Source organism: Excalfactoria chinensis, chromosome Z (assembly GCF_039878825.1).
Source record: "Excalfactoria chinensis isolate bCotChi1 chromosome Z, bCotChi1.hap2, whole genome shotgun sequence".
In the NCBI taxonomy this organism is placed as follows: domain Eukaryota; kingdom Metazoa; phylum Chordata; class Aves; order Galliformes; family Phasianidae; genus Excalfactoria; species Excalfactoria chinensis.
Window position 1 is genome coordinate 69925330 of NC_092857.1, and position 70562 is coordinate 69995891.

The 70562-nt window shown below is 49.5% G+C and overlaps 1 protein-coding gene and 1 pseudogene across 1 annotated transcript; one reads left to right on the forward strand and one right to left on the reverse strand.

Annotated features, from left to right (window-relative positions):
• Positions 1–36183: 36183 nt before the first annotated feature.
• Positions 36184–44542, reverse strand: LOC140264588 (DNA-directed RNA polymerase I subunit RPA49-like; annotated as a pseudogene).
• Positions 44543–46925: 2383 nt separating this feature from the next.
• Positions 46926–55718, forward strand: LOC140263800 (transcription factor TFIIIB component B'' homolog). The gene is made up of 7 exons (XM_072359000.1): positions 46926–47297; positions 49014–49050; positions 50924–50994; positions 51990–52179; positions 53063–53354; positions 54513–54711; positions 55294–55718. The coding sequence occupies exons 1-3, from the start codon at positions 47064–47066 to the stop codon at positions 50971–50973; spliced, it is 321 nt and encodes a 106-aa protein (XP_072215101.1). The 5' UTR covers positions 46926–47063; the 3' UTR covers positions 50974–50994; positions 51990–52179; positions 53063–53354; positions 54513–54711; positions 55294–55718.
• Positions 55719–70562: the final 14844 nt, after the last annotated feature.

Consider the following 70562-nt stretch of genomic DNA (forward strand, 5'->3'; position numbering starts at 1 on the left):
TGCACTTTGGGAGTGAAAGGAAGGGGTTGCGCGTGTGTCTGTGTGTGTGCGCACAGGGCTGCACTAAGGGATGTGGTTGCGTGAGTGTGTGTGAGCACATGGATAGTGCGTGGATGCGGTGGCACCAATGTGTGCTTGCACAGGGGTGTGCTGAGGAGTTGGGTTGCACACAGGTGCACACACAGGGATGTTTGTGGTAGCTGTAGGCAGCTCTGAGCAAGTTTTTCTGAGCAAGTTCCCATCTCTTTTCCATTCCTTTGCCCCTCAGAACGGTTTTCCAGTGGCTCTCGTCCAAGAATTCTTGGAACAGCCTGCGGCTGGCTCTCCTGAAGCTCAGGGTCCTGACTTTGCTTTTGGCCAGGCCCGCATTCCTCGAGATGAGGAACTCTAGGAGGGCATGGTCACTACAGGCCTGACCACCTCCAGACTTAAGCCCTGCTGTGCACCGTGTCCAGTAATGCTTCCCTTCTGCTTGGTGTGCTTAATGCTTGGGCCACACAGTTCATCTCTGTGCACTCCAGCAGTCTCTCAGACAGCTTGCAGCCAGCCATGCTGATTTCCCAGCCTGACTGGAATCCCCCATCAAGTTAAGAGTCAGTGAGCGCGGTGCTTCTGGTAGCTGCAGTAAGCAGGGCCCATCAACAGGCTCCCTTCACCGGGCGGCCTGGAGCAGACCCTCACCTCCAGAAGCCCACGATTGGTTCAGTCATTAATTTGACCTGCAAGTTCTCCATGTGATCATGGCTGTTCTTAGTCCTTAGCAGTCAGCTTCTTCATATAGAGGGCAAATCCCTTGCCCTCCTGAATTCCACAGTAACAATCACGTCTGCTTTGTGTCAGGCTTTTGTTTTCTTTTTTTTAGTTATTACTATTCTTTTCCCATTTACTAGGTAGGAAAGCTACTTTCTGAGCCAGGAGAAGAAGAAGTGCAACAGGCAACAATCTTCCTTGCACTACGCAGTTTGCATGAGTAGCCAAGTGCTCCTGAGGTCATGTGTGCTGCAGAGCTGACCTTGGTGGCAGGGGCCGTGTCTTCATTTTCTACCTGCCCCGTGGGAACATAAGAAGACTATTCAGAGCAGGAGCTGCAGAGCAGGATGAACGGCATGAGAAGGTAAGGCTGGGAACCAAGGAGGCAGCTTTTGTGTCGGGCAGCAGTGATGCAGGGGGCTCCACAGCAGGAAGCTGGCTCATCCAAACGCTTGCTGAGTGTTTGGAAGCCCAAACCCTTATGGTCTCTAAGCTGAAGGCAGCCCAGAGGCAGCATGTCCTTGATCTGATCGTGGTGTGCCTGAGTGAGGGAGTGATCCAAGCTGGATGCAGAAGAGTCATCTTAATTTCTCTGATATTTGACGTCAGATGACACCTCTTGGGTGTTGGTTTCTTAAAATTTGGATCTAGGAGGCGGCCTCTCCCTTTGCTTAAGGTTGCAGTCATTGCTGGTGTGGGATCATTTGTCCCACAGCTGGTGAGCAGAGCTGTTGCTCTCCTGAGCGTGCTGCACGTGGAGACAGAGCTTTGGACCCCCTTGCTAAAGACCACCCTGTGAGAGCCTGTCAGAAGCACTGCTGCGGTGTGCACGTGAGCTGGGCGCAGCTTAGGCTGAGCAGAACTAAGAGGTGAGCTGGGTTTGGTGCTGGGTGGTTGCTGGGAGGTGTCTCAGCAGAAAAGCCGGGCTGGGGTGGGCACGCTGTGTCAGTCCTCATCCCAGCTGGCAGTGAGAGTTGGAGGAGGGTGATGGGTGCTGCCTGCTCTCGCTGCTGCACCGAGTTTGTGGCACAGCAGCACAGTGGTGAGTGAGCTGGGAGGGGGACGGACTGCTGCTGTGCATGGCTAGGCCAGAGCTGGAGGTTTGTCCAACACGTGCGTCATGCTGGTGCAGCCATTGCAGCTGCAGCAGGAGTAGAAGACAAAGAGGTTTTCTTCGTGAGAGCAACACCAATGATTTGATTCAAATGTATAACTGCTATGAAGATGGTGAGGAACAGATCCACCTGAAAGACATGCTTGATCACATCAGGAATGAGCATGTGATCAAATAGAGCCAGCATGGCTTTCCCAGGGGAAGGCCATGCCTAACCAGTCTGGCGGCCTTCTGTGATGGAGTGGCGGCATTTGTGGACAAAAGGAAGGAAACAGATGTCATTGACCTGGACTTGAGCAAGATCTTTGACATGGCCCTCCACCACATCCTTCTCTCTAAATTGGAGGGACGTGGATTTGACAGGTGGACCACCTGGTGGAGAAGGTATTGGTTGAAAGGCCACAGACAGAGGGTGGTGATTCATGGTTCTGTGTCCAGGTGGAGGCCGATACCAAGTGGTGTCATCCAGGAGTCTGTCTTGGGACCAGTGCTTTTTTACATCGTTATCAGGGACACCAATGATGCAATCGAGTGCACCCTCTGCTGTTTGCTGAGGGTGCGTCTGACACAGCAGAAGGAAGGGATGCCATTCAGAGGGACCTCGCCCGAGAGGTTGGCCTAGGTGAATCTAATGAGGTTCAACACAGCAAAGTGCAAGGTTTTGCACTTGGGCTGGAGGAATCCCAGGCATTCCTACAGACTGGGAGGAGCGGTCCTTAAGAGAAGCCCCGCAGAGAAGGACCTGGGGGTCCTGGTGGATGAAGAAGAGAACGTGAGCCATCAGCGTGCTCTTGCAGCTCAGAGAGCAAATGGTACCCTGGGCTGCATCAGAAGAGGGGATGGCCAGCAGGGACAGGGAGGTGATTGATCTTCATGATCCTTGAGGTCCCCTCCAACCCGGGCCGTCCTATGGTTCTGTGATTACACTCACTGTCCGAAATAATGGCAGCTGTGCAGAAGCTGGATATATGTGGGGACAGCTCTTGTAAGCAGCTGATTTTAAGACCTTGCCCTAGTCGAGAGTCTAAATTGCGTGTCAGAAGAAAGCTGGGAAAGTGGTTCTTGCTCATTATTTTTCATTTGCTGATTCTTTCTTTAGGGTTCCTTTTCAAAAGGAGATTTTGGTGATGGAAGCAGCTGAAGAAGGAACAAAACCAGCTCTTGCCAGGAGTGCTTGAAGTCCCTGTGGAGAGAAGCAAAGAACCTGGGCTTCCTCTGGGATGCTCCCCACCATGTCTCAGGAAGGAGACAGCTGCTGTTCCAATTTCTGCTCTGTGTGTGGAAAGGTACGCCTGGGTTTCTTCTGCTTGTTTTCTCTTTCTTTTTCTCTCTTTTAAGGAGAAGGGGTGGAGCAAGGGGAGACCCACTGGTCATTTGTTACCTCAAGAACAGGATGGATTCTGCATTCACCGTGAAAAACCTGGGCTAGTAGCACGGGCGTGTTTCAGGCTGGACTCTTCTTTTCCTGCTCAGTTTCCTTTTGGCTACAGGGAGACAGCTGTCGAAAGGTGTGTTTTCAAAGCCACTCTAGAAAACCGTGTTTCACTGTTGCAGGTGGTTCAGTGTGCTCTTGCAGTGTAGATGCGTTTGCTGTAGAATCTTAGTGGTTTCTGTTCCTAGGGGAGGACTGGGAGGAGGTAGTGAGAAGAGAATTCAATGCCTTGGGTGTATCTTAGTGAGAAATGTTGGCATGAGGTGCTGAAAGTCTTCAGCTGTAAAAGGACAGTGAGGCTCAGACTCCTTAACCTGCTGGAGCAGGGCGGAAGCAAGGAGTGGGCACTGCCCTCCCAAGTGCAGGCTGCACTTGGTTATGGTCTGCCAGGTCTCTGCTGCCCTGTGTTTCTTCTGAGAAGTTTGTTGGAGCTGCTTGGAGTAGTGAAGGGTGGGGAAGAAGTGCTGTTCAAGAGCTAAGGCTCTGCATGATAATTCTGGATGGATTGAACCACGGTGTCTGAAGACATAGCTTCCATCAGAATGATCCCAGCATTGTGCAAGTGTCTCAGCTGAACCCCCTGAGCAGGTGTCTGAGAGCACCCGCCTCCTCCAGCTGAGCCATAGGCAAGCTAACTGTGCCCAGGAATTACAGCTTATGCAGACTGAATATGCTTCCAAGTGTTTTCCTTAGTGATAAACAATGTCCCAGCACTCTGATATTCCATCTCCGGCACAATCTGGAGCATCTCTGCAAACCATGGGTGCCCCTTCCCACCCCCGTTTCTTCCTTTCTCTCTTTAGAATCAGTGTGGTGCAGTTCCCTGCGTTTGTGAGCAGCAGCCAGCAGGCCGCAAGAGATCCAGTTGCACCTTTAGCAGACAGAGGGATGTGATGGGGACAGACTGTCCTTACCGCCATGCAGAAGTGAGTTTTTCCCGTCCTCTATTAAGAAGTAGGAAAGAATAGAGTTTGAATGTTACTTCTGAGCAGGTGCTGTGCTGTAGGGGATGTCAGGTAACCATTTACTTGGGGGTGCGGGAAGGAGCAGTGCAAAGTGATGTATTAGTTTGTGTTTTGGCTGTTGAAGTGCAGTTCCATTTTGGGGAGCAAAAAGATGGGCTAATGTGGAAAACAGAAGGGAGAAGGCTAGTACCTGGACAGTGGGCTGAGCTTTGGTGACTGCAGCCATTTGCAGGAGAAGTTTTGCTGTTTTGCACAGTGGAGTTCAGAATGGGAGCTGATGATGAATGGGAGCTGCTGGAGAAACAGACTTCCATGGACAAGTTCCAGTGCCTCAATGACTTTCTTGTAGCGAGGCAGCAGTGATGCTGGAGGGCACGTGGTGAGTGCGTGGACAGGGTGGCACAAACGAGTGCGTGTGCTGAGGAGTTGGGCTGCACACAGGTGCAGACAAAGGGATGTTTGTGGTAGGTGTAGGCACGTCCGTGTTCCCAGGGATGGTTTGCACACGTCTGTGAATGCAAAGGAGGGCAGAAGATGCGGTGCGTGCATGAGGGTGTGCAAAGCAGGCAGGGTGGCACACAGGTGTGCGTGTGCACGTGGATAGGGGAAGGCTGGGGTTACAGGTTGACCTGTGCTGAGGTGAGTGGGGGCTCACGGTGTTGCTCAGTGGTAGATTTGTTCACACTGAGTGCTACCAGGAAACTCGCGCACCCTTTTTGTTTCAGCTGTGCCAGTGCTGTGATCCCTTGCTGCTGGGCTGGGGTGTTGGAAGGATGGTGTGCGTGCCGAGCTCCCATCTCTCTTGCAGGAATCAAGTGTAGAGCCAAAGGGATGTTTGGGCCAGGTGGCTGCAAGAAGGCTGGCTGTTTGGGATGGTGGTAGCTGATGGAAAATGGGTATTCCGTTCAGCTTTTAACAGAAGTCAGGGGTCCTACAGCAAGAATGACTAGGATCTCGAATGGCTTCAAACATGCACACTGAGTACATCTGTCCTGCCATGCCATCTCTGCTTCTTTCTGATGAAAGCATTTTTACGACCACGTGTTGGGCCTGTTTGCTTGAAGAAGGAGAAATGTTAGGTACAGTTCTCACCGAGAACTTCTGCGTAATTTGAATCATGAGTGTTAGCACAGTTCTCCTACTACTAATGGCTTTCACTAAACCACGTCCCTCAACACAACATTCAGTCGTTCCTTGAACACCCCCAGCGTCGGTGACTCCACCAGCTCCCTGGGCAGTCCATTCCAGTGCTTGGCCACCCTTTCTGAGAAGTAATATTTCCTAATGTCCAGCCTGAATCTCCTCTGCTGCAGCTTGAAACCATTCCCTCTAGTTCTGTCAATAATGACACAAGAGGACAGGCCGTCCCCCAGCTCACTACAACCTCCCTTCAGGAAGTTATATTGAGCAAGAAGGTCTCCCCTGAGCCATCTCTTCTCCAGGCTGAGCATTCCCAGCTCCTGCAGCCTCTCCTCATATGGCCCCATTGTGCTCCAGAGCCCTCACCAGCTTTGTTGCCCTTCTTTGAACACGTTCCAAAGCCTCAGTGTCTTTCTTGCACTGAGGGGTCCAAAACTGGAAACAGAACTTGAGTTGCAGCATCACCAGTGCCGAGTACAGGGGGACAGTCACCTCTCCGCTCCTGCTGGCAGTGCTGTTTCTGGCGCAAAATGAATGTAAGTGTCACATGTGTAACATCCTTTTTGATGGAGTTCTCTGACGGGAGTCCAATGGATTTGAGACCTGACTTGAAGCCTGTGGGCATCACCCAGGAGTTGGAGTGCCAGGATTAGGCCAGGGAACAGGAACCTCTTTGGTGGTTATTAACTCCCACCTTTTTTGGTCAGGAATCTATGTATGTATTTTTGTTGTTTTTTTTTTCATGCAAAGAAGAGACCAGTGAAGCTGTGAGGTGTCTAGAGCACAAGTCTTATGGGGAGCTTCTTATGGAACTGGGATGATTTAGTCTGGAAGAGAGGAGGCTCAGGGAGGACCTTATCATTCTGTACGATTACCTGAAGAGAGGTTATGTGGAGGTGAGGGTTGTCCTGCTCTTCTCCCATGTAAGTAGTGACAGGAGTGGAAGGAACAACCTCAGGTTGTATGAGGGGAGATTCAGCTTGGATGTTAAGAAAACCATCTCCAAATGGGTGCTCAGACGCTGGAGGCATCTGCTGGCTGAGCGCTTTGTTGGGTGAGCATCACACTGCTGGAAAGCACGCAGCTGTTGTCTCTGCGAACAGCCCCATCCGTGGGGACTGGTGGCTTTTTCATGTTACCCTTGTGTTTCAAGTCCTACATCCAGTTACTCGTGCTGTTTGAAAGCACCATCTTAGAGGCAGCCTTGATTTCTGCAGCTGCGAGCTTTGTGCCACGGGAGCTCCCCTGCTTCTCCCTGGGATGGGCGACCGAATGGAAGGCCCAGCAGAAGTCTGGGTAGGTGATATCACTTGCTGTTCCTTTCCCCACCCGTGCCAGGAGAAGCAGGGAATGGGACTGGGGGACATCCCAGCGGTGGGATCCTGCCTCAGCAGAACTGAATGGCTGTTCTGATCCATGTATTTTAACCTGAGTGGATCTGACACTAACAAGAGAGGCGAGGGGCCTGTGGGAAAAAAAATGTATGTGCCACAATGTGTGCTATAATGTAAACCATGAGGTGGGTCAGAGTGGAGCACAGGCTTGGGTGCATCTGATTCAGGAGCAGGGACACGCAATGCTCATCTTGGGTGTCTGGCTGACAACAAGAGCAGAGAGGTAAGTTTCACAGGGTCGCGTGCCCATTTTATTTTCTTTTTCATTCATGATGCATAGAGGCGTTACCCAGACAAAGTGAGCATTTGTCAGCTGGACTTGCTAGAAATGACCTAGGCAGTGAAATGGGTTTGAAGCATCCCAAAGAGCCCTGCAAAAGAATGCTGAGAGTTAACCTGGCACCCTCCTTTGGAAACCTCCGGTGTCTGTCAGCTCTTCAGCTGTGCCCAAACACCTCCCATTGCGCTGCCACACCAGGACGTAATTCCAACCCCACCCTGAGTTCTGGAATGTTGTGGTGCCGTGTTGGAATCACATGTGACCAGGGGGTCTTGCCTCCCCCCCTTGTGGGGGGTCATGGTGGACCAGGCTGGTGGCTGTTGGTGATGTCATAAGCAGCTGGCATGTGGAGAGGAGTGGTGTGTTCTATGTTCCTTTGTGGGCGTGTAGGAGTTCGGAGTGGTTGTTTGGCTTGTTGTTCTTGTGCCTTTAGTGCCTTTGTTTGAGTACCATCGTGCGCAGCATCCTGTAGGTAAGCTGAGCCGGCGTGGGATGGACGGGTGGGCAGTGAGGTGTTGAGAAGTGCTGGCTGTCGGAGCTCCCAGCACCGTATTGCTTACTCTTGCGCATCAGACGTCATTTTCCCCCGGTAGACACGTCCCAAAGGGGGTATTCATAAAAGTACCACCCGTCCCATGCTTCTTCAGCCGTCTTCTTTGCTCAGTTGTGGAAGCAGAGTAAAGCTGCTGGGCGGACAGGCATCACATAGCCTGAGACTCAGCATGTCTTGCAGCAAGTGGATGGGACAGTTGTGCTGTGTGCTTTATTCCATGGCTGTCTTATTCCTGCTCACTGACCTGCTCTTTCTCTCTCCTCTGCCCACCCTCTGCCCACTGCCTTGGTGCAGCTTTTGCTCTCATAAGATCTGAGCAGAGTGACCAGGAACTGCTGCAGATAGCCTGAGGTGATCTCGTTGCCAGGTACGTGCCATCTTTTGTCCCACCACGTCGTTTTGCATGCCGTGGGTTTCTTCACTGCCCTCCAGCTCAGCCCTCAGAAGAGTGCTGTCTAATGCCCTGCTGTCGCACTGTCAGAGCGCTCTGGGCGAATGCATCTGCTGCTCTGTGCCAGAGTCCCCATCTGCTGGCAGAGGGATAGCAACTTGGTACAGCACTGCCTCAGAGGCTGTCACGTTTGAATTTACTGAAGCAAGGGGTAGTTTCTCGAACACTTGCCTATGCCGCAGGGTATGCAAGGGTAGCTCTGAAGAAGTCCCTCCATACTGTGCTGGGTGAATAGAGAAAACAGAAGTGTGTTTCTGCTCTGTTCCAGCTTGTCACACCTGCTGGGATGGGCAACGCATGCAGCGAGATCAGATGTGAGCCCGAGGTAGCGGGCACGGAGGTACAGTATGAAGCTCTGACTTGTCTTTGTTCCCTGTGTTGAGCTAGCAGAGGGAGCTGCAGATGTACTCTCCTACAGGAAAGAGTGGGCCAAAGGGGGCCAGGCCACCTGTCCACGCCAGTGCCATTGCTGATGAGTCTGTGTAGAGAGAGATGCATCTTTGCATGGCCTGGCGATCCTGCTGCATGCCAGGAAGAGAAACAACTGTGATGAGAAGTGCAGCTCCTTCTGAAGTGCTCCTGAGCAGGAGGGAGCGCATTTCCTGCAGCTTTCTCTGCAGATGTGCTCCTCACCTTGAAATCCTCCTGGTTTGTCCTCAGCTCCTGACCACGGCCTGTGCTCTGTTTTGCAGGCTGATAACATGTGGAAGCCGCAGCTGGTGCGTGCGGAGTCATCTTTCAACGTGCCAGCGATTGCGGCAGCCCATGTTATTAAGCGTTACGTCGCCCAGGGGCCGGATGAAGTCTCCCTGGAGGTAAGCAGTTACAGGCGTTCCTTGTTGTCATGCACGGGAGAGTAGTCTAGGGTGTGAACGGCTCAGGAATATTCACAGACACCTTCAGAATGTCTCGTGAGGTGAAGCTTCGAAGGTTCGGTTCCAGCTTAGACTTGCGCTGGGTCAGGAGGAGTTCAGCCATCTCTCCAGTATGGTTGGATTGGGCATTTGAACCTTGTAATCAAGCAGATCCTGCCCAGTATGGGAGCCTGGTCTCTGAGCAACAGCAGACGGGTGTGTGAAGTGTGCAGATGTGTTCAGGAAGCCCTGCTAACCGATGCCCGTGGTTAAAGTGGAGCTCTTCCATAGCCTTTGGCAGAGAGCCTGCTGATTTTGAGACCTGTTTCCTACTGCACAGCTGTACTGTGTATGTTGTGTGACCCTTGTACCTCCAAGTTCAGTTTTAGAAGGGAAAATGCCTTGGGGCTGCATTGGTGCAATTGCTGTCTAGCTTTAGGATATTCTGTGGCGCAGAAGAAGGCAGTTATTTGAGCTGTGCTTTCCTGCCAGCTGTGCTGAAGCTGGGATTGACGTTTCAATCTCTTGCAGGTGGGAGACTTGGTGTGCATTATTGATATGCCACCAAAGGAGCTGAGCCCCCGGTGGAGAGGCAAGCGTGGCTTTCAGGTAGGCACATGCTTTCGACTAGAGAGCCCAACTTCAGTAGAGTCAGGAATATCAGCTTGGAGCTGCTCTGCCTGCACAGGATGGCTTCCGGATGCAAACGGTTGCCCTGTGTCGCTGTCAGGGGACATTCCCTTGGGCTCTGGGCTCAGGCTAATGCCCTCCTCTCTTTTTGTTCTTGTTACAGGTTGGGTTTTTCCCTGGTGAGTGCGTGGAGCTCATCAGTGGAAAAGTTCCCGAGTCCCTCATCAATTCATTGCCAAAGCCAGGTACACATGTTACATTTGACAATGCGGGTTAGTAAAATGGGGTCAGAGCGTGGCTTTCAGGGGGTTCGTTAATGCTAGCGTTGAGCAAGATTAGCAACAGGACTGCATTAAGGTCCATGGGAACACGCAGAGATCTGTCCCAATCCCACTGTGTTTATTGTTGGGCTTGGGGAAGTCACAGAATCCTCCTGGAATGGCTTGGGATTGGCAGGGGCCTAAAGGATCATCCTCAGGCTCCATGGCCTCTGCCTCAGTCTGGGTCGGCAGCCGACGCATTTAGCAGGAGTCGAGAGCAGGCTGTCCGGGGCCCCTTCTGACCTGGCCTTGGGCACGTGCAGGGACGGGGAAAATCCGTTCTTGCGTGTCCTTGTTGGGAATGTTCTTCCCGATGTTCCGTGCTCGGTCGAAGGCGTTACGCTCAGCCTCGTCCAACCGAGCCAAGCCTGAAATGAACTGGTTTCTTTGTTTTGTTTCTTTGCAGTGCCGAGGAAACGGGGCAAGCTCAGCACCTTCCTTCGTTCGGTGGTGAAGGCTCGCCCCAGGAGATCGGAGCAGCCGGAGCCAGCGAAGGAAGGGGTGTTTGGGTGTGACCTGGGGGAGCACCTTCTCCGCTCTGGCCGTGATGGTAAGGAACAGCCCATTGCTGAGATCTCCCTCCGCTGGGCATCTAAAGATAAAAGGGAGATCATATCCAACAATTGTTTCAGTCTGAAAACATAGGAAGCCTTCTGGCCAAACAGAGCATCCTGCATCCTTTTCCTAGCTCTTCTGGACTTGAGATTGCATTCCTCCATTCCCCAGGGAGCTGTGATGGGACTTGCAGTGTCTGTGGTTTTGCCAGAATTACTTTCTCCAGGCTGTTGATTGGTGGTGGCATTTCTGGAAAGCCAAGAACACGTCTCTGTGCAGTTTCCTCACAGCTGTCTCTGCCAGCTTTCTCCTCTAAGGAGGAAGCAAGCGGTGGCCCGGCTGGGCTTACTGGGTGGGATGTGAGAAGAGCAGGGCCTGAAGCAGGACTTGAGTAAGAAGCTGAGCTAACCGCTGGCTCTTGTTCTGTAGTCCCCCAGGTCCTGCAGAGCTGCGCCGAGTTCATTGAGCAGCATGGCGTGGTGCAGGGGATCTACCGCCTGTCCGGCATGGCGTCCAGGATCCAGCGCCTACGGTAAGAGTGCTGCGACTGACACAGCTGTCAGCAGGGGCACGTGCCATGCTGCGGGCGTTCAGAGGAACCCCTTCCTTTTCTTGACTGTATTCTGTGTGGCTTTGGACTTGCTTTCCTCTTTCTCAAAGCCCTCTGCCCAATCCTGTGTCCTTCTCTGCAGCCATGAGTTTGAGTTGGAGCAGGTTCCCGAGCTCAGCGTCCGAGACATTCACAGCGTGAGCTCCCTCTGCAAGATGTACTTCAGGGAGCTCCCGAACCCTCTGCTGACCGAGCAGCTGTATGCCAAGTTCTCGGTAAGCTCAGGGCAATGTCTTGGAAATGACACTCACCTCTCCCCTGGGCGTCCTGGCTGATGGTTGCAGCAGTGCCCCAGCTCCGAGGTCTTATTTCTGTTAGCCCCATGAGGCATGTCTTTGCCACATCCTGCCTCAGGCTGATGCCACTTTTGGTGGTGCCAGGAGGTGCTTATTTAAGCTATTCACGACGCTTGGAAGAATTCCCTTTCCTTTGCTATTCCCGCCTGGTGTCTGAATCCCTTCCTGCCTTTTTCCAGGACGCTGTTTGCGCTGCGACGGAGGAGGAGCGGCTGCTCAGCATGCAGGATGCCATCCAGCAGCTGCCCGCTCCTCACTACAGGTCAGTGCTGCGCTCGGTCTGCTGAGTTCAGCCCTGCTGCCTTTCAGAGGGCCATGATGCGATTCCAGGTGTTGCCTCACGCTGGCAGCATCATGCCTGTGCACGCTGAAGCGGCTGAAGGCTGCGTCGGGTCGGTTGATTGGGTCAGTTCCTTGGTACGGGGGCACGGTTGGTGCAGCCGATGGCTGCGGCTGTGCTGTGCTGGGGCTTGGTGCTGCAGTGTGGTGGCATTGGGAATGTTTTACCTACTTCATATTCAGGGACGGTAGCAATGACAACAACCGGCATGAAGTGAGGTTTGTTTTGTGCGCTGCAGCACGGCTTGCTTTTTGGTGCTGAACATCTGCCCCTCTTGTTTTCCAGGACGCTGGAATACCTTATGAGACACTTGGCGTCTCTGGCCGGGAACTGCTCCATCACCAACATGCATGCTCAGAACTTGGCGATAGTGTGGGCTCCAAACCTCTTAAGGTAAACTTCCGTTTCAACACGATGCTTACTTCTGCTCTGGCCCAACCCCAGGGGCACAATTTCCAGGTGACAGTTTCTACTCACTTGTTTAGCTGGGACTGCTGTGTCCCTGATCATCCAGGAGAATTTTGTCAGTGGCATCGCTGATTGCCCACTGCGGAAGTCTCCAGAGCCCAACTTGTCAGGTTTTGGCTACAGAAATTCAGACTGGGGGAAATGATCCTGGGGAAATGACTTGTAAGATCTGCCTTTTCTTCAGATCCCAGCAGAGCCAGTCCGCCTGCGCCAGCGGAGAAGCTGCGTGCAAGGAGCTGCAGACGCAGTCAGATGTTGTGGAGTTCCTCATCAGCCACACAGACGTCCTCTTCCCCTCCAAATCCACGCCAGCCGTGGGAGAGAGGGCAGGTGAGCGTCTTCCTCCATTAGCTTGATCTTGATCTGACACCTTGATCCAAGCCAGGCCTTCTCCAAGACCTTTGAAAATGCTTTTTCTGTCGAGGAGACAGCAGGCTTCGGGGTTTAGATTAGAATATGGTGCCCCGTTCCTGGGTCCTGAGAGTGTCCAAACCCAAAGCTTCCATGGAGAAAACCGTCACTGCCGTTCAGATGTTTTGCAAGCAGGTGAAGCTTGATTGAAGTGTGGCAGCAAAGCTTTCCGAGGTCCCTGCCCCCTAGTTTTTCTAGGTTTTTTGTTTGCCTGTTTCAATACAGTGAGCTGCTCTTAATTGTGGCTGTGTCCTTTGCCACGAGCATAGCTCTGAGCACACGGTTCTTTTGAGCTCCTCTTCTTCCAGTGGCTCTGATAAGCAAGTCTGAGAGAAATGCAGAACTGGGATGGCTGTGCGGCTGCCTTCTGATCCTCCCTCTTACCTGTGGTTTCCCCTTGCAGGGCACAGCTCTCTGGACGGGCCCAAGTCTGTGTGGGTGTCTCCTCCATCCACAAAGCTGCTCACGCTGCAGGAGGCACAGGCTGAGAGGAGAGGCCAGAGCAGCTCTCCTGCTGCGACACAGAGCAGCAACACCGAGGTGGAGGAAGGCCCCACAGCTGTAATGAGGAACTTCCACACGGTCATTGATTCTCCATCGGAAAGGTAAAGAGGACTTCCCTTTCCAGCCGCTATCATCATTGGTCGGGTGGGTTTGCCAGGAACGGGCAACTGTCGGCAAGGGCTCGGAGCAGCTCTTCCCTCACCCTGCACCACGACTGACAGCACGCTCTGCTTTCTCTCTCCAGACCAAGTTCTCACAGCAAGAGGACGGAGTCACCAGCTGGCAGTTGGCGTTCCTGTTTCTGTCTGGGCAAACCATCCCCTGCAGCCAAACGCCAACTGCAGCTCAGTGCCAGGGATCCCTCAGAAGCACAAGTCGTGGTCCTGGCAGGTAAGGGTGCAAATCCAGCTTTCAAAGCACTGCTTGTCAGCAGCACAGGTAGGATTCATGCTTTCAGTGGGCTTGTACCTCCTTCTGGCGCTCGAGCCTGTGCCTGACATCTTTGGTTCACCCCTGTCTTTCCCAAATGAGTCTCTTGTCAACACAAGAGCTGGACCTGCACGAGGATCACTGTCAAGACAGTGACACTGTTGCTAGAAGCCTATTTGCTTCTGCCCACCACCACTACGTAGCCAGATGTCAAGAACCTCTTTCATGATTCATCTTGTGAACGTTTGACACTAACCGCTGTCCATCTACTCCTTCCTAGGTGACCCGAGCCCTCGTGTGTCCCGAAGACGCAGGGCATGCTACGACAGCGCATCCTGTGCTTCCATCAATGAAGAGCTGTTAGGAAGCACAGGGTGCTGCATTTCAGTGGAGAGCCTTCCATATGGCACCATCAATGCAGACAAGAACATCATCGTCGTTGAAGCCCTCGTTCATCCCATCCCTCCGGAAGCTGCTGACCTGAGCCTGCCAGACACCACAGGCACCAGCGTGGATTGGGACCCAGTGCAGGGGTCCCAGGACAGCCCAGCCCAAGCACAGCCCGAGTGCCCCGACAGCAGCACCACCATGCAGGCTCAGGTCAGCAACACCGAGGAGAAGCCGAGCCTCTTGGAGGGGGGTGTAGAATCAGGCCACCAGTGCCAGGCTCCAAGCAACAGCACGAGCTCTGAGTTACTCTCTCCTTAACAACAGAGGATTGGTCCCATCTTAAAGCCTGGACCTCTCACGCCCTCCTTTGTCCCATTGAATAAAGGCACGCTCGTGCTCAATCAACACTTTGGCTGCATTCCGATTCTTCATTCACAGGGACTGGGATGAATGCAAGAAACAGCAAGGCAGCTCAGCTTGCAGTGCTCTGGCTGTGGGGTGCGTGCAGCCGAGCTCTGGGTGTGTTCCCATTTTGCCTGACTTTGGGATGCCTGCAGCGAGAGCTCTGCTACCATTTTTTATCCTAGCATCCTGGAACTGCTCATGAAAACTCCAAGCCTCCTGGCTGCGGCTTTGTGATGCTTTTCAGTGCTTTTTCTTTATTGCTTTTTGGATGCTCTAACACCTCTGTCCTCTCGTCGTTTCCATTCCCGGCTCCCACCTCTGAGCCAGCCCTGCAGATCATCTCCAGCCCTGCCATCATGGCGCTGCGGCAGGAGGAGCTCACCCTGACCAACATCAGGCAGTGCTGCCTGCCTCTCTCACTCTCTAGACCAAGTGTAACTACGCTGTTGTGGAGACAAATGCTTTCTGTCACATCCTCCATCCCCGCAGCCATTTACTGGTAGGCGGCTCTTGCAGAAGAAGATTCAAGCAGCAGGACCTTTTGCCCAACTACAGCACACGAATGCTACAAAAGCAGAAACAACCCGCAAGCTCTGAGTCTGTGAGTCTGCACAGGCACGCACCGACTGCGTTTGATGGTACCCCCCATCCTTGATTTCCTTCCCTGCTTCTTGTCTGATGGCACTGCTGAGCCAGGAACAAGCTGCCCGGCGTGGCAGAGCGTGGTGCAGAGCTGTGCTGGGACCTCCTCCCCTTCCTCTGCTGCAGCTTGGCGTGCAACCTCACCCACTTCTCTGACAGACCTGCTGATCCCATCGGGAAGCTCTGGCACGGGATGTGCCTCCAACCCAAAGCTCCTTCCCACCTCCCAAGGGAAAGCAAAGCAACCCGAGCATCGCCAACAAACCTGCCCAGCAGACAGCAGGGAATGCAAACAGCTTCTGGCTGCTCCCCTGCACTCCCATCCTAAGTAAGAGACCCCACGAGGACTGGCTGGGAAATCAGTGCATGACACACGTGAGTGTGCACAGGATTGTGCAAAGCAGTGGGGTTCCACCAGTGTGTGTGTATTTGTGCACAGATGCTGTTGCACACGTTTGTGTTCATGAGTGTACAAACCAGTGGGGTTGCTCAGGTCTGTGCATGTCAGTGGGTATGTGAGCAAGGACAAGCACGCACATATATGTGCGTGCACAGGGGTGTGTAAAGGTTGGAGCTGTGCAAAGACATTGTGGTACCGGTGTGTGTGTGCACTTTGGGAGTGAAAGGAAGGGGTTGCGCGTGTGTCTGTGTGTGTGCGCACAGGGCTGCACTAAGGGATGTGGTTGCGTGAGTGTGTGTGAGCACATGGATAGTGCGTGGATGCGGTGGCACCAATGTGTGCTTGCACAGGGGTGTGCTGAGGAGTTGGGTTGCACACAGGTGCACACACAGGGATGTTTGTGGTAGCTGTAGGCAGCTCTGAGCAAGTTTTTCTGAGCAAGTTCCCATCTCTTTTCCATTCCTTTGCCCCTCAGAACGGTTTTCCAGTGGCTCTCGTCCAAGAATTCTTGGAACAGCCTGCGGCTGGCTCTCCTGAAGCTCAGGGTCCTGACTTTGCTTTTGGCCAGGCCCGCATTCCTCGAGATGAGGAACTCTAGGAGGGCATGGTCACTACAGGCCTGACCACCTCCAGACTTAAGCCCTGCTGTGCACCGTGTCCAGTAATGCTTCCCTTCTGCTTGGTGTGCTTAATGCTTGGGCCACACAGTTCATCTCTGTGCACTCCAGCAGTCTCTCAGACAGCTTGCAGCCAGCCATGCTGATTTCCCAGCCTGACTGGAATCCCCCATCAAGTTAAGAGTCAGTGAGCGCGGTGCTTCTGGTAGCTGCAGTAAGCAGGGCCCATCAACAGGCTCCCTTCACCGGGCGGCCTGGAGCAGACCCTCACCTCCAGAAGCCCACGATTGGTTCAGTCATTAATTTGACCTGCAAGTTCTCCATGTGATCATGGCTGTTCTTAGTCCTTAGCAGTCAGCTTCTTCATATAGAGGGCAAATCCCTTGCCCTCCTGAATTCCACAGTAACAATCACGTCTGCTTTGTGTCAGGCTTTTGTTTTCTTTTTTTTAGTTATTACTATTCTTTTCCCATTTACTAGGTAGGAAAGCTACTTTCTGAGCCAGGAGAAGAAGAAGTGCAACAGGCAACAATCTTCCTTGCACTACGCAGTTTGCATGAGTAGCCAAGTGCTCCTGAGGTCATGTGTGCTGCAGAGCTGACCTTGGTGGCAGGGGCCGTGTCTTCATTTTCTACCTGCCCCGTGGGAACATAAGAAGACTATTCAGAGCAGGAGCTGCAGAGCAGGATGAACGGCATGAGAAGGTAAGGCTGGGAACCAAGGAGGCAGCTTTTGTGTCGGGCAGCAGTGATGCAGGGGGCTCCACAGCAGGAAGCTGGCTCATCCAAACGCTTGCTGAGTGTTTGGAAGCCCAAACCCTTATGGTCTCTAAGCTGAAGGCAGCCCAGAGGCAGCATGTCCTTGATCTGATCGTGGTGTGCCTGAGTGAGGGAGTGATCCAAGCTGGATGCAGAAGAGTCATCTTAATTTCTCTGATATTTGACTTCAGGTGACACCTCTTGGGTGTTGGTTTCTTAAAATTTGGATCTAGGAGGCGGCCTCTCCCTTTGCTTAAGGTTGCAGTCATTGCTGGTGTGGGATCATTTGTCCCACAGCTGGTGAGCAGAGCTGTTGCTCTCCTGAGCGTGCTGCACGTGGAGACAGAGCTTTGGACCCCCTTGCTAAAGACCACCCTGTGAGAGCCTGTCAGAAGCACTGCTGCGGTGTGCACGTGAGCTGGGCGCAGCTTAGGCTGAGCAGAACTAAGAGGTGAGCTGGGTTTGGTGCTGGGTGGTTGCTGGGAGGTGTCTCAGCAGAAAAGCCTGGCTGGGGTGGGCACGCTGTGTCAGTCCTCATCCCAGCTGGCAGTGAGAGTTGGAGGAGGGTGATGGATGCTGCCTGCTCTCGCTGCTGCACCGAGTTTGTGGCACAGCAGCACAGTGGTGAGTGAGCTGGGAGGGGGACGGACTGCTGCTGTGCATGGCTAGGCCAGAGCTGGAGGTTTGTCCAACACGTGCGTCATGCTGGTGCAGCCATTGCAGCTGCAGCAGGAGTGGAAGACAAAGAAGTTTTCTTCGTGAGAGCAACACCAATGATTTGATTCAAATGTATAACTGCTATGAAGATGGTGAGGAACAGATCCACCTGAAAGACATGCTTGATCACATCAGGAATGAGCATGTGATCAAATAGAGCCAGCATGGCTTTCCCAGGGGAAGGCCATGCCTAACCAGTCTGGCGGCCTTCTGTGATGGAGTGGCGGCATTTGTGGACAAAAGGAAGGAAACAGATGTCATTGACCTGGACTTGAGCAAGATCTTTGACATGGCCCTCCACCACATCCTTCTCTCTAAATTGGAGGGACGTGGATTTGACAGGTGGACCACCTGGTGGAGAAGGTATTGGTTGAAAGGCCACAGACAGAGGGTGGTGATTCATGGTTCTGTGTCCAGGTGGAGGCCGATACCAAGTGGTGTCATCCAGGAGTCTGTCTTGGGACCAGTGCTTTTTTACATCGTTATCAGGGACACCAATGATGCAATCGAGTGCACCCTCTGCTGTTTGCTGAGGGTGCGTCTGACACAGCAGAAGGAAGGGATGCCATTCAGAGGGACCTCGCCCGAGAGGTTGGCCTAGGTGAATCTAATGAGGTTCAACACAGCAAAGTGCAAGGTTTTGCACTTGGGCTGGAGGAATCCCAGGCATTCCTACAGACTGGGAGGAGCGGTCCTTAAGAGAAGCCCCGCAGAGAAGGACCTGGGGGTCCTGGTGGATGAAGAAGAGAACGTGAGCCATCAGCGTGCTCTTGCAGCTCAGAGAGCAAATGGTACCCTGGGCTGCATCAGAAGAGGGGATGGCCAGCAGGGACAGGGAGGTGATTGATCTTCATGATCCTTGAGGTCCCCTCCAACCCGGGCCGTCCTATGGTTCTGTGATTACACTCACTGTCCGAAATAATGGCAGCTGTGCAGAAGCTGGATATATGTGGGGACAGCTCTTGTAAGCAGCTGATTTTAAGACCTTGCCCTAGTCGAGAGTCTAAATTGCGTGTCAGAAGAAAGCTGGGAAAGTGGTTCTTGCTCATTATTTTTCATTTGCTGATTCTTTCTTTAGGGTTCCTTTTCAAAAGGAGATTTTGGTGATGGAAGCAGCTGAAGAAGGAACAAAACCAGCTCTTGCCAGGAGTGCTTGAAGTCCCTGTGGAGAGAAGCAAAGAACCTGGGCTTCCTCTGGGATGCTCCCCACCATGTCTCAGGAAGGAGACAGCTGCTGTTCCAATTTCTGCTCTGTGTGTGGAAAGGTACGCCTGGGTTTCTTCTGCTTGTTTTCTCTTTCTTTTTCTCTCTTTTAAGGAGAAGGGGTGGAGCAAGGGGAGACCCACTGGTCATTTGTTACCTCAAGAACAGGATGGATTCTGCATTCACCGTGAAAAACCTGGGCTAGTAGCACGGGCGTGTTTCAGGCTGGACTCTTCTTTTCCTGCTCAGTTTCCTTTTGGCTACAGGGAGACAGCTGTCGAAAGGTGTGTTTTCAAAGCCACTCTAGAAAACCGTGTTTCACTGTTGCAGGTGGTTCAGTGTGCTCTTGCAGTGTAGATGCGTTTGCTGTAGAATCTTAGTGGTTTCTGTTCCTAGGGGAGGACTGGGAGGAGGTAGTGAGAAGAGAATTCAATGCCTTGGGTGTATCTTAGTGAGAAATGTTGGCATGAGGTGCTGAAAGTCTTCAGCTGTAAAAGGACAGTGAGGCTCAGACTCCTTAACCTGCTGGAGCAGGGCGTAAGCAAGGAGTGGGCACTGCCCTCCCAAGTGCAGGCTGCACTTGGTTATGGTCTGCCAGGTCTCTGCTGCCCTGTGTTTCTTCTGAGAAGTTTGTTGGAGCTGCTTGGAGTAGTGAAGGGTGGGGAAGAAGTGCTGTTCAAGAGCTAAGGCTCTGCATGATAATTCTGGATGGATTGAACCACGGTGTCTGAAGACATAGCTTCCATCAGAATGATCCCAGCATTGTGCAAGTGTCTCAGCTGAACCCCCTGAGCAGGTGTCTGAGAGCACCCGCCTCCTCCAGCTGAGCTATAGGCAAGCTAACTGTGCCCAGGAATTACAGCTTATGCAGACTGAATATGCTTCCAAGTGTTTTCCTTAGTGATAAACAATGTCCCAGCACTCTGATATTCCATCTCCGGCACAATCTGGAGCATCTCTGCAAACCATGGGTGCCCCTTCCCACCCCCGTTTCTTCCTTTCTCTCTTTAGAATCAGTGTGGTGCAGTTCCCTGCGTTTGTGAGCAGCAGCCAGCAGGCCGCAAGAGATCCAGTTGCACCTTTAGCAGACAGAGGGATGTGATGGGGACAGACTGTCCTTACCGCCATGCAGAAGTGAGTTTTTCCCGTCCTCTATTAAGAAGTAGGAAAGAATAGAGTTTGAATGTTACTTCTGAGCAGGTGCTGTGCTGTAGGGGATGTCAGGTAACCATTTACTTGGGGGTGCGGGAAGGAGCAGTGCAAAGTGATGTATTAGTTTGTGTTTTGGCTGTTGAAGTGCAGTTCCATTTTGGGGAGCAAAAAGATGGGCTAATGTGGAAAACAGAAGGGAGAAGGCTAGTACCTGGACAGTGGGCTGAGCTTTGGTGACTGCAGCCATTTGCAGGAGAAGTTTTGCTGTTTTGCACAGTGGAGTTCAGAATGGGAGCTGATGATGAATGGGAGCTGCTGGAGAAACAGACTTCCATGGACAAGTTCCAGTGCCTCAATGACTTTCTTGTAGCGAGGCAGCAGTGATGCTGGAGGGCACGTGGTGAGTGCGTGGACAGGGTGGCACAAACGAGTGCGTGTGCTGAGGAGTTGGGCTGCACACAGGTGCAGACAAAGGGATGTTTGTGGTAGGTGTAGGCACGTCCGTGTTCCCAGGGATGGTTTGCACACGTCTGTGAATGCAAAGGAGGGCAGAAGATGCGGTGCGTGCATGAGGGTGTGCAAAGCAGGCAGGGTGGCACACAGGTGTGCGTGTGCACGTGGATAGGGGAAGGCTGGGGTTACAGGTTGACCTGTGCTGAGGTGAGTGGGGGCTCACGGTGTTGCTCAGTGGTAGATTTGTTCACACTGAGTGCTACCAGGAAACTCGCGCACCCTTTTTGTTTCAGCTGTGCCAGTGCTGTGATCCCTTGCTGCTGGGCTGGGGTGTTGGAAGGATGGTGTGCGTGCCGAGCTCCCATCTCTCTTGCAGGAATCAAGTGTAGAGCCAAAGGGATGTTTGGGCCAGGTGGCTGCAAGAAGGCTGGCTGTTTGGGATGGTGGTAGCTGATGGAAAATGGGTATTCCGTTCAGCTTTTAACAGAAGTCAGGGGTCCTACAGCAAGAATGACTAGGATCTCGAATGGCTTCAAACATGCACACTGAGTACATCTGTCCTGCCATGCCATCTCTGCTTCTTTCTGATGAAAGCATTTTTACGACCACGTGTTGGGCCTGTTTGCTTGAAGAAGGAGAAATGTTAGGTACAGTTCTCACCGAGAACTTCTGCGTAATTTGAATCATGAGTGTTAGCACAGTTCTCCTACTACTAATGGCTTTCACTAAACCACGTCCCTCAACACAACATTCAGTCGTTCCTTGAACACCCCCAGCGTCGGTGACTCCACCAGCTCCCTGGGCAGTCCATTCCAGTGCTTGGCCACCCTTTCTGAGAAGTAATATTTCCTAATGTCCAGCCTGAATCTCCTCTGCTGCAGCTTGAAACCATTCCCTCTAGTTCTGTCAATAATGACACAAGAGGACAGGCCGTCCCCCAGCTCACTACAACCTCCCTTCAGGAAGTTATATTGAGCAAGAAGGTCTCCCCTGAGCCATCTCTTCTCCAGGCTGAGCATTCCCAGCTCCTGCAGCCTCTCCTCATATGGCCCCATTGTGCTCCAGAGCCCTCACCAGCTTTGTTGCCCTTCTTTGAACACGTTCCAAAGCCTCAGTGTCTTTCTTGCACTGAGGGGTCCAAAACTGGAAACAGAACTTGAGTTGCAGCATCACCAGTGCCGAGTACAGGGGGACAGTCACCTCTCCGCTCCTGCTGGCAGTGCTGTTTCTGGCGCAAAATGAATGTAAGTGTCACATGTGTAACATCCTTTTTGATGGAGTTCTCTGACGGGAGTCCAATGGATTTGAGACCTGACTTGAAGCCTGTGGGCATCACCCAGGAGTTGGAGTGCCAGGATTAGGCCAGGGAACAGGAACCTCTTTGGTGGTTATTAACTCCCACCTTTTTTGGTCAGGAATCTATGTATGTATTTTTGTTGTTTTTTTTTTCATGCAAAGAAGAGACCAGTGAAGCTGTGAGGTGTCTAGAGCACAAGTCTTATGGGGAGCTTCTTATGGAACTGGGATGATTTAGTCTGGAAGAGAGGAGGCTCAGGGAGGACCTTATCATTCTGTACGATTACCTGAAGAGAGGTTATGTGGAGGTGAGGGTTGTCCTGCTCTTCTCCCATGTAAGTAGTGACAGGAGTGGAAGGAACAACCTCAGGTTGTATGAGGGGAGATTCAGCTTGGATGTTAAGAAAACCATCTCCAAATGGGTGCTCAGACGCTGGAGGCATCTGCTGGCTGAGCGCTTTGTTGGGTGAGCATCACACTGCTGGAAAGCACGCAGCTGTTGTCTCTGCGAACAGCCCCATCCGTGGGGACTGGTGGCTTTTTCATGTTACCCTTGTGTTTCAAGTCCTACATCCAGTTACTCGTGCTGTTTGAAAGCACCATCTTAGAGGCAGCCTTGATTTCTGCAGCTGCGAGCTTTGTGCCACGGGAGCTCCCCTGCTTCTCCCTGGGATGGGCGACCGAATGGAAGGCCCAGCAGAAGTCTGGGTAGGTGATATCACTTGCTGTTCCTTTCCCCACCCGTGCCAGGAGAAGCAGGGAATGGGACTGGGGGACATCCCAGCGGTGGGATCCTGCCTCAGCAGAACTGAATGGCTGTTCTGATCCATGTATTTTAACCTGAGTGGATCTGACACTAACAAGAGAGGCGAGGGGCCTGTGGGAAAAAAAATGTATGTGCCACAATGTGTGCTATAATGTAAACCATGAGGTGGGTCAGAGTGGAGCACAGGCTTGGGTGCATCTGATTCAGGAGCAGGGACACGCAATGCTCATCTTGGGTGTCTGGCTGACAACAAGAGCAGAGAGGTAAGTTTCACAGGGTCGCGTGCCCATTTTATTTTCTTTTTCATTCATGATGCATAGAGGCGTTACCCAGACAAAGTGAGCATTTGTCAGCTGGACTTGCTAGAAATGACCTAGGCAGTGAAATGGGTTTGAAGCATCCCAAAGAGCCCTGCAAAAGAATGCTGAGAGTTAACCTGGCACCCTCCTTTGGAAACCTCCGGTGTCTGTCAGCTCTTCAGCTGTGCCCAAACACCTCCCATTGCGCTGCCACACCAGGACGTAATTCCAACCCCACCCTGAGTTCTGGAATGTTGTGGTGCCGTGTTGGAATCACATGTGACCAGGGGGTCTTGCCTCCCCCCCTTGTGGGGGGTCATGGTGGACCAGGCTGGTGGCTGTTGGTGATGTCATAAGCAGCTGGCATGTGGAGAGGAGTGGTGTGTTCTATGTTCCTTTGTGGGCGTGTAGGAGTTCGGAGTGGTTGTTTGGCTTGTTGTTCTTGTGCCTTTAGTGCCTTTGTTTGAGTACCATCGTGCGCAGCATCCTGTAGGTAAGCTGAGCCGGCGTGGGATGGACGGGTGGGCAGTGAGGTGTTGAGAAGTGCTGGCTGTCGGAGCTCCCAGCACCGTATTGCTTACTCTTGCGCATCAGACGTCATTTTCCCCCGGTAGACACGTCCCAAAGGGGGTATTCATAAAAGTACCACCCGTCCCATGCTTCTTCAGCCGTCTTCTTTGCTCAGTTGTGGAAGCAGAGTAAAGCTGCTGGGCGGACAGGCATCACATAGCCTGAGACTCAGCATGTCTTGCAGCAAGTGGATGGGACAGTTGTGCTGTGTGCTTTATTCCATGGCTGTCTTATTCCTGCTCACTGACCTGCTCTTTCTCTCTCCTCTGCCCACCCTCTGCCCACTGCCTTGGTGCAGCTTTTGCTCTCATAAGATCTGAGCAGAGTGACCAGGAACTGCTGCAGATAGCCTGAGGTGATCTCGTTGCCAGGTACGTGCCATCTTTTGTCCCACCACGTCGTTTTGCATGCCGTGGGTTTCTTCACTGCCCTCCAGCTCAGCCCTCAGAAGAGTGCTGTCTAATGCCCTGCTGTCGCACTGTCAGAGCGCTCTGGGCGAATGCATCTGCTGCTCTGTGCCAGAGTCCCCATCTGCTGGCAGAGGGATAGCAACTTGGTACAGCACTGCCTCAGAGGCTGTCACGTTTGAATTTACTGAAGCAAGGGGTAGTTTCTCGAACACTTGCCTATGCCGCAGGGTATGCAAGGGTAGCTCTGAAGAAGTCCCTCCATACTGTGCTGGGTGAATAGAGAAAACAGAAGTGTGTTTCTGCTCTGTTCCAGCTTGTCACACCTGCTGGGATGGGCAACGCATGCAGCGAGATCAGATGTGAGCCCGAGGTAGCGGGCACGGAGGTACAGTATGAAGCTCTGACTTGTCTTTGTTCCCTGTGTTGAGCTAGCAGAGGGAGCTGCAGATGTACTCTCCTACAGGAAAGAGTGGGCCAAAGGGGGCCAGGCCACCTGTCCACGCCAGTGCCATTGCTGATGAGTCTGTGTAGAGAGAGATGCATCTTTGCATGGCCTGGCGATCCTGCTGCATGCCAGGAAGAGAAACAACTGTGATGAGAAGTGCAGCTCCTTCTGAAGTGCTCCTGAGCAGGAGGGAGCGCATTTCCTGCAGCTTTCTCTGCAGATGTGCTCCTCACCTTGAAATCCTCCTGGTTTGTCCTCAGCTCCTGACCACGGCCTGTGCTCTGTTTTGCAGGCTGATAACATGTGGAAGCCGCAGCTGGTGCGTGCGGAGTCATCTTTCAACGTGCCAGCGATTGCGGCAGCCCATGTTATTAAGCGTTACGTCGCCCAGGGGCCGGATGAAGTCTCCCTGGAGGTAAGCAGTTACAGGCGTTCCTTGTTGTCATGCACGGGAGAGTAGTCTAGGGTGTGAACGGCTCAGGAATATTCACAGACACCTTCAGAATGTCTCGTGAGGTGAAGCTTCGAAGGTTCGGTTCCAGCTTAGACTTGCGCTGGGTCAGGAGGAGTTCAGCCATCTCTCCAGTATGGTTGGATTGGGCATTTGAACCTTGTAATCAAGCAGATCCTGCCCAGTATGGGAGCCTGGTCTCTGAGCAACAGCAGACGGGTGTGTGAAGTGTGCAGATGTGTTCAGGAAGCCCTGCTAACCGATGCCCGTGGTTAAAGTGGAGCTCTTCCATAGCCTTTGGCAGAGAGCCTGCTGATTTTGAGACCTGTTTCCTACTGCACAGCTGTACTGTGTATGTTGTGTGACCCTTGTACCTCCAAGTTCAGTTTTAGAAGGGAAAATGCCTTGGGGCTGCATTGGTGCAATTGCTGTCTAGCTTTAGGATATTCTGTGGCGCAGAAGAAGGCAGTTATTTGAGCTGTGCTTTCCTGCCAGCTGTGCTGAAGCTGGGATTGACGTTTCAATCTCTTGCAGGTGGGAGACTTGGTGTGCATTATTGATATGCCACCAAAGGAGCTGAGCCCCCGGTGGAGAGGCAAGCGTGGCTTTCAGGTAGGCACATGCTTTCGACTAGAGAGCCCAACTTCAGTAGAGTCAGGAATATCAGCTTGGAGCTGCTCTGCCTGCACAGGATGGCTTCCGGATGCAAACGGTTGCCCTGTGTCGCTGTCAGGGGACATTCCCTTGGGCTCTGGGCTCAGGCTAATGCCCTCCTCTCTTTTTGTTCTTGTTACAGGTTGGGTTTTTCCCTGGTGAGTGCGTGGAGCTCATCAGTGGAAAAGTTCCCGAGTCCCTCATCAATTCATTGCCAAAGCCAGGTACACATGTTACATTTGACAATGCGGGTTAGTAAAATGGGGTCAGAGCGTGGCTTTCAGGGGGTTCGTTAATGCTAGCGTTGAGCAAGATTAGCAACAGGACTGCATTAAGGTCCATGGGAACACGCAGAGATCTGTCCCAATCCCACTGTGTTTATTGTTGGGCTTGGGGAAGTCACAGAATCCTCCTGGAATGGCTTGGGATTGGCAGGGGCCTAAAGGATCATCCTCAGGCTCCATGGCCTCTGCCTCAGTCTGGGTCGGCAGCCGACGCATTTAGCAGGAGTCGAGAGCAGGCTGTCCGGGGCCCCTTCTGACCTGGCCTTGGGCACGTGCAGGGACGGGGAAAATCCGTTCTTGCGTGTCCTTGTTGGGAATGTTCTTCCCGATGTTCCGTGCTCGGTCGAAGGCGTTACGCTCAGCCTCGTCCAACCGAGCCAAGCCTGAAATGAACTGGTTTCTTTGTTTTGTTTCTTTGCAGTGCCGAGGAAACGGGGCAAGCTCAGCACCTTCCTTCGTTCGGTGGTGAAGGCTCGCCCCAGGAGATCGGAGCAGCCGGAGCCAGCGAAGGAAGGGGTGTTTGGGTGTGACCTGGGGGAGCACCTTCTCCGCTCTGGCCGTGATGGTAAGGAACAGCCCATTGCTGAGATCTCCCTCCGCTGGGCATCTAAAGATAAAAGGGAGATCATATCCAACAATTGTTTCAGTCTGAAAACATAGGAAGCCTTCTGGCCAAACAGAGCATCCTGCATCCTTTTCCTAGCTCTTCTGGACTTGAGATTGCATTCCTCCATTCCCCAGGGAGCTGTGATGGGACTTGCAGTGTCTGTGGTTTTGCCAGAATTACTTTCTCCAGGCTGTTGATTGGTGGTGGCATTTCTGGAAAGCCAAGAACACGTCTCTGTGCAGTTTCCTCACAGCTGTCTCTGCCAGCTTTCTCCTCTAAGGAGGAAGCAAGCGGTGGCCCGGCTGGGCTTACTGGGTGGGATGTGAGAAGAGCAGGGCCTGAAGCAGGACTTGAGTAAGAAGCTGAGCTAACCGCTGGCTCTTGTTCTGTAGTCCCCCAGGTCCTGCAGAGCTGCGCCGAGTTCATTGAGCAGCATGGCGTGGTGCAGGGGATCTACCGCCTGTCCGGCATGGCGTCCAGGATCCAGCGCCTACGGTAAGAGTGCTGCGACTGACACAGCTGTCAGCAGGGGCACGTGCCATGCTGCGGGCGTTCAGAGGAACCCCTTCCTTTTCTTGACTGTATTCTGTGTGGCTTTGGACTTGCTTTCCTCTTTCTCAAAGCCCTCTGCCCAATCCTGTGTCCTTCTCTGCAGCCATGAGTTTGAGTTGGAGCAGGTTCCCGAGCTCAGCGTCCGAGACATTCACAGCGTGAGCTCCCTCTGCAAGATGTACTTCAGGGAGCTCCCGAACCCTCTGCTGACCGAGCAGCTGTATGCCAAGTTCTCGGTAAGCTCAGGGCAATGTCTTGGAAATGACACTCACCTCTCCCCTGGGCGTCCTGGCTGATGGTTGCAGCAGTGCCCCAGCTCCGAGGTCTTATTTCTGTTAGCCCCATGAGGCATGTCTTTGCCACATCCTGCCTCAGGCTGATGCCACTTTTGGTGGTGCCAGGAGGTGCTTATTTAAGCTATTCACGACGCTTGGAAGAATTCCCTTTCCTTTGCTATTCCCGCCTGGTGTCTGAATCCCTTCCTGCCTTTTTCCAGGACGCTGTTTGCGCTGCGACGGAGGAGGAGCGGCTGCTCAGCATGCAGGATGCCATCCAGCAGCTGCCCGCTCCTCACTACAGGTCAGTGCTGCGCTCGGTCTGCTGAGTTCAGCCCTGCTGCCTTTCAGAGGGCCATGATGCGATTCCAGGTGTTGCCTCACGCTGGCAGCATCATGCCTGTGCACGCTGAAGCGGCTGAAGGCTGCGTCGGGTCGGTTGATTGGGTCAGTTCCTTGGTACGGGGGCACGGTTGGTGCAGCCGATGGCTGCGGCTGTGCTGTGCTGGGGCTTGGTGCTGCAGTGTGGTGGCATTGGGAATGTTTTACCTACTTCATATTCAGGGACGGTAGCAATGACAACAACCGGCATGAAGTGAGGTTTGTTTTGTGCGCTGCAGCACGGCTTGCTTTTTGGTGCTGAACATCTGCCCCTCTTGTTTTCCAGGACGCTGGAATACCTTATGAGACACTTGGCGTCTCTGGCCGGGAACTGCTCCATCACCAACATGCATGCTCAGAACTTGGCGATAGTGTGGGCTCCAAACCTCTTAAGGTAAACTTCCGTTTCAACACGATGCTTACTTCTGCTCTGGCCCAACCCCAGGGGCACAATTTCCAGGTGACAGTTTCTACTCACTTGTTTAGCTGGGACTGCTGTGTCCCTGATCATCCAGGAGAATTTTGTCAGTGGCATCGCTGATTGCCCACTGCGGAAGTCTCCAGAGCCCAACTTGTCAGGTTTTGGCTACAGAAATTCAGACTGGGGGAAATGATCCTGGGGAAATGACTTGTAAGATCTGCCTTTTCTTCAGATCCCAGCAGAGCCAGTCCGCCTGCGCCAGCGGAGAAGCTGCGTGCAAGGAGCTGCAGATGCAGTCAGATGTTGTGGAGTTCCTCATCAGCCACACAGACGTCCTCTTCCCCTCCAAATCCACGCCAGCCGTGGGAGAGAGGGCAGGTGAGCGTCTTCCTCCATTAGCTTGATCTTGATCTGACACCTTGATCCAAGCCAGGCCTTCTCCAAGACCTTTGAAAATGCTTTTTCTGTCGAGGAGACAGCAGGCTTCGGGGTTTAGATTAGAATATGGTGCCCCGTTCCTGGGTCCTGAGAGTGTCCAAACCCAAAGCTTCCATGGAGAAAACCGTCACTGCCGTTCAGATGTTTTGCAAGCAGGTGAAGCTTGATTGAAGTGTGGCAGCAAAGCTTTCCGAGGTCCCTGCCCCCTAGTTTTTCTAGGTTTTTTGTTTGCCTGTTTCGATACAGTGAGCTGCTCTTAATTGTGGCTGTGTCCTTTGCCACGAGCATAGCTCTGAGCACACGGTTCTTTTGAGCTCCTCTTCTTCCAGTGGCTCTGATAAGCAAGTCTGAGAGAAATGCAGAACTGGGATGGCTGTGCGGCTGCCTTCTGATCCTCCCTCTTACCTGTGGTTTCCCCTTGCAGGGCACAGCTCTCTGGACGGGCCCAAGTCTGTGTGGGTGTCTCCTCCATCCACAAAGCTGCTCACGCTGCAGGAGGCACAGGCTGAGAGGAGAGGCCAGAGCAGCTCTCCTGCTGCGACACAGAGCAGCAACACCGAGGTGGAGGAAGGCCCCACAGCTGTAATGAGGAACTTCCACACGGTCATTGATTCTCCATCGGAAAGGTAAAGAGGACTTCCCTTTCCAGCCGCTATCATCATTGGTCGGGTGGGTTTGCCAGGAACGGGCAACTGTCGGCAAGGGCTCGGAGCAGCTCTTCCCTCACCCTGCACCACGACTGACAGCACGCTCTGCTTTCTCTCTCCAGACCAAGTTCTCACAGCAAGAGGACGGAGTCACCAGCTGGCAGTTGGCGTTCCTGTTTCTGTCTGGGCAAACCATCCCCTGCAGCCAAACGCCAACTGCAGCTCAGTGCCAGGGATCCCTCAGAAGCACAAGTCGTGGTCCTGGCAGGTAAGGGTGCAAATCCAGCTTTCAAAGCACTGCTTGTCAGCAGCACAGGTAGGATTCATGCTTTCAGTGGGCTTGTACCTCCTTCTGGCGCTCGAGCCTGTGCCTGACATCTTTGGTTCACCCCTGTCTTTCCCAAATGAGTCTCTTGTCAACACAAGAGCTGGACCTGCACGAGGATCACTGTCAAGACAGTGACACTGTTGCTAGAAGCCTATTTGCTTCTGCCCACCACCACTACGTAGCCAGATGTCAAGAACCTCTTTCATGATTCATCTTGTGAACGTTTGACACTAACCGCTGTCCATCTACTCCTTCCTAGGTGACCCGAGCCCTCGTGTGTCCCGAAGACGCAGGGCATGCTACGACAGCGCATCCTGTGCTTCCATCAATGAAGAGCTGTTAGGAAGCACAGGGTGCTGCATTTCAGTGGAGAGCCTTCCATATGGCACCATCAATGCAGACAAGAACATCATCGTCGTTGAAGCCCTCGTTCATCCCATCCCTCCGGAAGCTGCTGACCTGAGCCTGCCAGACACCACAGGCACCAGCGTGGATTGGGACCCAGTGCAGGGGTCCCAGGACAGCCCAGCCCAAGCACAGCCCGAGTGCCCCGACAGCAGCACCACCATGCAGGCTCAGGTCAGCAACACCGAGGAGAAGCCGAGCCTCTTGGAGGGGGGTGTAGAATCAGGCCACCAGTGCCAGGCTCCAAGCAACAGCACGAGCTCTGAGTTACTCTCTCCTTAACAACAGAGGATTGGTCCCATCTTAAAGCCTGGACCTCTCACGCCCTCCTTTGTCCCATTGAATAAAGGCACGCTCGTGCTCAATCAACACTTTGGCTGCATTCCGATTCTTCATTCACAGGGACTGGGATGAATGCAAGAAACAGCAAGGCAGCTCAGCTTGCAGTGCTCTGGCTGTGGGGTGCGTGCAGCCGAGCTCTGGGTGTGTTCCCATTTTGCCTGACTTTGGGATGCCTGCAGCGAGAGCTCTGCTACCATTTTTTATCCTAGCATCCTGGAACTGCTCATGAAAACTCCAAGCCTCCTGGCTGCGGCTTTGTGATGCTTTTCAGTGCTTTTTCTTTATTGCTTTTTGGATGCTCTAACACCTCTGTCCTCTCGTCGTTTCCATTCCCGGCTCCCACCTCTGAGCCAGCCCTGCAGATCATCTCCAGCCCTGCCATCATGGCGCTGCGGCAGGAGGAGCTCACCCTGACCAACATCAGGCAGTGCTGCCTGCCTCTCTCACTCTCTAGACCAAGTGTAACTACGCTGTTGTGGAGACAAATGCTTTCTGTCACATCCTCCATCCCCGCAGCCATTTACTGGTAGGCGGCTCTTGCAGAAGAAGATTCAAGCAGCAGGACCTTTTGCCCAACTACAGCACACGAATGCTACAAAAGCAGAAACAACCCGCAAGCTCTGAGTCTGTGAGTCTGCACAGGCACGCACCGACTGCGTTTGATGGTACCCCCCATCCTTGATTTCCTTCCCTGCTTCTTGTCTGATGGCACTGCTGAGCCAGGAACAAGCTGCCCGGCGTGGCAGAGCGTGGTGCAGAGCTGTGCTGGGACCTCCTCCCCTTCCTCTGCTGCAGCTTGGCGTGCAACCTCACCCACTTCTCTGACAGACCTGCTGATCCCATCGGGAAGCTCTGGCACGGGATGTGCCTCCAACCCAAAGCTCCTTCCCACCTCCCAAGGGAAAGCAAAGCAACCCGAGCATCGCCAACAAACCTGCCCAGCAGACAGCAGGGAATGCAAACAGCTTCTGGCTGCTCCCCTGCACTCCCATCCTAAGTAAGAGACCCCACGAGGACTGGCTGGGAAATCAGTGCATGACACACGTGAGTGTGCACAGGATTGTGCAAAGCAGTGGGGTTCCACCAGTGTGTGTGTATTTGTGCACAGATGCTGTTGCACACGTTTGTGTTCATGAGTGGCCTAGGTGAATCTGATGAGGTTCAACACAGCAAAGTGCAAGGTTTTGCACTTGGGCTGGAGGAATCCCAGGCATTCCTACAGACTGGGAGGAGCGGTCCTTAAGAGAAGCCCCGCAGAGAAGGACCTGGGGGTCCTGGTGGATGAAGAAGAGAACGTGAGCCATCAGCGTGCTCTTGCAGCTCAGAGAGCAAATGGTACCCTGGGCTGCATCAGAAGAGGGGATGGCCAGCAGGGACAGGGAGGTGATTGATCTTCATGATCCTTGAGGTCCCCTCCAACCCGGGCCGTTCTATGGTTCTGTGATTACACTCGCTGTCCGAAATAATGGCAGCTGTGCAGAAGCTGGATATATGTGGGGACAGCTCTTGTAAGCAGCTGATTTTAAGACCTTGCCCCAGTCGAGAGTCTAAATTGCGTGTCAGAAGAAAGCTGGGAAAGTGGTTCTTGCTCATTATTTTTCATTTGCTGATTCTTTCTTTAGGGTTCCTTTTCAAAAGGAGATTTTGGTGATGGAAGCAGTTGAAGAAAGAACAAAACCAGCTCTTGCCAGGAGTGCTTGAAGTCCCTGTGGAGAGAAGCAAAGAACCTGGGCTTCCTTTGGGATGCTCCCCACCATGTCTCAGGAAGGAGACAGCTGCTGTTCCAATTTCTGCTCTGTGTGTGGAAAGGTACGCCTGGGCTTCTTCTGCTTGTTTTCTCTTTCTTGTTCTCTCTTTTAAGGAGAAGGGGTGGAGCAAGGGGAGACCCACTGGTCATTTGTTACCTCAAGAACAGGATGGATTCTGCATTCACCGTGAAAAACCTGGGCTAGTAGCACGGGCGTGTTTCAGGCTGGACTCTTCTTTTCCTGCTCAGTTTCCTTTTGGCTACAGGGAGACAGCTGTCGAAAGGTGTGTTTTCAAAGCCACTCTAGAAAACCGTGTTTCACTGTTGCAGGTGGTTCAGTGTGCTCTTGCAGTGTAGATGCGTTTGCTGTAGAATCTTAGTGTTTTCTGTTCCTAGGGGAGGACTGGGAGGAGGTAGTGAGAAGAGAATTCAATGCCTTGGGTGTATCTTAGTGAGAAATGTTGGCATGAGGTGCTGAAAGTCTTCAGCTGTAAAAGGACAGTGAGGCTCAGACTCCTTAACCTGCTGGAGCAGGGCGGAAGCAAGGAGTGGGCACTGCCCTCCCAAGTGCAGGCTGCACTTGGTTATGGTCTGCCAGGTCTCTGCTGCCCTGTGTTTCTTCTGAGAAGTTTGTTGGAGCTGCTTGGAGTAGTGAAGGGTGGGGAAGAAGTGCTGTTCAAGAGCTAAGGCTCTGCATGATAATTCTGGATGGATTGAACCACGGTGTCTGAAGACATAGCTTCCATCAGAATGATCCCAGCATTGTGCAAGTTTCTCAGCTGAACCCCCTGAGCAGGTGTCTGAGAGCACCCGCCTCCTCCAGCTGAGCCATAGGCAAGCTAACTGTGCCCAGGAATTACAGCTTATGCAGACTGAATATGCTTCCAAGTGTTTTCCTTAGTGATAAACAATGTCCCAGCACTCTGATATTCCATCTCCGGCACAATCTGGAGCATCTCTGCAAACCATGGGTGCCCCTTCCCACCCCCGTTTCTTCCTTTCTCTCTTTAGAATCAGTGTGGTGCAATTCCCTGCGTTTGTGAGCCGCAGCCAGCAGGCTGTAAGAGATCCAACTGCACCTTTCAGCACACAGAGGGACGTGATGGGGATGGGCCGTCCTTATGCTGAAGGGAGTAAAGGCTGTTGATGTAGTCAGAGGCTGTTGATGTGGTCTACCTAGACTTCAGCAAAGCCTTTGACACTGACCCCCACAGTATTCTGCAGAAGCTGGCAGCCCGTGGCTTGGATGGGTAAACTCTTGGCTGGGTAAGGAGCTGGCTGGAGGGCTGGGCTCAGAGAGTGGTGGTGAATGGAGTTAAATCCAGCTGGCGACCAGCCATGAGTGGTGTTCCCCAGGGGTCGGTGCTGGGGCCTGTCCTCTTCAACATCTTTATTGATGACCTCGATGAGGGCATTGAGTGCACCCTCAGTAAGTTCGCAGATGACACTAAATTGGCTGGGAGTGTGGACCTGCCTGGGGGTAGCGAGGCTGAGATGGCTCAGGGGAGACCTTCTTGCTCCATATAACTTCCTGAAGGGAGGTTGTAGTGAGCTGGGGGATGGCCTCTTCTCTCGTGTTGTTATTGATAGGACTAGAGGGAATGGTGTCAAGCTGCGGCAGGGGAGATTCAGGCTGGGCATTAGGAAATAGGACTTCTCAGAAAGGGTGGCCAGGCACTGGAATGGACTGCCCAGGGAGCTGGTGGAGTCACCAACCCTGGGGGTATTCAAGAAATGTTTGAATGTTGTGTTGAGAGATACGATTTAGCTGAGAAGTATTGGTGATGGTTGGACTGGATGATCTTTTAGGTCTTTTCCAACCTTGATAATTCTGTGATTCTGTGATTCTGTGAAGGGAGAGTTGGCACAGTTTACTGGAAACCCACAGAAGGTAAAGTCTCGGTGTGCCTCAGCCCTTTGAGAGTGATTTCTTGGCTGCTGGATTAATGACCTGCCTTCCCTCTTCTCTAGCAGTGCTGGGTGGTGTTGGGTTTCACAGAACCACAGAATCACCAAGGTTGGAAAAGACCTACAAGATCATCCAGTCCAACCATCCACCCATCACCAATAGTTCCCACTGAACCATGTCCCTCAACTCAATGTTTCTCTGTGCTCTCCTCTTGCTCGCTTGAATGAGTGACCTTCCTTTGCTTTAATTCTCTCCACACGTGCACTGCAGTGCAGTAAGATACACGGTGGCCTTTGCTCAGGCATTGTGGTCATTGGCAGAGAAAAAGGCATCATCTGTAGCAATTGGATCTAAGGGAATAAAAAAACTGACATTTATATTCTGCATAATGCAAAGCCTGCAGTGGGGTATCTTAGCTGGTATAATGGGGTGGGGTGTCCTGTCTTCATTCCTTCTTATCTACATTGAGTTGTCCCTTGGCCAGGAATGCTGGGGATGGCACACGGTGATTCAGCTGCAGCATGGGGCCTGATTAATGTTCCCTGGTAATCCTTCCCAGCGTGGCACTGCCTGTGCTCCTTCCACCTTGTTCAACGTTGGCACCATTGCTGGCTGCCTGTTTGTTTTGCAGCTTCTCTATCCAATGCAGAGCCCCAGCTGCTACTCCCTGCTGCTCCATCATGTTTTTGTGGGGGCACATACCTCTGCCCCACACTGCTGCCCCCCAAAGTACAGACACCACAGGGTTGCTGCAGGTGATCCACCACCTGCTGAGCCTGCCCAGTGCACAGCCCTCTTGCTGCGGGATGCTGTGAAATACAGGCAGATAGGACAGTCTGAAGTAAGAGGTAGTTTCAATTCTAAGGAGGTGCGGAGTCCATCAGGTGCAGCTGTAAGCAGGAGGTTGGGTAAGAGGTGGAGCAGAGAGGCCATGCTGCAGCAGGCAGTACCATGTACCCCATCTCCTTACATTCCCTGTGCGTGCAGATGCAGCTGCTCACCACAGTAGACAGGATACTGAGTGGGCACACAGATTGCCCAACCTGGTGGCCACGTGTACACGAGCCCCTTTTGCTTTTCCAGTGGCTGTTATTTCATGTTTCCCCTCACCTCTTCCGTGCTTTTACAAAAGTATGTAATTGCCATCATCAGGCTCACTTGCAAATGCCTCTTCCATGTCCACACAGAGATCAACAGGTTAAGCTCAAAGCCATTCAAAGCCATTAGCAGTTCTACACAATCACTGCCTCCCTCTGTCATGGGTGTCAGGCAAAATAAAAGTAGACAAAAAAACCTCCATCAACTGTATGTTACTTTTTTAAATAGACAGTGAGGGATGGAGAAACCGCATTTTATGTGGCTGCCAGATCCCTTCCAACACAACCATGTGGTGATTCCATGAAAGCTATGTTGCCTCAACAGCAACAGAAGTGACAACTAGGAAATGCAAACTGGGAGACTGTTATACCTGGCATCACTCAAGAAACATAACAAGATAATTTTGGCAATCAAATAAACAGACAGAACACTTGGGAGAGATGAACTGGCACAACAAAGACACTTTTGTTCCTCTATCTGTGATCTGCCCTCTTCCGTCCTCATTCACTGCAATTCCAGCAGCCAGTCCCTGGAAAATGGGGTTCCTTCCAGGTAGAAGAAAAGAAAGCTGCCACCAGAAGTGATGCCTACCTTTGCACAGTTCATACTGATGTAGATCAGAAAGAGTTGTTTGCCCCCAAAAAAGTAAACAAGGCAAACAGAAATCAACTGTTAAAAATAAATATAGGAGAGAGAGTTTCTGAGATTTGGTTCTGCCTGAGCTGCACAGAAGGGGGCTGATGGATCCTCAGGATTCCATTCAGAAGGTCCTATCATGACAGAAGAACCACAGTTACTTTCAGGAACAGAAACAGTTCTGATCTTCCTGGCAGAGCTTCCAAGATCTCAACAGATATGACCTGAAGAGAGAAGCGAACAGGATGAAGAGACATTGCACTGGGGTTATTTTATTTTTTAAGTTAAGCCTCGCTAATGTGGAGGTGACACAGTAAAAGGCATGCCTGTATGTCCATGCTTTGCTGCTGGCCCGCCAGAAGGAGCTCTACCTCTGCAGATCCTCTCTGCCTTCTGGAGGGATGTTGCAGGGCTCTAAGTCACTCATTTTGTTCTCCCTTTTTCTCACTGGCAGCAAGTAGAATGCACATCAAGAGCAGTGATGCGCTCAGCATCCTTGCTGGTGTCCCTCAGAACCTCTGCAGCAGTGGGGAAAGGGTCCAGCAGAGGCCTGACAGGAATGTGGCCAATGAGGTGAGATGGAGGGAGCTGAGCTTGACTAGTACAGCAAAGCCCTCAGCTGTCTGAAGGGCAGTCAGAGCCAAGCCCTTCTCAGCACTGTCAGGCTCAACAGAGCAAGGGTCAGCAGCATGAGCTGCAGTGCTTCCTGGCCTGTGGGAGGTCCAGCTGAGAGATGCAGAGCATTCTTGCCTTGGGGCAAGCTCCTGGTGGAGTGCTGGGACAGCTCTCAGGGAACTGCATGGCCACCATCCTCAGGGTAACCTCCAAGATCTCTGCATTTGTGTCACAAAGGGGTAAAACCCGCCTGAAGTACGCAGTCAGCACAGCACCTACAATTCCTAACAACATGATTTTGTTCTGGCACATTGTGTACATCTTTCTCCCCTCACAGACAGGAGGAAAGACAAAGGGTTGATACATTTTCTAAATACGTAAGAAAGGTAAACAGTTTAATGAAATAACAGCTGTTCCCGTCAGCACAGAGACTTCAACAGGGCTGTGCCATGATGCTGGAAAGCCAAATCCAACAGGCAAATGCATCCCCATGATGCTGTGTGTGCAGAACAACTGTTGAGAACAGAACTGTTTCACCCCTGCTCACACCTCCCAGATTCTCAGTTCATCTTTTTGCGCTTCCTCTGGCTCCCTGATGCTTTCTGCACAGGCAAGGGGAGAGAAAGGGTGCCAAGCTTGTGATTTTGATCATTCTCAAGTCCTGGCATCCCCTTTGCCTTGGAGACCTTCAACCGCATGGCCCTTGCAATGTCCATCAACCTGGAAAACAACAGAGAAACGTTGTGTTAGTGGGGTAGAGTGGTCTCCTGGGAAAGACACTGCAGAAATGAGCAATAGCTTTTTCACCTCAGGAGGGAAGCTAGGAGGCAGAAGCAAGCAGGATGTCTGCTCTGCATCCCAACACAACCACCAGAACGCAAACTGGAAGTATTTAAATACTACAAGGCAGGGAGCCTTGCTGGAAAGGCTAGAACACTACCAAACTGGACACGAGCACCCCAGAGAGTACTATAAACCCACGGTGCCTTACTCAGTGTACAGCAATCTTGGAGAAAAAAAAAGCAAGCAGCCCGTATTTCCAACAGAATCCTATACCACGAGTGACAGGATGGAAAGAACCTAGTACAGAGAGCAGCTCCTCTTAACTGCTGAAATACAGCAGTCCTAGATGTAAACACATTTTGGATGAGATTGGTACTGAGCAGGGCTTGATCAAGATGGCACCAGCCAGAACACACCTGGAGACTTGTCAAACACAGAATGAAGCATGTTTGAGCAAACGCAGCAAGGAAATGAAAGTCCTGCCTCATCTGGGGCCATGAGAACACACCTCAGAATCCTCTCAGCTGACATTACGTCTTTAAAAGAAAAACAGATTCAGATGGCAAGAGATATCTGGTGCTATTCAAACAAACCTCCCACCATAAGCAATGATCATTCCATGGCTAAATCAAGAGCCTCGCAGCCATATCCCTCATCTTTGTTTTTCCAACATGTTGCTGCTTCTCCCACTTTTTTCTTATCACCACGCTACAATCTATGCTCCCAGCTCCAGTAGAGCACTTAAAAGCAAAAACTTTGGTGTTTGTTGCAGAAAAAGAGCATGTCTTTTATTGAAAAGCTTACTTCCAAAGCAATAAAATTTTAAAAAGGTGGGAAACCAACATTAGATTATACTGTTAATGCCACTATTAGTCAACAAAGAGCAGAACTGGAGGCAAAGCCCAGAAATCTTTACATCAAATCTGACTACAGAGCTCACAAAACCAAGGGCTGGTAACAGCCCCGATAACTTCCAGTTATCCCAGAATCTTGATATTAAATCCTTCCAGGAGAAGCCCCAACATATCTGTTTCTAGTTTTCCAGTTACAGTCAGATACAAATCTGTACTTGCATCCAGACTGGTACCTAGCTGACACCAGATCTCTGCTGAAAGAAGGGATTCAGTGAGGAGCAACATGACTTAGCAGGCAAGATACAGCACTGGGTAGCACCTGGATAGGTTTTCTGCCATTTTGATGCTGCCTGACTCAAGTTTTTCCACTTTCAGATGGACAAAAAGCCTCACAGTGCACCTGAGCAGGTTTGTGAAAAGCACTCTTTCAAAGCTTTGACACATAGAACTACCCCATTAGACGTAGCAGGGCTTGAATATAAAACTTCAACACACTCAGAGTCTAACTGCAACATAGGGAACTCACAGCGGGTATCACTGTATTATTTGGGCACAGAAGAGGCTCCAGAGCCCTCTTCCCCAGGGACTGCTTGCACGAGGACCACAGGCATCTTAACAGGCATAAGCAAACATGACTCACCTACTTTCGTGGAGCTTCAAGTCATTCTGCAGGACAGTGAGGTCAACTTGGAAGTTTTTAATGTGCAGAGCCAGTGCAATGACATATGCTGCAATTTTAGTCTTCAGCGACGCAGAGATTAAATTCTGAACACTGAACAGCAAGTGTGAGAACAGATGAAAAGCAGAGAGTTAGCAAACCCAAAACACAACCACCCACCAGGTGCAGACAGAACTGGAGCCCCAGTTAGCTATGACAAGCATTTCCGAGACATGAAAAAAGAGCTTTAAAAACACAGGTCCCTGATCACAGAGGCCTCAAGGTCTTCCTCAACAACTGCCTATGTTTCTGTTCAAAAGTGCAGGTCTCTGGAGATGTTTACAGGTTTATAGACTTGACTGAATCACTGTCTACAAATACTTCTGTCTCTGTGGCACACTGGCAAGATGACAGCGAGGTGAAGCTGATCTGAAGGTACTCACTGCAGCCATACACAACACACAGAGCAGGTCTGAAAGCATTTATTTTTACTGTTCACCTCTGGTCTGAGTCTTTATAAACAAATGCACCCTTGATGGCCCACACGGATTCAACCTCTCTGTTAACCTCCAGTTCACAGCAAACAGCAGATATATGATGGCTGAGCAATGGCAGTTATGCTACGCAGAGGCTGTTGGATTCTTGAGAAAAGGCACTGTAGCAGCAATTACAAATCTTCTCCCTCTTGCTGATCAAGTCAGCCTGGTGAGCCTGGCTAAATTCACAGGTACAGGCTTGTTTAAGCACACATGACTCTGCCTCTCCCAGTTATGTTTCTGACTTCCATTATTCATGGATGAACATCAGCCATAACAGAATATTTTACCTGGCCTGGCCTGCTACTCAAGAGAAGCTTCTGCTGTTCCCGTTTTGGTGCAGTGCTATTTGATAATGACTCTGTGGCCCTTCAAGCTGTTTTCTACATCCTCTGAACATCAATAACATCAAAGCAATCACAGTTCCTTACCCGCCATTGTTGTAGGTCAGTGAAGTGAAGTTCTTCATAAGCTTCCTGCTAATGATGTGGGGGCATTCAGGACCCATTGGATCTAGAATAAAAAGGGGTTTCACAGTGAGCACCAAGACTGGCTATTTTCACATCCATTTCAAGCCTCCTAGACTAACTCTTGTTGGATGACCCCAGCGTCTCCACCAATGCAAAAAGATATTTACAGACAGATTTACCTTCCTCACCCATCTTACCAGTCACTGAAAAGGCTAACGTTGGAATTTTTGTAAGAAACAGAAACACAAGGTCTGTGAAATACAGCAAGTCCTGAAAACTTCAATCCAAACATTTGTGCACTGCTTTTGAGAAAAGCAGTTCCTGCCACTTTATAAGAAACATTCTGAAGACTGTCATCCACACACTGAGATACTAAGAAAAGTCTGACACAAAGACAGCACAAAAACACCTAAAGATTGCATTGTGTACTGCATGCCTCTTGCAGCTAAAAAATGGAGGCTAGATGAGGAAGAGCACTGATAGTTTCCTGCCTCCTGGCTTAGGAGTAAAGCTTGACGATATAAAATGTTTTCAGGTACAGAAACCATGAACTGTCTGTAAGCAAAAAAGGAATCTCAAACTCAGATGTAAACTATTTTATCTCCTACAAATAGGATCTCACTGCAGGACCCTGATGTATGACAGTTAGAAAAGGACTGAAGAGAATGACACACGTATATCCCAGTAGGTGAAGATCTAAAACTCCACAATGGCATGGAAATGCTGAACCTCATCATGAAACAAGCTGAACTGTAACTGCTGCATGTAGCCATTTATCAAACAGGTAACTCTGGGAAGCTTCATTGTTTGCTATTATGGTAACTACAAACCAAGTCCCAGCAGGCAGCTGAAAAGGGTAAGAGTTGAAAATTGTCTTACGCTTCTTCTTGATTATTTTCAGGAAGCTGAACTTAATAAGGATGTCCAGGAACCAGAGGCATCGAGCTTTGCGGTCCCTGCTCTTCTTATCAGCAGGCAGGAATTTCAGCTCTTCTAAGACAAAGGAGCAATGGCTGAAGAGGAAAGAGGGAACATGAAGACCAGAGAATATCATAACGTATCATAGTATCATAGTATCATAGTATCCTGCGAGTTGGAAGGGACCCTAGAGATCATCGAGTCCAACTCCCGGGTTTCGAGCCCCTTGTGTAGCGAAGCGGCACTTCTACCCCCTGCGCCACAAGGGGGATTCGAACCCGGGCCCTTCGGTGCCACAAGCAGCACTTTATACCAATGCGCCACCAGGGGCACACGATTAGGACTAGCTGGTTACAGCTGCCATCCTGCCTGTAAGAAGAACCACGATTTCATAATGCCAGCCTTAGCTATTAAAAGGCTGCCTGTGGAAGTATTACCTTTTCTCTTCTGTTTTCTTGGCAATTTCCTCTGGAGTGATGTTAATAAAGGCTGCTGCTGGACCCTGCAATGCTTCATACTCTGCTGGAGACAGAACTGGATGGACTTTAAAGAAAAGAACATGGTTCTTTCTGGTTCTGAATAGCTCACAGTGAGATATGGTCTGTCAGCTCTTGCTATGGGAGGTGTGAGATAGGGAAGTGGGGAAAAAATTATAAATTAGCAGAAAGTAACAACAGAACTTGTTGTAACCAAACCAAACGTCTCTGAGGTACAGTGGCTCAAACACAAATAATTTCTCATATACTCCTGACATCACTGCTATTCTTAGCTGAACAGCTCCCAACAGGCAGGCATAGTACCCCTGTCTTTGTAGGGAGGAAGAATACAGAACTGGGAACCCCAAAGCCTCAACATACTAACTTCCTGCTATCAGCTTTTGGTTTGTGAGGGGAGAAGGCTCAACCCTGCTGTCACATGCCCAGCAGCACTTTCTCCACATGCCAGACTGCCAACAGGAAAGTTTACAGGCACCAGAAACCACACGGTCACTGAAAAAGATACTGTCGTCAAACTTGTAAACATGTTCTGGTTTGTCAGCATCCTCATGACATGGTGGTAGGAAAATGGACATGTTCTGTTCATCGTCTTGGGCCACATCCTGGATCAAAGCTTTGGAGGGAAGAAGGAAAGAAGAGAGTATTTGGACCGTGCAGACAAAGCCACAAAGAGTGGACTTCTAGAACACCACCAAAAATGGGCAGAGATGGACGGTGATAACACAGTTTTTCCTAGCGAAATAATAAAGCAGTTCCTTTTCCAATAACAAGTTTGGCAAGGTCCTCAACACGTGCCCATCTCAGCAGTTAAACCAACCTCCTCCCTTCTTACTCAAGGAAAACACCCTTCTTCTTCCCACCATGTTTGGCAAGGAAAAAACAGGAAAATGGTAATTTTGATTGCCTTCCTCAACATCTCAGACAACATTCTTACCTGTTACCCCCTTTGCATCTATAACATCTGCTGCTGCTTTTGTCACAGCTGTATTGAGAATATCATTGCCCACTGCATTCATTCGCCGAGAGTTCAGAGCTCGCTTCTGCTTGCTGGTACCAAATGCCTCAATGCACAAATCCACCTGTGTATAACACAGAAGCAACGACAACACACTGAACTCAAGACACTTTGCATGCAGGAAGAATACCCAGATAACCACTGCTTGTTCTACAGGTACGTTTTTAAAGTAATTCCAAACATAACGCTGGGTACAAACAAAGCATATGACAAAGAAATGCAAAAGGGCATGTTTTACCTGGGACTGTAGACAAGTCTAAAGTATTTAGGAACATACTGCTAAGCTAGACACTAACAACATGCTGTCTCAAAAACCATCAGTGCATAGAAAGAATGCTGACCCTGCACAAGTTTGTCCTGCAACAAATCAAACATCTCAGTTTCAGACAAGTATTTACCACTGTCTGCTGGATAACTACAGCACATTATGATATCAGGTTTCAACCTTACCTTTTCCCTGTAGGATTTATTCTGATAATCCCTTGTGTCATCAGGAATTAAATTATCTACAAAAGAATAAAAATTAGTATGCTTGGCTTGCAGCAGGCAGGAAAGTGCATGTACTGGGTACCCCTCTAATCAATTACAGAAGGGCTAGGTACACCACTTCAGGGTCTTCTCTACAGGATTTTGTTAATAGAATACGTTGAATGTGAAAGATTATGTACCTAAAATAAAGAGGGACAATTTTTGCTACAAAATCTAAAAGCATAATGCACAGGTTGCAGCAATACTAAGCTCCTGTTGCCTAAAAAAGAAAACAGTTCCTTAAAGATCATATTCTCAGGATTATTTCCACTAGATTCAGTAATAAAAAGCAGTTCTGCTGGGGAAAAGCTGTTTTCTTTTTCAGTGAACGATTCAGTCTACTAACTTGATTATTTCCAAGCTTCCCTCAGCAGGAGAAGGGCTGCAATTATCCTAAGCAGTGACAACTTTATTTCTAACTCTGGTATTTCCACCCTCCCACACCCGAGCTCTCTGCTTAACTCTTCCCCTGACTATCAGCTGTGATTCTGCTTCATTCTCCCTTTTTTCATTCCATACTGCTCCCCAGGCGTGGACAGAGTGATGTATCCTCCTTCCCTCATTCTAAGGCAGCACAGCAGAAATAAGAGTAGGAGGAAACAGGGCAATGCTGTCAGTAGCCAATTAGTCAGTTTTGAATGCATACATATTTCCAAGACATTGTGACCTCGGCACCAGGGTTAAATACAGAACTGTCCTACCTGACAGTAAAGGTTGCATGTTGAATATTTCAGCATTATAGACTTCCATTTGCCCAGAATCCTTGTTTAAACACCAAGAAAATACCTGGGGAGAACAAGTGCAAATGATAACCATTGACAGTCTCAGAGCTGAGAAAAATTAACTTGAAATCTATAGAACAGGTTAATTTGTAGCAAGTTATTTTTCATTTCACACTTCAGAGGAGCAAACCCAAATAGTTTGTGCTGCTCCTCACCACAGAATCATAGATCAGACTCATAGAATCCTTAGAGTTGGACCTTTAAGCATCATCCAGTTTGTATTTGGAGAGAAAAATTTAATAATATCATGACCCCGTCAAAAGAACCAGCACAAGGACATTAAATGGCTGGAAGCACCTCGTCTTAACAGTTTCTGCAATTCTGTTTACTCTACGTTGTGTCACCCCACTTCTACTTTAAGTAACCCCCGTGGTCAGAGTAGACATAAACCACGAGCAAACGCTGCAGGACAAATGTAGCGCGTTCACGGGGCACAGCACTCACTAACAGGAGCCTGACACACACACCAAATGTACTTCAGAGCTCTGTAGGTTAGCTATGACAAAGTAAGATGATTTTACACTTGGTTTCCACTTATACAAGAGGTTCTTCTACCAGAGGATGGGAACGATCCCCCATGCAAAATAGTTCTTAGGAATTCATGGGAGCTGCCTCGAGGCTACAAAGGTCACCTTCTAAAACCAGCACATGTGAAAACTGGTGATTTCACCAAGGCTTCCCATTACAGCACGAGGCACAGACAAGTTATTAATTCATACAGCACCTCCGGACTGTGGCCCAGAAGTTAAATGCTGACCAACGACCCCCTGGTTTCCTGGATACTGATCTGGACAGCTAAGAAGGAATAATGCTGTTGTCCCCAGGTTTCAGCCACGTGCAGACACCTTCTCACTCTTCTCCAGCAGATCTAAACTCCACTTATGTGTAAGATCACAGCTCCCGAGGAAGCAGCGTGCAAAATGGTGCGGCTGCCAGATGACATCAACTGCCTAAATCCTCCTCATTCGCACCACGGCCTCAATGGGAACTCACCAGTCACCTTGACAGAAGGCTACAAGGCCATTTCATTTGCGCAGTTCCTCTGCTTTCACCTTCTTGTGTCTCGCACAGTGTGGCCAGCTCCCCATACCTGCACAGGGAGCTGCATTTCATGGCTCCGCTGCTGAAGTTATTCCCCACGTATGAAAGCCTTTCAGCTTCTGAAACCTGACAGACAAAGAACCATGACTTGAAGAGCGCATGGTTTGAAAGCGCACGTTTTCCTGCACGTCCTTCAGTGACACGAAGCTGAGCGCTGCCACAAGCCGCCCATTGGCTAGCGCCACGCCGCGATGCCGCCGCTTCCGGCGGGCGCTCCGAGAGTGCGTCACTTCCGCTCGTCGCCACGAGTGCGTCACTTCCGGGCGACGCGGCGGGTTCGGTGCGCGCTGGGCCCGCGGTCGGAACTCGGCCCGGTCGGAACTCGGCCCGGTCGGAACTCGGCCCGGTCGGAACTCGGCCCGGTGGGCCTCCCGTGGGCTGCCGCCGTCTGTCCCGGCCCCGCCGCCCGCCTTGCTGTCCCGGCGCTGAAGGAGGAGCCTGGAGCGGGGCTCGTCGGGCCTGTAACGGCGGCGGTGCGTAAGACCGGCCCCCTGGGGGAGGGGCGCAGCGCGGGCTGGGCCGTGAGGGTCTCCCGGCGGGCTGCCTGGGCGGTAAGGGAGCCGCCCGCACACAGCAGCCCTTCCTGCCCATAGAGGCGGTCCAGGCACGGCCCGGATACCCGAGTCACCCCGAGGGGCACGCAGCAGAGCGGGCCCTCCTGCCTCACCTTTGTGCCGGTACCGCGTTGCTCGTCGTAGCCGGGCTGTGCAGGACGGGACTTGGGTGGGGGGGTGCCGACTGCGCTGCTGACTCTGACTCAGCCCCGCCTGCTGTGCCTTGCTAAGGGCGTGAGGCATCTGTTAGGCCCAGCCTGCAGCTGGTGGCTTGTCTCGTGCTGGCAAACCGTGTGGTGGATAACACAGTCTGCTGCTGCAGCGCTGTGCTGTAAGCGTGTCTGATACAGGCACTGTAACAGTCTGTGTCGGCACTGATGTCTGTGTCAAGCCCAGAACGCTTGGAGCTGACCAGACGTGCTTCATTTCTTCCTCCGCCCTTTAAGAATTGCTCAGGGGTTTCATTCAGCACCCACGCTTGAAAATTGTGGCAATTGTCGTTTAATGAAATGTTTTCATTTCCCATCATTGTGCGTACTGCATAGGTCGCTCTGAAAGTAATGCCTCCTGTTTATTCCTGTGCAAACTACAACAGATGGATCACTTGGTAGAGCATAATGCTCCATTACCACGCGCCATTTTTCAGCATGGTAACCACCATTAGCAATGCATTCTCATTGGTGACGAGCGAGGGCCTGCGTACCACCCTCATATAAATCTGCACCAGCAGAGGTGACATCTGTCACCACTGCAGAAACACGGCATCCACCACCTCACCGTGCTCACATCTACTCTTTGTGCTCCACAAGAGTTCAGCAACTATTGATGAATGTCGTTGGGTGCTGTTTTTTCTGTGTGGAGGAATTCAGCAACTCATTTCTGCTTCATACGCTCTTCCACGTCAGATGCCACCAAGAAGATCAAGCTGCCAGAATTGAGGTGGCTCAAATTGACTTGGACTGGCAGAATAAGGGCGAACTATTTCTAGCTCGATGGGCCCATGAGACCTCGGGCCATCAAGGAAGAGGGAGAGAAAAAGAGTCCCCGAGAACCAGGGGGCCTACTGTAATCTCTAGGCGACAGGCTGGAACGTTGCTGATAGAGGGAGACGGCAGGGATGGAGCGCTCCAAAAGTGATAGATAGAGCGAAAAGAAGGACCTTCCAGCCTGGGAGCGAGATTATATACGTGTCCTCCTCCGGTGATTCGTCTCTGGCCGCGTCGTCCCCTGGGATATGTAGTTCTCCTCCAAGAGCTGAGTACTCAGGATGCTGCCATTCCACAGAACTGGAGCATGAACCTTCCACACTTCCGCATACCCTCTGTTGTACTTCTGTATGCCATTAACAACTACACTTTCTTTTACCACCAAAACAGTTTGCCACTATTTGTACCCTCAGTTAATGATTCATACTGCACATGATGTCATGATGTAGAATATTGACAGCAACAGCACAAAACCATGACACACCTGAACCATACCAGAGGCGTGCAGAAATCCCTGCACCCTTTACTCTGTTTGCAGCTTCATAAAATGAACAGCCAGCACTCTCACCAGCCTACCCCGGAGTCCACTGTGGTCTGAGTAACAGTTCCAGACTTTAAAAGGAGAGCTTTAAAGATACCCATGCTGGGGACAGTGGGATTATGAGAGTTATCCAAACAAACTGTGCTGGAAGTGTCCTTTAAAAATACCCATGCTGGGGACAATGGGATTATGAGAGTTATCCAAACAAACTGTGCTGGAAGTGTCCTCTGTACTTGGTTTCATCTCTCTATCAGTTGACAATGCAAGCTCTTCTAAGGGTGAAATTTGGAATAATTTTTCTTGCTTAGAGCAATTGCGACCATCGCTTTGGGGATGGAAGCGGTAGCTAATTCAAAGGGATTGTGTTCTAAGAAACGGGAGCTGATAATTAATGATCATCTAACAGTTCTGGTTTCTAGGCATTAGTAAGATGAACTAAAATCTCATAGTTTGGGTTCTGTACTGTGCTTTTAGCAAAGGAGAAACTAGAGAAGTTCCCATGATTTACAAAGTTTGCAAGCTTCACCTATCTCAAAGTGAAAGTGAATTTGTTTGTTTCTAATAATTCCATACATTGCAGATTTCATACTGCAGCTTCTCAGCTCTCTGAAACTGCTTACTCCATGCTTAAGATCAGTACTTTTGTGCACATGTGAAGATTTGGTTTCCGGATGGAGTAATACCCGAATGCATTTTTGCCAGCGTGTTGCAGGAAGTAACAGGACTGTATTCTTGATCACAGTGCTCCTTTTCTTCTTTTCTGTTCATTGAGTTGGTTTTTACTTGTGGTGTCTCTTTTAATGTTTTGGATTGTATTAGACTTGATTGATATTTTTAGTATACTCATGTTATGTGCTCTTGCTTTGTGTTCTAGGAGACAACCTAGGAGGTCATCAAAACAGACAGCACTACCAAAACATGGATTGGAGCTGAGAACTGATCCATCTTCTGCTTCTGAATGTGAGGCCAGTTACTGTGAGAAGGGGAATCGAAGACAAGAAGTGAAATCAAGTGTTGCTAGAGGCAAAAGCATGAAAACTGCCCACAGAAAGAAACCGGTGAAGGAGCAGAGAAGTTCAAAAACAAGCAGCCTGGTGACCCTCCGGGCTTCTCAAGAAGATGAGGAGGAAGCAGATGACTTTGAGCCTGTTGATGAAGATGAATGTTTTGCTGAAGAGGAAGTAAACAAAGCACCAGTGTTTGTTCCAGTAGGTCTTAGATCTCCTAAACCTATTCCTGTTCAGATAGAGGAGACGATGCAAGAGGTATAATGTAGCTGCGTTCTGTGTCCATGTTTGTTTTGTTTCTTCAAACAGAAGCTTTTATTCCAATTGCAATTGCTAGTACTTGTTTAGTTTGTTAAGAATAGTGCTGACAGTAGCAAGGATGTTTACTTGACACATGTACTTGATTTCAGATGAATGTACATCAGCCTGGGATCCAAACACTGTTATGAACTATCAGCAGGTCTGCAGGGTGCTCACCAGGTAATTAATCTGGGACTGGATTTAGGCACAGTCTGATGTGCTTACTGCATGTTTTGAGGCCTAGGGTGGAGCAAATGGAGCATTTCAGTTCTACATTTGAATGTCAGGGAATGAGAGAGATTACCAGTACAGTTTCTGGTTTCTCCGCAGGTTTGTCCTCCTTTGTTCTTGTGATATACTTCCTGTAACATAAAACTTAAGTAATGGGTTAAGTTTAAACATGTGTCTGTTACAAGATACAGCCCTGTATCTCTTTAGTTTAGGCTGTAGAGTTTGACACAGCAGTGGAATCCACTCCTTCCCTGTGCTCCAATGTAACCCTTCCACAGGCTGGAGGTATTTCAAGGAAGATCCTGCTCTGTCTGGTGCGGGCAGATCCAAAGCCTGTGGTCCTTACATTTTGGCAATTATTTTTTCAAAAGCTGTTTTTGGCCTCTCCCATGAACTGCTTTTATAGTTAAGCCTGGAGTAAAGGCCTAGTGTTTAATTGTGGTTTAGACTAGAATTAGAACTCTAAGAATGTAACAAGACTGAGTATCATCTCAATTGAACAAACACTGGAGTGGAAATTGCTCCCAGCTCTCCTTTTGGTTTACTACTAGTAGTTCTCTTCCTCTTTTCTCCTGTTGAAATCCTTCTTATTTACATAAACTAATCATACAGTTTCTTGCTCTGAATGACAGTGAGAGAATTTAAAGCAGAAAAAATGATAAAATCAACAAAATCCGTTTGAGTTAAATAACCAGCTCAAAAGGTCTCAGCTGGATAATGTAGATTTTCTGATTCTTCTAGTTGGTTACAAGCAGCACTGCCAGTTCTTCCTCCAGTTGCTTCCCTCTTTAACCTGCAGTATTGTTTAGTACTTGATTTGTGGAGGGATTCCATGAGATGTTCAATGTCTGCTAAGCATGTAGTTTATTAGGAAAAAATAAAGTATTTGTCAGATTTTCTACGAGGGCTGATGAACTGAAATGCTTTCAAACCAATTTTTACAGCTGGATATATCTCTGAATATCCCTGATGTGCCGGTGGCTACTAATGTAGAAGGTCTTTCTTGTGTGTCTGTCCAGCCAGTCATACAGGAGGAGGAAAAAGGAAACTCCTTACCAGCTGTAAGAATGCCTCTTTGTTTTTGACATCTTATTCAGCATTGCCATCTACTTTGGGAACCATCTCTCAGGAACTATTGATAATTACGTTCTTTCCCCTTTGGGAGCCAGTTGATGAAGGAGACAGATTCCCACTGTGTCCTCACCATGTCTCCTTCCTTTTCTCTCTCTTATTTTATAGCAGATACAAAGCTCTGGCCTCTGACTGGTTTCCAGGCCTGCTTGTGACACTATAGATATGGAAAACTGTAACATTTTGTCAGCTCCTACTATGTATTTTAAAGCCAGGGCGACCTCTGGGCTGAGAATTCACCAGGATGCATTACATTAAAATTGCAGACTGATTTTTATGTAAATACCTGATATGTTTTTCTTTTTGCTTAAGGAAGCAACTGAGCATGAAAATCCAGAAGCGGACAAAGGTAGATATGCAATTCTCTTGTTTGTGTCTTCTCCATTAACATGCTACCAATTTGTGGTTACTCTTGGAGAGAATTTCAAAATTCATGTATTTTAGAAAAAAAAATGCTCATGAGGTGCTGGATTCTTTCATGTTTTTTTGAACAGGCTTAAACTATCTACATTCTTCTGTTCTCTATCAAGTAGATGGACCAAGCATTGCAAAGTTTTGTTTCTTTGAGTTGGAATGTGCATTTTCTGAGTCCTATTCTGTAGCTATCTGTACTGGGAGAAGAGAAAACTTTACAAACCGTAGAATCATAGAATGGCTTGGCTGGAAAGAATCTTAAACATTATCTAGTTCCAACCCCCAGCTTACAGCTTACTTGACGTGTTGTGAAGTGATAATAAAGTGGCCAGAGTCTAAGCTTTGTCCTCTGTATGTAAGGTCCCTAACTCAGCTCTGACCAGAAGAAAGTACTGTTTCCATAGGAGATATGTGTCCAACCCTTACAGAACTATTGCTTTTCAGAACTGCTTTCACTTAGGAGTTTAATTACATTCTCAGTCTTTGTAAGGAGCACTTGATATTGCCTGGGCTACGGTTTTGGTTGAGGGAGGTGAAATCTACTGTCTTGCTTTGGTTTATTTCGGTACGATAATTTTGGAGGATGGAAATGCTTAGTTTTGTATGACCAGTTAGTTAGGAAACAGAAGTTTAAACAGGGATATAGTTCAGTGCTACGGGTTATGGATATCTGCATTTAAACACTTTCTCCCTTTCCATTCTTGGTGGCTTGGTTGGTTATGAGATGCAGTGGGATAAAGTAAGATGGAAAAGCTCATGGATTGAGATGTAGACAGAGAGATCGTTTTACAAGACAGAAAGTTTATTTTATTGCTAACTAAAAGTAGAGTTGAGTGGTGAGAAGCAGGGAAGACTAAAACACCTCGTCCCCACCACACTTCCCCATCCTGACCTTTCCCACATTCAGCTTGACACCTTCACTCCTGACTCCCCTTTCCCCATGCTGCTCATGAACAGAAGAAGCAGGAGCTGCAGTCAGCCCATCATACTGTACCTCCACCACACGTTCCTCCTCGTGGTTTTCCACTGGTCTAGTATGGGATCTTTCCCACGGGATACAATCCTTCACAACTCTTCAGCGTAAGCCTTCTCCACCATATGTCCTCCAGACTGTGGTTCCTTCAGGGGGTGAAAGGGCCCATATACCTATTGGGCCATGGATATATTTTGCATCTTTAGTTTTGCAGTGGTTGATACCATTCTAGCATAAAGAATTACCTGATTTTTTCCTGAGGGGGGTTCATTCACTCTCCCTTGAGACCTCCAGCACTGCTTGATACCAGCATACTTGCAGTTGCTGTGGAATGGCTGAATTGCAGTGACTTGTTTTCTCAGTGCAACCTGTAGATGTGTCATTTTAGAACAGGGTGCAGAAAAGACTGTGCTCATACTGGAGTGGCAGAAACAGTAGGAGGAGGCAGCTTGCAATGGAGGATTCCTTCTCTTAGCAAAGAACTTCTACCATAGAAGGATGGGTGTGTTGCAGAGCTGGGTGCTTCTCTTTGACACTTGGTTGTTTTGTAATGGTTGGTGGAACTTACATTCCTAGAGCAATTTGTTATGTGAGTCATCAGTGACAGAGTTGTGCACTGGGAAATATCAATTTATTTCAAGAGATCATCCATGCAGACAGTGAGCTGCATATGAATTACATATTACTCTGGTTGGTCTGGTATCCTTCAACCTGGAATGCCTTGAAGGAAAAGCTGAGAAAACACAATTTTAGGTTTTATGTCTCTTTGGAGTCTGACATGCTTTCTTTCTTTTGTGGAGTTCTTTGTCAAGCTTACCGTGTTGCTTTATTTCAGATATTTCCATAATGAAACAAATGCTAAGGATTGTCAGCAGCAACACATAAGCAGCAGAGAAGAGACTTCAGGTATAATGCACACTATATATTTTAAGTGAGCAAAAAAGTTGTGTATCTTACAGTGATGCAAAGATTAATTAAAAGAAAAAAAAGAAAATGTGTTGTTATGATTAAATAATCTACTTAATGAACAAACAAAAGGACTGATAGCTTAGTGTCATTCCCCACTCTTGCTTCTTATTTAAATTTCATTATTGCAAACTAGACTTGGAAACCTTTCAGATGACTCCTTGAGCTTAGATATCAATAGAAGGGAAGTTCTTGCTCTTTTCTCTCAGCAGTGAACGCCTGCTTATTACCTCTGCCGTGTTCAGCATTTGTTAGAGCTCTTTGTGGCACTGACTCACATACCCCTCAAAACCTGAAGGTGGTAGAGGGAGAAAGCCCGTGTATTTTTCCAGCAGCTTAGTGAGCTGTAGTGGCTCCTGAAATGTTGAAGTGAATGCCAGCAGCAGTGAATGTGAGCGGCTGGGCTGGACTGTGCAAGTGTAGAGCAAGAGGAAGAGGAGAATGGGAGGTGATAATTGAAGAAAACACACTTTTCAGCTGCAAATCATTTAAAAGTAATGCAGGGCGCATTAATTTTAAAATAAACAACAGAACAACACCACCACAAAGAAAACGCACAGAAATAAAGCAACAGCAGAATTCTGTCACTTAAAGAAGTAACTCTGAATACCTCACAGCAATATATAGAGACAGAGGGGCATCTGGCAACCACGGCTACACAGATTCGATTAAACAGCACGTCTTACACCTGACTGAAAAGCTTCATCCCTGCTAGGCATTCTTAATATTGTTTCTTCTGGGGGATAATAAGGGTTCTACTGCAGTGCAAGAGCTCCAGAGTGATATGTATCTTGTCTCAGAAGAAAGCAAGGATGTTGTGTGAAGGATATTCCCAGTGCCTTCTTTCATGGAGATCTGCATGCTCATTGCTCGATGTGGGGAACTTGAATAACAGATTTCTGTTACGTTTTTATTTCCCTGGAAAATGATGGTAGTGAATGATGATCGCAGATGTCCGGAGGAAGAAGAACAGACATTCCTTTTAACATTGGTGGAAATCCTTGCTGACTCAGGAGGGTTCGATACATCTGCTTTGCAGGAACAGACCTCAGAACCATTACTACCAGCACCGATACTTATCAGCCCAGTGACATCTGGTGGAACCAGCTTGAATGAAGTGGAGAGGTAAATACTTTGTTTTTGACTTTAAATGTACATTAGAGTAGGAGTATTCCTCAATGCAAGGTAACTGAATTACTTCAACATTACGGTTGGAATGAAATCTGTTCAGCTTGGGAAGAAGGGGGGAAACATCAAAGGAAAATATTCTGAAGTACAGTAAGTGTTGCAATTCTTTAAAGAGTCCTGCTATCTCTATGTAAGTTCTCAGGTAAAAAGAGCAGGTGTGATGCTCCAGCAGTGCAGAGGGCTTTGCCCTTGTACAAGAACTTCTGGTAGGTAAATTTAAACTTGTAAATGCAAATTGAAACTAACCTAAATGCATGGTACAGCACAGTTTAATGCTTGTCGTTATCCCGAGTGGTCCTGTCTGCAACTAACTTGTGCTGTAACACAGTTCACCTTTTATTCTGTGTTGGTCTTTTAAAAAGTACATGCGCTGTTTAATCAGTCTCTGAAGAAATCAACAGAAGGAAAGCAGAATCTCGACAGTACAGTTTTCAATCAGCTGAGCCTTTGGAGGGTTTGGAGATGTACTTCTTGGTTCCGAAGTGAACTTGAAAGAGAGATGGTGGAATTGTAAGCAGCTGGATGACTTCACTAAGCTCTGTTGTGTGCTGTAAAGATTGGGGGTGCGGCTGTACAACTAAATTTCTCCAGCTCTTTCCATACAATGTCTGTGAGATTTTACAGACTTTAAAAGTAGATTGTGAATTCTTTAGTCTTAGCGGTGGTTTTGAAAAACAAAATGACAAAAAACTGAAGAGAAAAAAAAAAAAAAAGCCCTCATCTTTTAAGCCATTTTAATATTATGCTCATTTTTTGACTACAGTGCTATCAATGAAAGGGAATCGCTGAAGTTCTTTAATGACTCTCAACTCTTTTACAGGTAATCCTTTCCAAATGAAAGGGGCTTCAACAAATAGAAATGTTCTTACTGCTGCCCTGCTGCCTGAGCCTATTACAGCAGGAGATGAGAGAAGCCAGTGTGAAACTTGAGAGAATTCAGGGAAAGCATCGTTTCACAATGTAGCGTCCAGTCAAGAGGAGGTGATGTGCAGGTTAACCTCCAGCAGGAAAACAGAAATAGGTGAACAAGGAAAAGTGGGAGATAAACATGAAGCAGCACAGTTGGAATGCACAGAAAGCCAAACAGAATCTTCTAAAGCTCCATTACTCAGGTACTGACAGAATGTTTCTGTCAGCCTGTTCTGTTAGATGTTTTTTCCACATTGAGTCATTGATATCCTCTTTCCAGTTAGTACTACTAGAGCAGCACTGCCCTCCTCTGTGACCTGTAAGAATTATAGGTCTGTCCTCAGAAATTGAAAAGGATTAAACTGTCTCCTTTGAAATTTGGAGTGTTTTAGACATTAAATAGGCAGATTGACCAAGGGATGATGCTACTGATGTACGATCTGTTTAGGCACTGACAGATGCCTCTTCTGATACAGACATCCGTGAGGCTGTAAGACAGACTTGGGGTCATTGTTTTTCCTAGCTCAGTCTAATGCTTAGATATGCACCCATCCATTTGTTACGATTTTCGGCCTCCTGCCAATAAGATTTGGGTTTGATGCAGTACTCGCCATGTTTCTACAAGTACTAATTTTGTCTTTTCCCCGTGGGACTTTCTAGCCTGACAGCTCAGAGGATATTGCTCTTATCTGTCCATCCAGCTATCTGAATTATGTTTTCTTGTTTTAATATACCATTCTACAGTATTTAAATGCTTTAGTTTCTTCTCTCTGTTGTACTTGTGCACACTGTTTCTGACTGTTATTTGTATCTGGTATATCTGCAGCAGCTGGGAAACGATGAATTGAAATAAAGAATCCTTGCTTTGATACAGTTTGTACCTCCTCTATCCTTACTTCATTGCTGTGCCTTCTGATGTTACATTATGTTTATATTATATGATGTTATATTGTGTTTCCCCACTGATGACGTGACGTGTGCTCTTCTGAGTTCTTCCTGCAGGTCTGTGTCTCTGTTCCTCTCAGAAACCGTTCTGAGCATCTGGTAGTTACAGGCTCTAGTTCAGAGACGAGTCACATATTCTTGTTCTCAAGGGTGGAGGTTGTTCAGTGTTCCTTTAACGCTTCATAAACTCCCATGTGCCAGAATAGTCAGTAACACAGAATCCTGGGATCACTTCTTGTTTTTTTCCTTGAGAGTCTTCAAGCATTTCTGAGGTGTGTGTTTGCTGTAGCATGAACTGGATTCCTGTAATACTATTTACATATCACTTTTATGGATCGATTCTATGACGTTCTTACTGTACTTGTTTTGAGCAGGAGTAGATGAAAACCATTGGGATTTTTATCTTTAATTTGCAGAAAAAGCAGTTCTGAACTTGCAGAAGAAATGCAAAGGAGGAGAGGAGAGATCCCAAACCCACAGATGGGGACCACAAAGCAAAGTCTGAAGGAAACAACTCCCTCTAATAAGGATGATGGGGCATCTTGTTCCTTTCCCTCTAGAAGCACATCGTCATTTGTGGAGTATGACAACGTAGCTGCTGATGCTGTAGTTATGGTATGTTTGCTTCTGAATGTCTTTGCATTTCTGAGCTGTGAGAAACAAGGAATTAGTCGCTTCCAGGTGAGCAGGGGGGCATGCTGTGTTCAGGTTCTGAGAGACTGATCTGCTGCAGGGAATGGTTTCTGACTGGTGAATGTCTAGGAAACTTAAAAGGGAAACAGAGCAGCCTTCTCTGTGCACGTCTATCTATGAGCATTTTGGGTTCTCGGGAAGTTGTGGCCCATTTTTCTACTTGTGCAGAAGTTGTACAAGGTTTGTATGTCCCTTCAAGACCAAGTTGAAGCTGTGGGGGCTGCTGCTGATCACTGTGCTTGTGTGTGTAGGTACAAGATGGTTGTCCTGTGAAGTGTTATGACTTTGGATTGCCTTGTTGCAATAGTTCTGTTTAAACTGACACCCACAGCAATATGTGAAGTCAAACAAAAGGGAACGAGCGCTGCCCAGTACGCGGTCCATCTCAAAATCTTGATCAGCTTTTGCTGCAGAAATATTCCTGGTGTCAGCAGAGGATGAGAGAGGAATCTACTCGTTTTCCTTTTTCCAGGGATTCCCAATTATTTTAATATACTTTTATAGGCGCTTCCCGACTGAGCCCTGGGACTGCAAACATCTCTCAGCAAGAACCACGTTTGTGCTGTCAACGTTGTCTCAGCTGGAACCAGGACAAATTCTGCATTGAAAACAAAGGGGTCAGATGCTGCTGCTGCTTCTTTCTGCACGTAGGTGTGTGTGTCTGCAGGGATGTCCTTTGTTGCACTTATTCAGAGCAGCGCAAACAGCTGAATCTAACCACAGTGAGCTTGCTTGAAGGATTTGCTACTTGGAGGCAGCTGTATTTGAACCATTTTCCTCGTGTTTCAGGTCTGCTTGCTCGGAAGAGCTGTGCGCCGGGATCTGGACGGGACTCGTGCCGGCTGTCTAATGGCCGCCGTGCTTTCTGTTTGCAAGGAAGCTGTCGCGTCCTGTACGTGTAAATGCTGTCAATAAAGTCTGTTCTCCGACCTGCGTCCGTCCCGCTCTGTCTCCCTTTCCTCGCGCGGGTGCCGGCCCGGCCCCTCCGTGCATTGGCTGCGTTGGGGGGAGTGCTGTGCCCGGTGCCGTGCCGCTGTGTGCTGCCGTGCCGCCGTGCCGCCGGGCTCCCCCCTCTAGCAGGTAGGCTGGGCCGTGCCGCCCGGCTCCCCTCCGGCCGCCTTAGCGCCCGAGCGCTGCTCCTCGGCGTCCCCGAGTGAACCCTCCGGCGCTGTGCGGAGCCACCCGCAGCCGCCGTGCCTCGTTCGGGGAGTCGGCGCACCGCCACCTGCTGCCGCCTCCTCCGTGCGGCAAATCTCCGCTGCTGATGCTTCGTGCGGGCTGAGCTTCAAGGCGCCGCCTGAAGAGGGCAAGGAGACGCCCGGCTTAGTGCGGAACTTTGGCTTCGTTAGGGTGCCTGCAGGTGCCGCACTTGCAGCGTTGAGGCGTCTGAGCGAACTGCTGCTGTTGTGTTACAGCCGAATGGGGTTTTGCAGAAAACGAGCTTTGGGACAGAACTTCGGGTTACAGAAACTGCTCTGGGACTCCTGTATGCATATATATACGTGCCACGATTGGCTATAGGGGTGTGTTTAGGTACACGTATGTAAACATGTGTAATAGCATGTCATACGTGCGCATGTGTTTGCATCTGCAAACAAACAAGCACAAAAGCAGCAGCTGAATAAATGCATTTACTCTGCTAAGCTGTCGGTGGATTTGCGTTGGTGTGAGCACCTTTCAATCTCAACATCCAAATAACTCTCTGTAGAACACTTTATTTTCACTTCCATTTTTAGCTGCCGTGTATTTGGGCAGCAGTTTGCAATGAGATTCGACAGGGAAGGTGGCTCTGTTCCACGAGCCCACCTGTGTGCGGTGGGAGCGCATTTACAGGCACGAAGGGCTGTGAGGTGTTCAGCAGTCGGAGACAAGAATCACGTGCAGGGAGTAACAGTGCAAACACGAGAGTGCGTGGCAGTGTGTGATGAAGGTCTGGCCGTCTGTTTGCTGTTGGCCCTTCTGGACGTCAGGACAGCCAGACAGGTTGTCCTTCATCATGTGCACGGTACTCTAAGGATTGGCTCTTAGGGCTGCTTTGGTTGGGCAGCAATAATTCACTGCGCTCATTAGGATCTCAGCATCAGTCTGTAACTTCCACTTCTTGGTCCTGCTTTGAGTTCCTAGGAGCCCTTGCACTAAGAGCAGACTTTTATAGACCCGACTGGTGCAGAGGCAGGTTTACAGGAGGAAAGTGTGTCCATTCGCTTGCGTTCTGGGCATTAATTAATGAAGGGGCCACAGAGATACAGCGCAACTGACAGGTTCAATCCTGCATGGAGCCATTTCTGCCTGTGTTCAAAACCTATTTTGTCCTATTTTGAGGTGAATATTTACTGCCAGCAGTGTGAGGAGAAGCCGAGTGTGCTTAGAGGAAACAGGCTGACTGAATAAGGGGGGACAGTGACATCTTGTGCAGTGCTGGAAGGTGGGCCAGCTGCCGCTCAGACACACAGTAACACAGAGTGCTGTGACAGAGTTGGACAGGGATGGACTTTCACAGGACAGCAGCTCTAAGTGCTCTTGTGAGGGACTGAGATCAGGGTTTTTCTCAGGTGTGTGACTGCAGTCGCTGTTCAGTCCATCACAGGGGTGATGCAGTCAGACTCCTGGGGCTAAGGGGCAAGAAGGGCTTCCTTGACAAAGTCCTGGGCAACCAAAACGCTTTGTATGCGGAGCGCCTGTGCATGTGTTTTCATTCCGTTTGCCCTTCACATTGTGGTGCCTCTCTGTGGTTCAGAGCTAAGCAAACCAACCTGCAGCACTTGCTACTTCCTAGGGTGACCCTAATCCTACCTGTTCACCTTTTGGATATTAAGTCTCCGGGTTCTGGGGTTTGTTTGTCTTTTGGATTAGGCTTTCCTATCTCCTAAATGAGAATTAGACAGGACTGATTTTTCTCACGCTGCAGTTAATACATATTGCAATGCACGCTGAACTAATACTTTGCAAAGAAGTTACATAGGTCATTAACCTTCCAGCACAGGAGGCGCAGCAGCACTTCATTTGAGTACCCGTGCTTTATTTTGCAAAGTTCCATTTGTGAAAGGCAAACAAAATGCACAGCAGTAAGTGAACAAAACCTGAAAAATAGAGTTTGAACATCAGAAGTTGCTGCAGTCAAAGCCATCTAGTGATCCAAGTCTCCAGGAAACAAGTAAAGCAAATCCTCTCCAGGACTGTGTCCTAAAAGGAAACAGATCAGAAAGGTGAGTTCTTCCCCCCCTTGGAGCACCCACTCACGTAACGTCCATGTAATTTCTAAGGATGCTGCCCAGACGAAGACTGAGGATGCTTCAGGAGAAGACCTTCCTTGCTAAGCCAAACAGAACAAGTAAGGTACCCAAACATTTAGAGCTAATCTAAACCTTAAAGCATATAGGACCTTACAGCATAAGCCTTAAAGCGTAGAAGCATGACCAGCAGGTGGAGGGAGGTGGTGCTGCCCCTCCACACTCATTGAAACCCCATCTGGAGTACTGCATGCAAAAAAGAAAGCCTGGAATGCCATTGTTAACACTTGTACAGCATCTCCGGAAGCACTCAGTTCAGCTTTCCTCATTTATTTCCAGAAGTTACAGGAATGAATTTATTTCTTTAAGTATTTGTGAACTGTAATTCCCCGAACTTGCTTGGCTGTCTGAGCCACGTGTTGATATTTTCCACCTCTTAGTGAAACATTTCACTAATGTGAGTTAAGCCAGCATGTGACATCTGTTGTTTCTCCATAAGTTTCTGTTTTGAGTCTGCCTGGACTTCCAGAGATCCATAAGGATTTTAGCATGGTAGAACAGACCATATAAATAACATAGAATGGCTGAGAAAACACAATGAAAGGAGAAAAAAGAATAACTGTGAACGTTTATTACCTCTGATGTTAATGCTGATAGACTCTCTCTTCTCCTGTTGTGAAGCACAGAAAGCTCTGTTGCACAGTCTTCATGGAGGCGTCCCAGCTGCAAGAAGAAGACCTATACTGAGGAAGCAGCTTTCAAGTCATCTCACAGCCCAATCTCACCGTGATAGTGTTCTGCTATGCAGCAGTCAGTAATTAGCCATGATTTCAGATGCTTTTTTAAACAGTTAGTGTTATGGCTACCTATTACAAGGAGCAAACAGAAAGAGCCATCCAACTTCAGCAACTAGTCCCTCTGTGGCAACAGGTTCTGAGCTCTGAATTCAAGTACAAAACCTGTCAGCAGATGAGACGTTTTACTAGAGCAGAAGTTCTGCAGAGACACAGCGCCACCCAGTGACCAACGGCAGCCATTGCCTGCAAATACACGACAACTTCCCAGTATCTGCAGCAACAATCTCCCCACGCGTGCACTTACTGAACCAGTGAACAGCATCAGAAGGACCTTGCACGAGACAAGGGTGACTTAACAGTTGTTTAACTGCAGTCCGCTTCTTTGGGTCTACCTAGTGGGCAGAAACACTCGAGCTGTTACTTACAGCATTGAAAAGAACCGGAGACAATTCTTCTATTCCTGAGAGCTTCGAGGTGCCCAGAAGCACAAATAGAGACCAGCAGTATTTCATCACCAAAAGGAAGGTCAAACACCTGAGCTGGGAAGAGCAGTTGCAGAACCTGTGGTTACAGCAAACGTTCCATGAGCATTTTGTATTTATGAGACTGCCTAGATATAGCTCAAATGCATACTGAGTATGTTCAGCTTTCTTTATGAGACATCTTTGGTTTACAGATCGGTTTTAGTTCTACAGCACAATTAAGAACATCCAAGCGCAAGCTGCTTGAAGACTGTTTAATTACTAAAATAGTAATTATTTCTATTACCTGTAACTGGTACCATGTTTTTATTTGAGAATTTTCAGCACAAGGCAACGCTCACCTTTTCTTCATGGCATGGAACAATTTAGCTTGTTTAAACACTGAATAATTTCCAGGTACTCCACCAGTGTTTTGAGCTCCTGCAACAGCATCTTGTAGATCCATCTGAATAGAAGCGGCTCTTTTTCCTGTAGCAGCTGGTGAACTAGCAGGGTACTGCGAGGTGAAAGCCATTTGGGAACAGCGTATCTTCCTCTCTGCAATAAAACAGTTTAATGAAAATAAAACAACTAAAATAAAAGAGGATTTAGAATGAACCTTGAACAACTATTTGGAGGATTCTGATGTCTCTCTACTTTCCAAACGTAGAAACAGACACATGAGAAATCAGCCTTAAGAATCACTTGAATAAATACAATGGTGAAATGAAGATGTGCTTGGCTGAGGGCAATGCTGGAAGGCAAACTGCTCACAAGAGCTACAAAATGCATGAGATCACACCAGACATACTTTGTTCTGACCACAGTTATGGCACATAGTCGATTTCCTTCAGTATTCCCAAAATGAAATGATGTGGAGCATCACAGGGAAAGAAACACTGCACACAGACACGATGACCCTGATTAGATTCAAGCAGCAGGCTTAAAACAAGTCAGAGTTTTAGATTCCAGGACATTTCAGGGTCTATTATGTGTGAAATTCAGTGACACAACAGTGCCCAGGTGCCTGCGTTTCAAGCAACCTTCAGATCACAGCCACGTAAAATAAAAGCCAATTCAGTGCAGAAATAGCAAGCCTGTATCTTAATACCCGTGAGATTATCCACTTTTTTACTGCAGTCTGATTAAGTTCTAAAACTTGCTCATCCCAGTTCACTTACACAAGTTCCACCAATTCAAGCAATGCAGCTCTGAGATCCTGTGTATGTTAGGCAGGTAGAGCTGAACAGTGCAGAAATGATCTCTGACAGCTCTAAGAGCTCCATTCTGCTTGCAAACTCTCAGTCCAAAACTATTCACAACTCTAAGGAAACGAACACCTGAAGCAGTTGGATCATCTGCCATGTGCCGCATTCTGCTTCTTGGCATAAGGATGAACACAGAGTTTTCTGCTGCCCTGCAGAGATGGGCAAAGTCCTGCTCACAAATGGACCAAGTTTCAGTGTACAGACAGGCCTTTCTACCCACAGTTCAGCATGTTCTGCCATCCGAACAGCAAGGCCTCTTGTCAAGCTCAGCTATTTCCCTTCTCAGTGTATTCTAGCACCACTGATACCCAATGTTATCCTCCTGTAGAGTGCCATCGTATTGTCATCATCCAAAGGAAAAACCCCCACAGCAGAGCATACAGCAGGACACCCATGCTCCAAATATCCGCCTGAAAAACAAAAAGACAAGCTTACAAACCTGAAGCACCCAAAATGGCTTACTGACAGACTGCATTGTCTGCCCTTGCCAAAGCCCACACACGGCCCATGAAAAGCTGGCTCTTTCCCTCAGCAAAAAAAACCTTACAGTCCCAGAGAAAGCACATAACCCTCATTCAATTGCTCTTCCACTCAACTTAGAGCGCTACTAAAACCAGTATCTTCATCTTAGCTCATCACACTGCTGCAGTTCCTTTGACCAGGATTTCACTGGCAAAAATGAAATCAAAGCCATCACAAGGGATTTAGCACAGTTGTGTGTTACTGGCTACGAGAGCCGTCAGCACAGTCACCTGTAAGGCTCTGCTGCTGTTCTACTGATGTATAGGCACAACAAGGTTCACACGCCTCACAGTGCAAATCTCTGAAGCTGCTGTTTTGTAGAGCCCCAAAGCAGTCGCTTGAGACAGTTCGGGATCAGCCAGAGACAAACCAGCCAGCTGTGTGAACTGAGACCAATTGCACTTTCCTAGTCTGCGGCCACTGACAGCTTCTGAGAGCTACCAAGCAATGCAGCCTAGCAGAATTCAGAAGGGAAACCAAGAGAGCCTACCTGAGCTCCACTGCGTTTAAATGCTCCATGCAGAGGGGAGGGAAAGAGGGTAAAACAAACACCGGTCTACATACCTCTGAGCCAGTATCCACTTTGCCCTGGATTAGCTCTGGTGCTGAAGAAGCCGGGCTTCCACAGCATGTGCTCAGGCGGTAATCAAGGCCTCCCTGGAATAACACAAAGAATGGAGAGAAACATTGGCTTTAACAGAGTTGACGTCTTCGGGGAATAACACTTCAGAAGCGTCAGAGGCTTCTTCTCCTGTGTATATTTTCATTCATCTTACATTTTGCTTTCATTCAGTGTGACCTCACTAAGCAAGTATTGTCTAAGACCGTATCACGTAAATGTGCAGATCTCAAGCTGCTCACTTATCCAGTGCCCTTGGCATGTTGCATTATTTTCCTCAGCTGATCATCTGGATCGTGCCTGTTGGTTGTGCAACAACAGCCTGTCGGCCTTGATTACCTGTGGGAGGCTCCAACTTTGGCCAGGAAAAATTATTTGAGGGTACGTAATTCTCTTTGAATCAGTAAGGCAGCCTTCCCATTCTTTCTTACCAGCACCCATTTCCATGTTAATAAAGGCTTCTGGAAATCAGTTTGAAGATCAAGAAACAATTCAGTTCAAGCATATGCAATCATAGGATCCGCATGTCACCTGCAAAAGTCATTTTATTCTATCCACAATCTCAGCCTACCTACAGTTCCTTAGAAGGTTCCTGAGGTGCACCAACCCCATACTCCGAATACAGACCCTTGCATAAGACAGGTGATGTACCTACAAGGTTATCTACAGCTTAGACTACGAAAATAGGGAGTCTAGGTAGAGAAAATGATCTAACTGTGCTTCTGAGCAATCTGTTAACCACTCTCACACAGTTCAGGCCATTCCAAACAAGATGCAAGTACATGCCAGCCACAGAAACAGCTTGATTTTAGGGTGTTTGCTTGGACAAGTCCCTGTTGCATATGGCGGTCAAACATGCATTACTTGGGGGCACGTTATGTTTTATTTAACAGACGCTCTTCCCTTTGGCTTTGCACAGAGTCCAAAGTCTATCAGCTCCTAATTATCAGTCAGCAGATTTTCCCGGTGGATGGGAAAGCAGTCAGGAATGATTTTCACCCAAGTGCCCAAGGAAAGACATTTTCTCTTCTGTTATTTCTTGCCGTGGACAGTGGTTCCCAGTCTACTAAAAGCTCGCTCGCTCTCGCCGTCTCAGAGATCTTCACTGACTGCTAGCAACTACCCATCTTCCAATAGCCCAGGTGGGAAATACCAGCTTGTATCTGTTGCAAAGGACCTGGGGACTAGGAGGACAAGTGGTGATAGAGCACAGGCTGAATGCAAGCCAGCAGTGCGCTCTGACAGAAAAGAAGTACAACAGTGTCATCAGCTGCATTAAAAAGCAGCACAACCAGACCAGGACAAGTCATTCCTGCTTCAACACTCATTGGACCGCATCTACAACACTGTATCTAGTTTTGGCCAGGAAGGATAACAACCTGAAACAGATTCTGTGGATGACCTGCAGCCTGTGCAGGGGGCTGAAGCTCCCACTCAGTGAAGAGAAGCTGGGGAGAAAGATGTTTGTTCAGAGGAACCTCGTGGCAGCTTCTCAATGCCTACGGGGGGCAGAGGGGGCGCGTATGAAGATTGACTGAGGCTGTGGCCAGCAGGTCACGATGGGATAGTGACAGGAAACAGCCATACACCAGAACAGCAGACTAGATAGAAGGAAAAAGCTTTTCAAGCACTGAACGTATTCCCCAGAGAGAACATGCAGCCTCATCCCTGGGAGAAAGCGATGATGAGAGTGGGAAAAGCTCTTGAGAAACTTGGTCTGACGATTCCCAGAGCAGCAGGTTCAGGCACAGATCTCTACAAGTCCCCTCCACACCAAGTTACCGTCCAAGCCTATAAATCCATCAGCCTCTCAGCTGGAAGCCAGTTTCTTCTAAGAGGGATAGACAGTGCTTTCTTTTTCAGAGGGGAAAGGTTCTTTAGATAGAGGGATTTCATAAGATGCCTAGGAAAATGCTCGTGCTGTAATGATTTGCTTTACTGAGAGATACCGGCAGCTTAAAAAATGCAAAGCTCTAACCTACTTGTGAGGAAAGATTCAAGCCTTCCAGTACCTAACCTGTGCTTCAAGTCTTCAGTGACAGAAAATCCACTGGATGGGGCCAGAGGAATGCATCTCACCCCACACCCTCTGTATGGCCACCATTTGTTTAAAGGATCACTCTTCCTTGAGGCACGAAACTAGAGCAGTTTACACAACAGACTGACACCACAAGGGCTGTTCTCTAGATACAAACTGCAGCAAAGAGCGTAACAAAAATGGGAAACCAACACTCATATCAGATCTGTGTCCCATAAGGAGCATAATGTTGTACTCCTCTTCCAGAGGAAGATACAAAATCCAGCTCAGCTCCAGAACGTAGTACCAAATAGCAATAAGTATCTAACGTTTCCTGCAGTGAAAGAATTCTAAGCACAAGATGATGAAGGATGTCTGAGTTTCAGCTGGGACTGAATTTTCTTCAGTGTCTGATAGTACGAATGCTTTCATTCTAGAAAAGCAATGTAGACAGCGCGGTGATGCTTGAAGTTGCTGCCAGGCAGCGTTGTGCAGAGCCAAAGTCAATCTCAGCTGAGTGCCCAAGGAAGTGAGAAGGAACAGAATTAGGACAGCTGACTGAAACCGGCCAAAGGGATGTTCCATACCATACGACAGCTTGTGGAAAGAGTTTTGAAGGGGGTAGAACTTCATGTGAATCTCTTCCACTACCAGGAGGCTAACTGGACACGGATTGGTAGGTGGCGAGCAATTGCTTTTGCATTCATCATAACTATTTCCCTGTTCTCTATCTCAGTAAATAATTCCATCTCACTTTGTGTTACTTTTCCCCCCTTCAGTTCTCTCCTGCAGTCCACTGGAATGGAGTGGAGGACTGTGTGATGCTGAGCCACCTGCCTGGTTAAACCACAACAGCAGGGTAACTTTCTCTCTCCCCCGGCAGAAACATAAAAACACGTTAATGGTTATTTATGAAAGACTGACTACAGTTCAGGCTTACTGGTTTGAGGTCTCTGTGGGCATAACCCTGACTGCGAACAGAAGCAATTGCTGAAACAACCTGTCGAAAACAGACTCGAGCTTCCTCTTCCGAAAGGCGGTCCTTAGAAACAGTGGAATCAGAGAGCTGCCCTGTAAGATAAGGTGATCTGAAAATGCATGTAGAAAGTATCAGAGAAAGATCAGTAACAACGGCAGCACAGAAAGCACGGAGCAGCACCGACAGGACTCTCTCCCATTCCCCGTGCTCAATCAGAGCAGTATGCACAAGTGCTCCAGTTACGCCCTGGCTCGTCACTGTGGCAGACCACACCAGCTAAGAAATCTGACCCTGGCCTCAAACTGTGTCACTGAAGCATTGCATTCGTGCTGTGGGTGGCACAGATCACTCAGAAGGTGACAACATTCGGGGGCTCTGGTGTCCCACAGACCTCGCAGATGCTACTTCAAAACACTGAAACAGGTTAGGAATTAAAACCAGTTCTCTTACCGTGAGTGCTGATTAATGGCTTCTACAAAGAGAGAACATGTCACATTTCCTACTTAATTTTCAAACCAGTGAATCTTGAACCCGGTCTCCACTGAGATCTGTCAGAATCATCTCAGCTTTATTTTTATATTATTGTCTACTGCTAAAGATCAAAACAGTAAACCGAAGTGTGGCAGAAACTATTTCTTACCTCTAAGGCTATAAATATTTCTTTGGTGTCTCTCTTACATGATACAGTGGGCAAACATGTGGATGACTTCAGTTCTTCGTGGCATCAGTTTCTGTTTTAGCATGAGGCAAGTCGTCCTTAAGAGACCATAAAAGCAAGCTATGGAATCGCTAACTACTGTGCCATACCAGGTACCACATCTGACTGCTGTGGAACATAAAAAGCACACATGGCACAGTGCACAATTCAACATCAACTCAGCAAAGACTGACATCACTCCATAGAAATTCTGGAACGCAGATCTGCGAAAACTGAACAGAAAAACATTCAGCATTTTCATTGGCATTTTGTGAAAGTTGCTGTCATGATGTTGAACTTCCTCCACTTTACAGCCAGAGAATATTGCCCTCTGAACAACGAGGAACAAGGTTTGTGGTGCTCTGTTCAGCTCTTTCCAGTTCTACAGCCTCTTCCAAAAGGCAATGGGACCAGTAGGCTGCATTCCTATGTACCATCCCAATGCCCCCGTGTTCTTGAGAACTCCGCAACTCCAACAGAAGATACGATCATATTGAAATGCGTTTTGGCTTACCCCTAAAGTAACTTTGTCCATGTCTTTTATTGCAGCTCTTTCACCAGTAAGAAGATGCCGCCTGAGTTTTACCTTTGCAAAACCACCCACAGTTCAAAATACAGATGCTTAAAGTTGAGGGTGAATTCTTCTCTAATGTAACACTACAGGTAAAGCAGAGCACCTAGCATACACTGTGTGTAATGCTTTAATTAGAGGAAGAGGTCATCGGCACCATCAATTTCCAACTGGTTTCAAAAGTTCAAGTTTATACAACTGAAACCTGACTCAGAGAACTGACAAGAGCTGTCAATCTATTCTCAGATTAACTCTGGAGTGGTGAGACAGACTGTTAGGCGTGCTGTTTCTGTACAAAGATGACACTTACCCGTTCCAACTGTTCAATGCAATTCCCAGGACTTGAGAATTTCCTCGTAGCTGTTGACAGACATCCTGAAATGTGCATGAACTGAAGATCCTCCAAGCACGTGCAATGAGGAAGTGCCAGCAGTGTTCACATCCTCCTTAGGACATCTTCTTAGAGGCAGATCCAGCACTGCTCATCTCCTCACCAAGGTGCATCCCCCTCTCACCCGGCAACAACAAAACGCAGTGCATGAAGCTGACTTCCCTTGGGCTAACAATAAGTAACACCCCTCAGGGCTTTGTGCCACAGAGCAGTAGCAGGGCTGGACTACAGCTTTAGGAAGCAGTGGAAGCCTTTCCCTGTATGGTTACAGTGTCCCTGCACGCACCCCACAGCCAGAGCGGTGCAAGCTGAGCTGCCTTGCTGTTTCTTGCACTCATCCCAGTCTCTGCGAATGAAGACTCGGAATGCAGTCAAGGCATTGATTGAGCACGAGCGGGCCTTTATTCAATAGGAGAAAGGAGGGGGTGTGAGGTCTGAAGGAAAGGTGGGATTCATCCTCCCTTATCATCATGAGAGCGGCTCACAGCTCGTGCTGTTGCTTGGAGGCTGGGACTGGCGGTCTGATTCTATGTCCCCCTCCAAGAGGCTCGGCTTCTCCTCGGTGTTGCTGACCTGAGCCTGCATGGTGGTGCTGCTGTCGGGGCACTCGGGCTGTGCTTGGGCTGGGCTGTCCTGGGACCCCTGCACTGGGTCCCAATCCACGCTGGTGCCTGTGGTGTCTGGCAGGCTCAGGTCAGCAGCTTCCGGAGGGATGGGATGAACGAGGGCTTGTACAAGGATGACATTCTTCTCTTCATTGATGGTTCCATATGGAAGGCTATCGATTGAAATGCAGCACCCTGTGCTTCCTAGCAGCTCTGCGTTGATGGAAGCACAGGATGCGCTGTCGTAGCATGCCCTGCGTCTTCGGGACACACATGGGCTCGGGTCACCTAGGAAGGAGTAGATGCACAGCGGTTAGTGTCAAACGTTCACAAGATGAATCATGAAAGAGGTTCTTGACATCTGGCTACGTAGTGGTGGTGGGCAGAAGCAAATAGGCTTCTAGCAACAGTGTCACTGTCTTGACAGTGATCCTCGTGCAGGTCCAGCTCTTGTGTTGACAAGAGATTCATTTGGGAAAGACAGGGGTGAACCAAAGATGTCAGGCACGGGCTCGAATGCCAGAAGGAGGTACAAGCCCACTGAAAGCATGAATCCTACCTGTGCTGCTGACAAGCAGTGTTTTGAAAGCTGGATTTGCACCCTTACCTGCCAGGACCACGACTTCTTCTTCTGAGGGATCCCTGGCACTCAGCTGCAGTTGGCGTTCAGCCACAGGGGATGGTTTGCCCAGACAGAAACAGGAACGCCAACTGCCAGCTGGTGACTCCGTCCTCTTGCTGCGACAGCTTGGTCTGGAGAGAGAAAACAGAGCATGCTGTCAGTCGTGGTGCAGGGTGAGGGAAGAGCTGCTCTGAGCCCTTGCTGACAGTTGCCCGTTCCTGGCAAACCCACCCGACTAATGATGATAGGGGCTGGAAAGGGAAGTCCTCTTTACCTTTCAGATGGAAAATCAATGACCGTGTGGAAGTTCCTCATTACAGCTGCGGGGCCTTCCTCCACCTCAGTGTTGCTGCTCCGTGTCGCAGCAGGAGAGCTGCTCTGGCCTCTCCTCTCAGCCTGTGCCTCCTGCAGCGTGAGCAGCTTTGCAGATGGAGGAGACACCCACACAGACTTGGGCCCGTCCAAAGAACTGTGCCCTGCAAGGGGAAACCACAGGTAAGAGGGAGGATCAGAAAGCAGCCGCACAGCCATCCCAGTTCTGCATTTATCTCAGACTTGCTTATCCGAGGCACTGGAAGAAGAAGGGCTCAAAACATCTGAACAGCAGTGACGGTTTTCTCCATGTAAATTATGGGTTTGGACACTCTCAGGATCCAGGAACGGGGCACCATATTCTAATCTAAGCCCAGAAGCCTGCAGTCTCCTCAACAGCAAAAGCATTTTCAAAGATCTTGGAGAAGGCCTGGCTTGGATCAAGGTGTCAGATCAAGATCAAGCTAATGGAGGAAGACGCTCACCTGCCCTCTCTCCCACGGCTGGCGTGGATTTGGAGGGGAAGAGGACGTCTGTGTGGCTGATGAGGAACTCCACAACATCTGACTGCATCTGCAGCTCCTTGCACGCAGCTTCTCCGCTGGCGCAGGCGGACTGGCTCTGCTGGGATCTGAAGAAAAGGCAGATCTTACAAGTCATTTCCCCAGGATCATTTCCCCCAGTCTGAATTTCTGTAGCCAAAAACTGACAAGTTGGGCTCTGGAGACTTCCGCAGTGGGCAATCAGCGATGCCACTGACGAAATTCTCCTTGATGATCAGGGACACAGCAGTCCCAGCTAAACAAGTGACTAGAAACTGTTGTCTAGAAATTGTGCCCCTGGGGTTGGGGGAGAGCAGAAGTAAGCATCGTGCTGAAAAAGAAGTTTACCTTAAGAGGTTTGGAGCCCACACTATCGCCAAGTTCTGAGCATGCATGTTGGTGATGGAGCAGTTCCCGGCCAGAGACGCCAAGTGTCTCATCAGGTATTCCAGCGTCCTGGAAAACAAGAGGGGCAGATGTTCAGCACCAAAAAGCAAGCCGTGCTGCAGCGCACAAAACAAACCTCACTTCATGCCGGTTGTTGTCATTGCTACCGTCCCTGAATATGAAGTAGGTAAAACATTCCCAATGCCACCACACTGCAGCACCAAGCCCCAGCACAGCACAGCCGCAGCCATCGGCTGCACCAACTGTGCCCCCGTACCAAGGAACTGACCCAATCAACCGACCCGACGCAGCCTTCAGCCGCTTCAGCGTGCACAGGCATGATGCTGCCAGCGTGAGGCAACACCTGGAATCGCATCATGGCCCTCTGAAAGGCAGCAGGGCTGAACACAGCAGACCGAGCGCAGCACTGACCTGTAGTGAGGAGCGGGCAGCTGCTGGATGGCATCCTGCATGCTGAGCAGCCGCTCCTCCTCCGTAGCAGCGCAAACAGCGTCCTGGAAAAAGGCAGGAAGGGATTCAGACACCAGGCGGGAATAGCAAAGGAAAGGGAATTCTTCCAAGCGTCGTGAATAGCTTAAAGAAGCACCTCCTGGCACCACCAAAAGTGGCATCAGCCTGAGGCAGGATGTGGCAAAGACATGCCTCATGGGGCTAACAGAAATAAGACCTCGGAGCTGGGGCACTGCTGCAACCATCAGCCAGGACGCCCAGGGGAGAGGTGAGTGTCATTTCCAAGACATTGCCCTGAGCTTACCGAGAACTTGGCATACAGCTGCTCGGTCAGCAGAGGGTTCGGGAGCTCCCTGAAGTACATCTTGCAGAGGGAGCTCACGCTGTGAATGTCTCGGACGCTGAGCTCGGGAACCTGCTCCAACTCAAACTCATGGCTGCAGAGAAGGACACAGGATTGGGCAGAGGGCTTTGAGAAAGAGGAAAGCAAGTCCAAAGCCACACAGAATACAGTCAAGAAAAGGAAGGGGTTCCTCTGAACGCCCGCAGCATGGCACGTGCCCCTGCTGACAGCTGTGTCAGTCGCAGCACTCTTACCGTAGGCGCTGGATCCTGGACGCCACGCCGGACAGGCGGTAGATCCCCTGCACCACGCCATGCTGCTCAATGAACTCGGCGCAGCTCTGCAGGACCTGGGGGACTACAGAACAAGAGCCAGCGGTTAGCTCAGCTTCTTCCTCACGTCCTGCTTCAGGCCGTGCTCTTCTCCCATCCCACCCAGTATTCCCTTTCATCTTCAGATGCCCAATGGAGGAAGATCTCAGCAATGGGCTGTTCCTTACCATCACGGCCAGAGCGGAGAAGGTGCTCCCCCAGGTCACACCCAAACACCCCTTCCTTCGCCGGCTCCGGCTGCTCCGATCTCTTGGGGCGGGCCTTCACCACGGAACGAAGGAGGGTGCTGAGCTTGCCCCGTTTCCTCGGCACTGCAAAGAAAGAAAACAAAGAATCCAGTTCATTTCAGGCTTGGATCGGTTGGACGAGGCCGAGCGTAACGCCTTCGACCGAGCACGGAACAACGGGAAGAACATTCCCAACAAGGACACGCAAGAACGGATTTTGCCCATCCCTGCAAGTGCCCGAGGCCAGGTCGGAAGGGGCCCCGGACAGCCTGCTCTCGTCTCCTGCTAAATGCGCAGGCTGGCCACCCAAACTGAGGCAGGGGCCTTGGAGCCTGAGGATGATCCTTTAGGCTCCTTCCAAGCCCAAGCCATTCCAGGAG

What these genes read in the sequence shown, in the direction of transcription:
- LOC140263800 (XM_072359000.1), top strand. Translation starts at nt 47,064, where the DNA reads ATGAAAACTGCCCACAGAAAGAAACCGGTGAAGGAGCAGAGAAGTTCA. An exon ending in TAGAGGAGACGATGCAAGAG is followed by an intron (nt 47,298 to 49,013) that starts GTATAATGTAGC and finishes TTTTTGCTTAAG; the next exon opens with GAAGCAACTGAGCATGAAAA. An exon ending in AAATCCAGAAGCGGACAAAG is followed by an intron (nt 49,051 to 50,923) that starts GTAGATATGCAA and finishes GCTTTATTTCAG; the next exon opens with ATATTTCCATAATGAAACAA.